Genomic DNA, 60948 nt, shown 5'->3' on the forward strand with positions numbered 1-60948 from the left:
TAAGGTAGATACAATTGCTTTAGTCACCTGGTGGACTATGACACAGCAGGTGGAGATTGCAACACCGAACAAGCATGAGACTGAGCGGTACTCTCCTGGGGTAGCATACCACCACAATGCAATAGCTAATCTCCTGCGTGCCTCGATGGGTCTCCTAAGCCTGGTGGTCTGCATGTCAAGTGCTGGGGTAAGTAATTCCAGGATGTAGTTAAAGGTTGCACGAGACACACGGAAGTTAGCCATCCACTCCTCATCCTGGTAAGCTTCCACGGTCCTCATAAAGGCTTCTCCGTGCCGGCGATCTCTGGACCAAAATGAGCGGTTAGGGCCCATACTCACGCTCAGTATGATACTCATCCTGGATGATATGAAGGCTCTCCTCCTGCGCAAATATTGGCGGCGACTAGCAGCCCTATCCAGCATAAATTGCGCCCTCCTCCTCCTCATAAAATATATGTGCAGTATACTGCACAGTGTGATAAGCTGCATCATGCTGTCAGTGGCTGTATGAAACATCTGCAAAGCAGAAAGAATCATGAGCTCAGGCATACACACTGGTACTCCGTCGGCCATGACTGCAGCAATGGTGTGAGCAGGCACCACCCCTCCCTTTGTTGACTAGTGTGACCTCATCAATGTGAGCCAGAAAAGGCCATTTCTAATGACACACATGTGCATTTGCAGGGATATCCCGGGATCAGTGTAAATGGGGCTGTCCCGGGTCGATCCCAGGTCTTAGTGCAGTGTGAAAGGGGTCAGTCCCGGGAAGGCATCCCGGGACGCATCCCGGGAAGCATCCCGGGAGTGCGAGTGTAAAAGTGGTATAACTCACAGCTGATCTGAACACCTAATCCAGCGGGGTGTGCTCTCACAGAGTTGCAACATCCAATCATCACAGACCAAGGGGTGTAAACTCCAGTTCCTGGCTCAGTCTCATTGCCTTGGACAACATGTCACATTCTGTGAACAGGTGTCTCCTGTTTGCAGTCCTCTGTCTGCAGAGATACCCCTGTGTATTGGACCTGTGGAACTACAGGTCCCAGCTGTTCCAGTTCCGTTCCAGCCTTGGACAACACGTCACATTCTGTGAACAGGCGTCTCCTGTTTGCAGTCCTCTGTCTGCAGATATACCCCTGTGTATTGGACCTGTGGAACTACAGGTCCCAGCAGTTCCAGTTCCATTCCAGTTTCCAGTTCCAGCCTTGGACAACACGTCATATTCTGTGAACAGGCGTCTCCTGTTTGCAGTCCTCCGTCTGCAGAGATACCCCTGTGTATTGGACCTGTGGAACTACAGGTCCCAGCAGTTCCAGTTCCGTTCCAGTTTCCAGTTCCAGGTTCCAGTCTTCAATTCTTTGTTTCCAGCAATCTCCTATTTCTGGCATCTCCAAGTTGTTTCCCTGTTCCTGTGTTCCAGTTTGCTACAAACTCCAGCCACAGTCTGCTACACCAATCTGCAGTAGAGACTTTCCTCAGGTGTGTTCTCAGCCTCTTCACCTAATTACCAGCATTCCACACTGTGCATTGCCTTTAGCACTTAACATCTTGCTGTGTTAGGACTGTCTCCTGCTAGGGCCTTGCTTGGCTTAAAGACGTGTGCTTCTACAGAGACTGTGTGCTTTGATGGCTAATCGTTATATACCAGAGTTTTGTTTGCTGCATCTGATTTCATTATTGCCTTATCATTTATATCAAGTTTCAAGTTCATCTTCATTGCTTATTTGTTACCAGTGACTTTTGAAATATTCATTTATCGGATTAAGTTATTATTCATTGTTCCTGTCATCGGTTATCCCTGTGTGATAATAAATATCAAGCGCACATGCGCTGAACTTTTTGTCCGTTTCCCAGTTTCCTCTATCACTCCTACACTGACCCACTAGTGCCCCCTCCGGGGACATACTAAATCAGAATCCTGACAACAACTCACTTGCTTAGTTCGTCTTTCTGTTGAGCTTATTTTGTAATTTGTACTGTAAATGCAAATGTAAACCACTTTGGTTGGGAGAAAAGTGCTATGTAAATAACATTATGATGATGATTTTTACTATATTTTTGAATTATCTGTATTATATTTTTATACAAAATGTTATACTTGATAAATATTAGCAAAATTATATTTATCATGTGTACTGAGACTTATACCACCATCTAGAGAGCAATTAATTAAACTACAGTTTAAGAAAATATATGTGACGGCCACAGGTGCTGTAAACCTGTTACTGTCACAGACATACTGGTTAAAATTGTAACAAAACAATAACTTTTAGAAATTTGGTTTTGACAACAACCAAAGTTTTAGTCCTATATAGAGATACAGTTTAACAGTGAATACAGATTAATAATATCAGACAATGTTACAAGTTTGGAAGATTATAGAGCGCTCACTTATTCCTTATAATTAGCATTGCTGGAAACGGTGGATTATTCAGGTCCGGTTGTTCATCCTACTCCTGTTGCAATGATTTGCCGTATGTAATTGCCATTATATGCTAATATGGGCAGAAGCTAACCCGTGCAAAAGGACACCCACTGCGATTGCACCTTTTGCATATGGTGCCGCATGATTGCAGAAACATCTCTAACATCGTCGCACATCGGGTCACCACGCAGAGCCTGAGTGCCTCTGAAGATGTGCAGGCCGAGCTGCTCTCCTGGAACACAAAGGCCTCTCCAGTAGCAAGTGTGATAGCAGCTGCTGATGTATGCATGACCAGAAAATGCTGTTCAAACGGCCATGACACGCCTGCGTACACATCACCACCCCCAAAAATGCTGACTTCCTGTCACTCACTTTGTGACTAAAATCTTGTTGCGACCGTTCTCACGAATCACTTGCTGCACATGCGCACTGCTGTTCATATGCATGCGCAGTGCAAAAACATTGATCGATACGTGTACAATCGCTGCTTTGCTTTCACACCTGAATGGCCCCCACTGTGGCAATTTTTGCCATTTAAGATACTGTAGGCTCTGTCCTGGAACCAGGGCCAGATTAAGGCTCCATGGTGCCCGGGGTACTTAAGACAAGGGGGGCCCCTCGAGGGCTAAATATAGTGTATATATGAAGGGAGGGGGGCTTTTCCAGCCCTACTTGAAGAAAACTGTTACTACACACACAGCATACCTACAAACATACACATAGCATACATACACACAACATACACACCATACTTAGTGTACATACACAGAATACACACAGCATGCCTACAAACACACACATAGTATACATACAACACACACACAAGCACTGCCACTAACCAGAAAGAGCACACACACACATCCGAGGTCCATGTGAGCGGAGCTGCTGCTGCACATGCTCAGTAGCTCCCTCTGCTGTCTACAATGTATCCATTGCTGCAGAGAGCACTGCTGATCAGAGCTCTCTGTGAAGAGCAGCCGTGACTACAGGTGTGCCTGGCCAGTGCAGAGATGGAGACGGCTGTCTCCATCTCTGGAAAACAAATTTGGTCCGTGCAGGAGAGTGGTGGGGAGGAGATCTGCTCCACTGCCACCAATGGCAGAACTTTCTGAAAAAATAAAATCATGTAAACGTCCAGTGCTTGATATAGACAAAGAATATTTTGTACACAAGTGAGAGCGCTCTCCAAGTACCACGTGATTGCATATAACACCCAAGTGTAATAAAAAAGAGGCTGATTCACCAAAAACAGTCCTCCTTTATGGGGAAGGTACAGCCAAAGGATTGTATGAATACCTTCTGTGCAGGGTAATTCTCAGCAACAATACTTCAGGTGACTTTTGAAAAACCTGAAAAATATGTTTCCTTCCCCTCATGTGATTGAGGATAACTGGAGACACTTAATAAAAACTAAACATAGTGTAGCAATCCTTTAAAATGAAGACATTTAATACTACAGATTGCATTTACAAAACACATAGATTAAAACAGCATATCACAGTAAGTTCCATAGGACATAGCAGCATCAATATATCTCCCTGGGAGATTCCTGAGGCCACAGATGGTCTGTCAGTGGGTCAGCCCCAAGCTCCGGATGCTCGGTTCCACACAGAAAAAAGCTCCTCACAGCGATAAACAAGTCCCGGAGTCCACACAAGGAAACACGTGAGCCACGCTTAACGTGTTTCAGACTGGTTAGTCCTTCATCAGAAGCGTGGTTAGAAAGGCTCAAAGTGTCCATATTTAAACCCTCTCCAATGCGGTACAACAGGTGAACACCATCACTGCTAACCAGTGTTTCTCTGGCATTGCGCATGCGCACTCGGCCCGAAAAGGAAGTATGTCATGCGGTCCACGTGCGTTCCAATAAACCGGAAATACCGATGTTTGCGTTCCACTGCAAACTCCATTGTTTCCCTTATAGTAAAACACGATGGTTTGCTTTCAAACAACACTGGATAGTTCAACATGAAATGTCCAATAATATACAGCCTCACAAAAACAAAAATAAAAGAACAAATTACAATGACAAAAAAGCTGGATCATAAAATTCATATAAATAGAAGGACAGGCAGAATAGAAAAAAAGAGGAGTCAGGGTAATTTGAGTTCAAATTCACCGTTTAGTCCCTTGGGACCAAGGGATCCGAAACGGTAAATCCACCTCATTTCAGCTTGTGACTGCCTTTTATCAATATCCCTCGTTCTCCATTTCGGAAGTATCACCTGGATACCACAAACGGTGTTCAAAAAACACTCCTTTGAACTGTGAAGCTTTTTAAAGTGAGCAGAGACAGTATGCGTATCTAACCCTTTTCGGATATTGTAAATGTGTTCTGCCCACCTCACTTTAACACATCTGCCCATCTTCCCGATATAAAATAACCCACATGCACACTCTAGCAAATAGATCACATTTTTCGAGTGGCATGTTATGAATTCCTTTATCTGGTAAGTATGGCCATTAACTGTAAATTCAGTTATTTTACGTAATGGTGACTTCAGGCAGTCACCGCAACGGTGAAAGCCCTTAGTTCTAACACTTTGCCTAGGGTCATTTTCCACACTACTTCTAACAAGCTGGTTTTTTAAGGAGGGGGCCCTTCTATAAATAAAAATGGGCTTTCGGGTAACAAACATCAGCGATGGTTGATTATCATTTACAACCCTTAGAAATTTGAAAATAACCGAATTTACAGTTAATGGCCATACTTACCATATAAAGGAATTCATAACATGCCACTCGAAAAATGTCATCTATTGCCTAGAGTGTGCATGTAGGTTATTTTATATCGGGAAGATGGGCAGATGTGTTAAAGTGAGGTGGGCAGAACACATTTACAATATCCGAAAACGGTTAGATACGCATACTGTCTCTGCTCACTTTAAAAAGCTTCACAGTTCAAAGGAGTGGATTTTGAAAACTGTTTGTGGTATCCAGGTGATACTTCCGAAATGGAGAACGAGGGATATTGATAAAAGGCTATCACAAGCTGAAATGAGGTGGATTCACCGTTTGGGAACCCTTGGTCCCAAGGGACTAAATGGTGAATTTGAACTCAAATGCTTCTTACCCTGACTTTTTTTCTATTCTGTCTGTCCTTCTATTTATATGAATTTTATGATCAGGTTTTTTGTCATTTTAATTTGTTCTTTTATTTTTGTTTTTTTGAGGATGTATATTATTGGACGTTTCATGTTGAACTCTCCACTGTTGTTTGAAATCAAACCATCGTGTTTTACTATTGGGAAACAACAGAGTTTGCAGCGGAACGCAAACATCGGTACTTCCAGTTTATTGGAATGCACGTGGACCGCATGACATACTTCCGTTTCTGCCTTTTGGGCCCAGTGCGCATGCACAATGCCAGAGAAACGCCGATTAGCTGCGATGGTGTTCACCTGTTGTACCACATTGGAGAGGGTTTAAATATGGACACTTTGAGCCTTTCTAACCACGCTTCTGATGAAGGACTAACCAGTCTGAAACGCGTTAAGCATGGCTCACGTGTTTCCTTTTGTGGACTCCAGTACTTGTTTATCGCTGTGAGGAGCTTTTTCCTGTGTGGAACCGAGCATCCGGAGCTTGGGACTGAGCCACTGACAGACCATCTGTGGCCTCAGGAATCTCCTAGGGTGATATATATCGGTGCTGCTATGTCCTATGGAGCTTACTGTGATATGCTGTTTTAATCTATGTGTTTTGTGAGAGCAATCTGTAGTATTAAATGTCTTCATTTTAAAATTTGGCTACACTATGTTTTTTTTTAAATGTCTCCAGTTATCCTCAATCACATGAGGGGAAGGAGACACGATATCTTTCAGGTTTATCAAAAGTCACTTGAAGTATTGTTGCTGAGAATTACCCTGCAAAGAAGGAATTCTTACAATCCTTTGGCTGTACCTTCCCCATAAAGGAATCAGAGAGGACATTTTTTGGGGTGAATCAACCTCTTTTTTATTACACTTGGGTGTTATATGCAATCACGTGGTATTTGGAGAACGCTCTCACTTGTGTACAAAATATTCTTTGCCTATATTTTGTTTTAAGTGTTTTTGGGATGTACACTTATTTGTACATGTTGTAGCTGCACCCCAAGTTTTATTGCGCGTCTTCCTAACGTCTCCTATATCTATTTGTCCAGTGCTTGATAGCAGGCAGGGTGGCCCCAATATAAGGGCGGCCTGGGGAAATGTGTCCCCTGTGCACCCCCCTTAATCCGGCTCTGCCTGAGACATAGGAGTAGAACTTATAAAAATGGGTCTAATACTACACAGATACACAGGAACCCAGGCAGAGAAGGGCCTATTTAAGTTATAATATTCTTCATGACTATATTGACAATCTGCAATCTTTCTCTGTACTCTCTGTCTGATCTCGGACTTTAATTGAATAGCCTTGGGGATCAATTATCCCACGGGAATTAACTGCGGCTAATTAAATCCGGCCCATTCTGAAGTTTTACACTGCTGCATTAAATGTATACATAATATTCAACATGTTGAATATGTAATACTAATATGCAATATTAAGGTGATTAAGGAACACAATTGTCTGGAGAACTGTTTCTCAAACCCTAACAGTGCATGTTTTCCATATCATCTAGCTGGTGTGTTAATTGCCTAATAGATCTAGTGGTACTAGTTTTTCCTGAGGATACCTAGAAAACAAGCACTGTTAGGGTTCCATGAAGACCAAGGGGTTAATTCACTTGCCGGCACAGCAACTCACGCCTTGTGACCTGCACTTGCGCTGGACTGGCACAAAAATCCTCAAGTCCAGAGGTACCTTAAGTGCAGAATATAGTTACTCACAGCCTTAAGTACATGTATTTGTAAGGCCCTAGGGCTTTTGACTTTAGCACTAATCATGAATCCTTTGAAAACATCTTTACTCGCATGCTGCTCACTTAATTTCTTCTTTGAAATAAACATATGTGATATTCCAGCATGCATTGCGTCCAGACAGCATCTTCTGATCCAAGCTGCGCCCTAAGACACAGCAATGGATCAACTGCGACACCATTGGCTGGCTGCATGATTCATGGGGTCATGCAAGCCATCTGCCTGTCAGAGCAAGAGTTCAGACCTCTGACAGAGATCCTGGCCTCGTCCCTCCCCCGTAACTGCAGTGACACACCTCCATTTTGAGAAATGGAGGCCATTGTCACCCCTCCCCGCCCCCAAATGGCATCAGACTGACAATCTGAAACCATCCTGTGCCCGCCGTTGCAGACCCATACTGCACATGCACATCCATATATCGATATAGCTACTGTAGCTGTAGTGATACATCACATTTAAAATATGCCCTCCTCACTGATCAGTACCCTGCACCTAGAAAGAACACTATCACAACATTGCTCAGCTCAATCTCAGAATGCTTTTCTGAAGACAAGGAGAGGCATGGGTGACGCCAGGGAATGGGTGACAGGGGTGGCAGTGTATTACACCAGGGGAAGGCAGTGGGTGACATAGAGGATGATGGGGAGAGGCAGTGGGTGTCAGGAAAGGTGATGTGGAGAGGCAGTGGGTGACAGGATAGGTGGTGTGGAGAGGCAGTGGGTGACAGGAAAGGTGATAGGAGAGGCAGTGGGTGACAGGACAGGTGATGTGGAGAGGCAGTGGGTGACAGGAAAGGTGATGTGGAGAGGCACTGAGTGACAGAAAAGGTGATGGGAGAGGCAGTGACAGGGTGAACACGGTAAACAGCAGACTACTCCTTTATGCCAAAAAAGCAAAGGTCAAAATAGAATCCTGTTAAAGATTAGAGTAATTATCTTAAAATTAGTTATGTCATTCAAGGATAGGGATCCACAATAAGGATGCAGTGTGTCGGGACACAGAGCTTAGCTCCGCCACTGACACCTGTGAAGCCCCATTCCCGGGCTGTGATTGGTCCTCGGGCCATTCACTGAAAGAACAGGGATGGCAATCTATGGGAGAAACCATTGATGGTCTCCCATAGCATAGTTGGTGACCATCGATGGCCACTCGCAGTTTTACCATCAACTATGGCAACCATCGATGGTAATCACACCAATGGCCATCCCTAGCCTATAGTATCAATAAACATTAGTTGAACAAATATAATTTTATCAACTTTAAATCAGCAGACACTACCCCATGGAGACTGGGAGGTGAAACATTACTGCACAGTGCAGCATCTGCAGCGGCCACACTGTCTGTGTCTCCCACAATATAATACACAAAATGGAAAGCTGCTCAATCAGATTGTAATGTCACTCAGGTGCTAAAAGGGAGGGGTAATTCTGTGTAGGAAAAAAACTGTGTTCCCTAATGCACACCGAGTGAAAAATATTACTACATAATAGTCAGATAATACGGAGATCTTAGTTGCGTATATCTGCAGATATAGGGTTAAGCCCCCAGGCCGATCGACAAGGCTTCTCCGTCACTGGGGGTCCCTAATACTAGGTATGGGTCCGGGGTGCAGGACCCCACGATGTCGGCACAGGTCGGCCACCCAGGTCAGCACACAGGTGAGAATTAATAGGGGTTAATAAGAAGCACAGAAGCCTGGGGGCTTAACCCTATATCTGCAGATATACGCAACGAAGATCTCCGTATTATCTATTATGTAGTAATATTTTTCACTCGGTGTGCATTAGGGAACACAGTTTTTGTCTCCCACAATATCACAGGCAATAAACAGACAGGGGCTTCTTGAATGAAAGTGATACTGCCTTTGTGGGGTCAATGGTGATCCTGCTGTCCAGTGCCCATCTGTGTTTGTGTCCCCCGCAGTCTCAGTAGCACATAAGAACAGACCGTGCCTGCACTAGGGATGGACATCAACCATCGATGATGGATGAGGGCAGATATCAAATAGTTTTGCCACTGATGGCAGATAGCCTGCGAATGGTTTTATACGATTGAGGTTAACCACTGATGGTACCGGGTGTGGTATGTTAGGTAGATTAGACTTAGGTCGACAGTAAGTAGGTCGACGTGGTTTCTAGGTTGGAAGGGACTCTAGGTCGACATGTACTAGGTCGACATGAGAAAAGGTCGACATGAGTTTTTATTTTTTTGGTGTTGTTTTCTCCGTGCAGTGACCAGGAACCCCAATTGGTGCACCATGTCCCCTCGCATGGCTTGCTTCGCTCGCCATGCTTCGGGCAAGGTGCCTCGCTCCGCTACCGCTGCGCTCGGCACAGGTTACCGTTCCTAATTGTAGTCCACGTGGATTTTAAAGTATGAAAAAGTTAAAAAAAATTGAAAAAAAAAAGCGAAAAACTCATGTCGTCCTTTTGTCACGTCAACCTAGAACATGTCTACCTAGAGTCCCTGTCGACCTAGAAACCATGTCGACCAATAGTGGTCGACCTACTTACTGTCGACCTAACAACCGGATCCCGATGGTACCACTACCATGGATGTCTACTATCGATGATTAGCCCACTGATGGCCGATCGGTGGGCCTCTATAAGAGCAATGCCAAAATGTGTGGCGTCAGTGGTTATCTCGCTGTCGGCTCCACCTCCTGTCAGGACTCTGAGCGCTGCAGACAGCCAGTAGTTGCAAGATGACAGGTACTACTTCCCCAGCGCAAGCTGCACCTGCTGCATGAATAAAATTAATAAAACATTTACCAAACGACAGGGGGGCACGTGCCTGGTGAAACCACCCTGAAATCTGCCAGCGCTGCTACAGAATGGTAACATGCAAATAATAAATATACAAACATGCTAAGCAACATGCTAAGCAACATGACTCGCGGCTGACATGGAACATAGGGGCTATGTATGGGCATCGCTAGGAACATGCTGCTATGCGACTGTACAATCATAGTTTTTACAAACTATTGTACAATGAAATTTAATTTTTACTAAAACTAGATTATATACTGTATGCTGCCCGCTAGTGGTAAATCATAACACTACATTTAACCTTACGGAAAAATGAAAAAACGCAAGCTCCCAAAACGCTCCCAGCTCGGCTAGGTTTAATCTCCTTAGAACATGATACCAACAGTATAACATATGTATTCCCTTTTAGTCTAATATAAACAGTGCCTTCCTAATAGGCAATAAGCAGCCACGCACTGTCCCTACTACGCTGTCATCTTGCAACGTAGGATAACCACCATCACCATGCATGCACCGGCAGTAAGTACCCTCGCAGGCTCGCTACGCTTCGGGCTCGATGGCTCGCTTCGCTCGCCACCTGATTACTAAAGGTAATAGTTGGTGGCGTGGATAGTAGAGGAACTATCCCGCTGGCCTAGCTCCTCCCCCTAGTGTCGTGGCTCCTCCCCCTTACGGAAAAGGTCCCTTAGCCCACTTGATTCTAGCATCTACCGTAAGAGCAGGGCACAATAGGGTCGAATCACGTGACATGCGTTCCCCTTGGCCGCTCACGCAGCAGCCTGCTACCTATAGCTCCGCCCAGCGCTTGACGTCACGCTGCGCTTCCGGCGCTTGTAGGGGATGTAAAAAAAGTAGAGTAGAGTCTAGTTTACCTTCGTGGACACGACCTTTCCCCATAACCCCCAGGGTCCATGTCACAATCTATTTGGAATAGTAAAGTGTGGCAAGCGGAGCGAGACACCGAGCCCGAAGCGTGGCGAGCGTCCAGTGCTGCACAGCAAAAAAAATATTCCCCCAAACGAACGGAGAACGAAGAAGACATTTAGGTGCTGTAAGGGCGGAAGTTCCCTCCTGCCCTCTCGTTTTGTCTCGTCCGGGTCCGTAGCACGAAGATAACGCGATATGGTAGTGTAAGCAGTGTACACAGCTGGTGATAGCCAGGTATGGCGCCGGTACACAGATCCCGGAGCCACAGCCCGGTCTCCCCCCGGAAGAGGCGCCGTGACAGTAGTGACAGGTCTCCGGACAGGAAAACGAGACGATCCCGGGAACGGAGCATCAGTAATGGCCGCAGCCGCTCCAGAGACCGAGCCCCCTCCAGCAGCAGCAGCCGGTCGCATCACAGCAAGCCGTGGGGGAGCTACTACGAGAAGGGGAAGGAGGAGATGCTGCGGCAGAGGCAGGAGGCCTTCATAGCCAGGTGCGCAGGCTGGGGGTGATAACGTGCAGTGTCTGCCAGTGACTGCAGCTACTCTCTGCCGCACTCCGTGCTGGGGATAGTACCCATAACCACATATATGGGCAGATGTACTAAATCTTGGAGAGAGAAAGTAGCAACCAACCAGCTCCTGTCAGTTTTCCAACACCACATGGCAGTTAGGAGCTGATTGTCACTTTATCTCTCTCCAAGGTACATCTGCCCCATAGGAGGTAAGGGATCCAGTTGGGATGCCGGCCTTTGGAATATTGAAACTGGTCAGAAGACCGACGCCGAGATCACGACACGGATGACAATGCTGGCGCCAGCATACCAAATATAGTACCCCTTTTCCACCTACTGAGTACGGGTCGCAGCCGGGAGCCTGACATGGGTGCTACCTGGCTGCGGCCCGTGCTCAGCCCCCTTTCCCACAGCGCTCACCAACCTGGCATATTGCCGGGTTGGTGACGCTGCTAGTGACGTGGCAGGGGCGGCGCTGGGAGATCACAGTGTAAACGGGAGCGGCTTCCGTTTACACTACAACCCTACCCGGATCATTCCAGTGTTCTACCCAGGTAGTTACCCGGGTAGGATTCACGGGTCACTTGATCTGGGTTTTTGCAGGGGGACCCTTTTCCACTAGCAAAAAACACGGGTAAATGCGTGCCCCCGTGCTCTTTACCCGTGTTCTTTGAGCTAGTGGAAAAGGGGTATGAGTATGCTGCTGCAGGTTAGGTTTAGGCTGTGGGGGTGTGATGGGGTTAGACTGCGGGGAGGGAGTGTTAGGCTTAGGCTACGGTGGGAGGGGGGCGTGGGAGTGAGTGGGGGGGTTTAGAGATGCTGTGGGAAGGGAGGGTTAGGGTTATAACACTTACCTAACAGGTGTGTCATGATGCCAGTGTCGGTATTCAGACCACCAGCATCCCAAGCGTTGGGATTCCGGTACCATCTTGGGGGTAATACATATTCACACTAACGTGCTTGAGTCGTTACGAACTTGTGCATCATAACCACACACAGGTCATCATGAAGCCGGTGGTAGTACATTGTGCAGCAGGCTGTTATAGTAAGCCCCCTCGCCTGAGAGAGACACACCTCTTCATTCCTTGTATTTGCCCCATTTCCTGGAGTTGTAGGAGTGCTTTTGCTGTCCCCTATTCTGCACACTTGTGTGTTGACACGCTCCTTTCCAGTGCTTCTGAAATCTCTAATGGCACCAGGGGTGTCTGCTGTCCCCTTTATTAGCATTGGCCATAGAACCATTAGCTGAGGAAATGAGGTACAGGCTTCTATATTTTCGTGGCTCTCGATTGGGACCTCTCATCACAAATTTTGCTAGTTTACTGATAATAATGTTCTCTTTGGCTCTAGACCCGAGATTTCTTTACCTGTCCTCCATAATATATTGAAGAGTTTTCCCACGTCTAAATCGTAAGCTTCAGAATAAAATCTGGAATAATCACTTCAACTACGTTACCCATATTGTTGGCAATCCTCTTGTATTAAATATCTTAAAATCCAAATCCCAGTCCTCCAATAGGATACACTGTCCTGCAATTGCCAAGCCCTACTTTCTCAGTTCACTGCTCTCACTAAAAACGTGGATGAAATCTCATGGTCGGACGCTTGGCCTCAGTTAAGATGAGGTTACTTTTTAAATTGTTGTACATTTTTGAGCAATTCCTTGCTCAGTGGTTCCCAAACTTTTATTAAATCCCGGCGCCCTGGAGTATCAGAATGTTTTTCACGGCACCCCTAGGTCATTTGTTTCTTATGAAGAAATTCATTAAAAAAGTAATTTGTGACCATCCTTAGGTTCAGTTATGTAATAAGGGACAGGATTCTCTTCAGTTTGCCTGCATATTTTATGATTGGAAGCCACAAGCACATGGGTTCCACGGTCCCTATTTTGGGAACCACTGCCCTAGTTGTTTTCTTGCTAAATTTTACTCTGTCTGCATTTGTATGGAAGGGTAAACCTCCTAAATGATCAAAGGACAGAATGTCGCACTCTAAATTCCGAGCTTGTCTCGCCACCCCCAACCTAGAACTGTATTAACAAGCCTGTCTGTTGGTCCAACTGAAGGACTGGTTTTCCTCCTCTCTTCTTAAACATTGGGTATATGATGAAAGGGGTTGGGTACGGAATTCTGACAGTGAGGATGCCGACGGTCAGAATGCAGACAGCGGCATTCCGACTGTCGGAATCCTGATAATTTTTAGTAAGTATGCTAACCGTACCCCTACCCCCTACCCACAGCCTTATACTACCCTCTCCTTCTGCAGCCTAACCCTTGCTCTCTCCGACATACGTTCGGGATGCTGACTGCCTGGATTCTCAGTGATGTCTGGATTCTGGCTCCGGTATTCTGGCCCCTGTACACACACCCGCCCACTTCAGCTTTCAATCACCGCCGGCCTCCGCAGCATGGGTACGGGCGGTCGGCTGGTCGCCCGTACACACACAGTGATGCGCCAATATATTGGTAGATATATTGGCCGTCGGCTGTGCTGCGGGCCCGACGCGATATGTCTGTGAACGACGGAGTTTATAGACATATCGCCCGTACACACTGGCCGACGGACCCGAAATCAATAGAACGGACAATATATCGGCCAGTGTGCCCACCTTTAGAGAACAGTACTCTATCCCGGTTACTGAGTTGTACAAATATTTACATATCTGACACTTTTTAATAAAAAAATGTATTGAGTACAAATAAAGGCATGGTATTGTGCAAGGAGTGCATTCATGAGTAGATTGAAATAAATAAATATATATATATATATATATATATATTATATATATATAATATATATATATATATAGAAACAAAATATATATATAGCCTATGGGCTAATAAACCTCAAAAAGCATAGATTATGTTTAAAATCTGTGATATCTAATGTGGTAGGAAGTAGTCTTGTAGTATACGGTGTAGGACTGGCCGGAAGTAAAGACTTTGGCGGAGTTGGCCACCCTAAACATATGTAGAACTAACATTCTCTGATTTTAAATGGAATACAGTTTATAGTGTAATAGGTGAGTGTAGAGCATGTATGATTTTCTGTTTAAATGTCACATCTCCCTGGCAACACGCAAAGATGATGAGTGCTATGGGTTATGTATTTATATAGTGATCAAAATAGCAGTATGGAAAATGTAAGTAAATTAGTTTTCATAGTATTACAATTGAAACAGTAGGACAAGTGGCATATCATCATTTACAGGTTCAGTTTGAACACTTCATGCATCATATCTATATAGAAATATTTGGAATATCCCATCACTAGTCATATGAGGGTAAATGTAAGATGAGATGTATCGCTGAAGCCGTTGGAAAGGTAGAAGTTGCCTAGATATACTGTTCTGAGGTTTTTTTTACATTTAACTATATTTAAACTATTGGAAAAATATGACTAAGGAACTTTTTGCACGTTGTACAGTGGTGCTTGAAAGTTTGTGAACCCTTCAGAATTTTCGATATTTCTGCGGAAATTTGCTTAAAACTACATAAGATTTTCACACAAGTCCTAAAAGTAGATAGAGAACCAAATCAAACTAATGAGACAAAAAAAAAAAATCTTATTTTTTTTTATTGATGAAGATGATTCAATATCACATCTGTGAGTGGCAAAAGTATGGGAACCTTTAGGCTTACATTTAAACAAGCAAGTGAAATTTGGATTCTCTTTATCTAATTTTAGAACTTGTGTGAAAATCTGAGGTAGTTTTAGGCCAGATTTCAGCTGAAATACAGAAAATTCTGAAGGGTTCACAAACTTTCCATCACCACTGTAAGAAGAAAAAAAGCCAGTTAATTAGAAGAGAACATTTTTCTTAAACAATGCTTTTTCCCTTCCAGATTCCTGTTTTGTTAATGATTACTGACTTATTTAATGTAATAGAATTTAGATTTGTAGTGATAATGATTACATTTAAGGATTGCTTTGTTTTTGTTTTTTTTACCCCAAACATCCTTGCAGGGCAACAGATAACTTTATGGAAGCTTACAACTAATTGTAACCCCAGCCCAACACGCCCAGTCATATGCCATAAACCTTACACACGATAACAAAGCAGATACTTCTTTAAAAATAGTGTCTCATAATTAGCAGAATGGAGATCAGAAATCCATACACTGAGGTCATTTTGTATTCCAATGTTTTATGCCACTGTTTTTTTTTTTTTTTTCCAGACGACTAAATGAAAGGGAGAGGATTGGTGAATTGGGAGCACCAGAAGTTTGGGGTGTTTCACCAAAAGTACCTGAACCCGAGTAAGACCTTGTACTCCTCTTTTTGTGTAGTTCTAAATATTTATTAGAAAACCATCTTGTTTTATACTCACCCATATGTTTCTTCAGCTCTGATGAGCACACACCTGTAGAAGAAGAGGAGAAATCTAAAAAGTCCAGCAGTTCTGACTCCTCTTCAGAAGGTAGGTACATACAGTTGTCCTCGTTCCTATAATTTGTCGTCTTCTGGATTAGTTTAGACATCTTTATTTTCCACAAATATTTTTATATTTTTTCTGACTATGACTGCGCAGAAGAAAAGAAGAGGAGGAAGAAAAAAAAGAAAAAGTCCGCGAAAAAAAAGCGTAAAAGGCACTCAGAAGACAGTGAGAGCAGCTCGGAGTCTGATAGTGGTAAATGTTACTTTTCTTTTAGAGCCATCTTTGCTTCAGTTACTACACTGCTTCCTAGAGAGTTGATGTCTGCGTCCTGTGCACAGTCGTTCAGCTCAGACAATGGGGCAAATGTAATGAATTCAGATTTGGCCGGAGGTGCAGCTCCCAGCCGAACTCAGACGTTTTTCTAAAGCGGCAATCATGTACAAGGCAAAAGCATGCATTTTACACAATTGCTGCTGTAAAAAAGAAAATCAAGAGTTGGGCTGGGAACCCGCACCTCTGGCCAACTCAGGCTTCATTACAGCTGGCCCAGTGTCTCATTCCAGTTTGTACAAATGACATTTTCTCTAGCATCCATAAGGGATATTGGGTGAAACCAGTACGATGGGTATAGTCGGGGTCCAAAGGAGCCAGTGCACTTTAAATTTCTTCAACTGGGTGTGTTGGTTCCTCCCCCCTCTGCCCCCTCTCACAGGCAGTTTAGAGAAAAGTGCCCTCAGGAGAGGATGCACAGCTCTGCAGCTCCAGAGAGTTTTCTTCATTTTCTTTTAAATCTTTTAGTATTTTCGGTATGCTGTCTGGGCAACAGCATACTTGCACCGTGGGAGTTGGGGGGGGATAGTCATCGGCCTTACGAAGTGCAGAGCCGCTTCCCCACTGCAGGACCACCGTCCTGAGGGGTTGTTGTTCAGTGGGGCACTGCACCTTGCAGCCGCACACCCCTAACGCTGCCTGAAGGTGACATCGGTGGTGAGTACAAATCAGGGGCCCAGCTAGGAGGGTCAACCGGTCCGAACTGTGGCTGACCACGGGCGCGGCGTACAGGACTCTCCCCGGGGGGTCCCGCTAAGATCCCCCGTGTAGAACTGTCACAAAAGGGCTTGACTAGCACTTGTGTGATGTGTTAAGCTAAAAAGGAGTCTTTTGCCAGTATAATCTATGTATGTAACTCCGGCGCCATAGGAGGGGGCGGAGCTACCTCAGAGCGGGACCTGAGGCCTTTTGGTGCCTTCCTCTGCTTACTGCAGCACAGACAGCACACACAGCACTTCCTGATCCTCAGACATGCTGGAAATGTGGTACAGGGTGTTGCAAAGGGGGAAAGCCACTTGTGTACACTATCCTGATCCTATCTAGGACAATAATTGTTAGTGTTTACTGTATAATAGGGAGCTTACAGTTTCACTGAGGCTGTGCAGCTCAGGGTGTGCTGGTGTTCTCTATCTCTCCTCTCACATACAGTAGGGCAGGCTTGCATTATAACTGTGTGTATGGTATTGTGCTTACTGTGAATATGGGTAAAAACAAGCTGTGCGGTGTATGTCACACTAGATTCTCTCCCTTATCTAATGACTTGTTTCCTGTGAGCAATGCAGTCAATCTTCACAAATCAGTGAAGGGTCTGGGGGAGAGGGTCCAGAGCCCCACTGGTTAGGGTCTCTTAAGACTATGATGTCTGATATGTCATCTCAGCTCAATGCTAATGTGCAGATAACTCAGCTACTATAACAAGCCGTTTCTGATTTAGCTGCTAGGGCAGATGCACAACCCCTCCCCTCTCATGCAGGTCCACAGAAGCGTGGTTTACCTGCTATATTATCTGATACAGATGATGATATACAGGATGATGGGGATGACCTGGTTCCCGTTAGTGGTGATCCCGATGCTGCTCAGGGTATTGATCCCCTCATTCATGCTATAAGGGATGTGTTACAGCTCCCTCTAGTGGACGCTGCGTCACAGCACTGTTTTTCTTTGTACAAAACAAGCCTCATGTCACTCCCTGGTTCTACAGAGTTAGATGACTTATTCAAACAGGCCTGGAAAAATGTGCGAACATCCTAGCTCATAAGGGCTTTTCCATAAAGGTTGTTGTTACCATGGTTCAGGACAGAAAACCTGTGACGTCAAAACACTATCATCATATCTGAAGGAGATATGTCTCTTGGTGCGAGGAACGCACATATCCGCCTGCAGTATTTCATTTGGGACGTTTCCTAAGTTTCCTGCAGGCTGGTGTGGATAAGGGCTTAGGTCTGGGTTCCATTAACGTCCAGATTTCAGCCCTCTCCATTTTCTTCCAGAAGAAATTGGAAGTGTTGCCAGAAGTTCAGACCTTCTTGCAAGGGGTACTTCACATACAACCTCCTTTTGTGCCGCCTACAGCACCCTGAGCTTTGGATGTAGTGTTGGCATTTCTTCAGTCCTCCTGGTTTGAACCTCTGATGACGGTAGAAGACAAGTACCTCCAGTGGAAGACTGTGATGTTACTGGCCCTGGCTTCTGTTCGACGTGTTTCAGAATTAGGGTCCTTATCGCGTAAAAAAACAATACTTGGTCTTTTACGAGGACAGAGCGGAGCTCAGGACTAGACAGCAGTTCCTGCCGAAGGTTGTCTCTGCGTTTCATCTGAATCAGCCTATTGTGGTTCCGTCCAGTTCTGGCACCTCTGCTCCTCCAGAGGCATTGGATGCTGTGCGTGCCTTGATTTATGTCAAGCGCACAGCTCGCGTCAGAAAAACTGATTCTTTGTTCATGCTCTATGATGCGCAAAAAAAGGGTTGCCCTATTTCAAAGCAGTCCATTACCCGTTGGATTCGGCTTACTATCCAACAGGCCTATGTGTCGGCAGCCTTACCTGTTCCTAAGTCTCTAAAGGCCCACTCTATTCCTGGGCTGCTGTCCGTGGAGTCTCGGCCTTGCAACTATGCCGAGCTGCTACCTGGTTGGGGAGAACACGTTTGTGAAGTTCTACAAATTTGATTCCCTGGCCAAAGAGGATGCCCAGCTTGGGCTGGCGGTGCTACAACAGTCTCCGCGCGTTCCCGTCCGTTCTGGAAGCTTTGGGACGTCCCCATCGTACTAGTTTCTCCTAATATCCCTTATGGATGCTAGAGAAAATAGGATTTTAATACCCACCGGTAAAGCCTTTTCTCGTAGTCCATAAGGGATATTGGGTGCCCGCCTCAGTGCGTGAACCTTTCTGCAGGTTCTTGTTCTATAATTACCTGTTCAGCTGTTGCTGTTACCAGCCAATTGCTGGTTGTTGTATGTTTGTGTTGTGCTGGTGTGTAAATCTCACCACCTTTTTCTGTTACGTTCCTTCTCTGATATGTCCTTTCTCCTTCGGGCACGTTTTTTACCTATAACTGCTTGTGGGAGGGGGCATAGAGGGGAGGAGCCAGCACACCCAGTTGAAGTAATTTAAAGTGCACTGGCTCCTTGTGGACCTTGACTATACCCATCATACTAGTTTCCCCCAATATCCCTTATGGACTACGAGAAAAGGATTTACCGGTAGGTATTAAAATCCTATTTTTGTAACACTGATAGACCAGTAAACATGTTTGTTTAACTCCAGTGTTATGAAACAGAAGACTGAAATACCCCATAGATTGTAAGCTTGCGAGCATGGCCCTCCTACCTCTATGACTGTTTGTTATTACCCAGTTTTGTCTGATCATTGTGTCCAGTTGTAAAGCGCAATGGAATTTGCGGCACTATATAAGAAACTGTTAATTAATAAATACTAAGGGGGAGATGTTCTAAGCAGTGATTAAAAGTGGAGAAGGGAGCCAGTGGAGAAGTTACCCATGGCAACAAATCACCTGCTCTGTATACTTTTATAGTATGCAAATTATAGTTATGTCAAAGCTGATTAGTTGCCATGAGCAACTTCTCCACTGGCTCAATTCTACACTTTTATTACTGCTTAGTACATCTCCCCCTTAATTTCTAATCTTGAGTTTTTCCATTTTGCTCACGTGACAAGCTGGAAACCTGTGCTGTGTTAGGGCTCATTGCGTGTAGGAGTACTTGATATGTGAATCTAAAGCATAATTTCAAACACTATGCTTACATATACCTCTGGTATTTCATTACCTTTCTCTGCCTTCCTAATCTGTTGCTCTGTTTTTTTTAATTTGTTTATAGACAAAGATACAAAAAAGAAATCAAAGAAAAAGAGAAAACACAGAAAGAAGTAAGTTATGGATACTGTAGGACCAAGTATCTTAGGTTTTATTCTCACACTTTTGTTTTTAATGTATTGTAAATACCAATACATTTACTAGACTGTATGTAACTTGAGTTTGGAATACAGTAAACTACAAAACAAATCTAGTTTCAAGAGTAAATGCTACCAGGACTAATTTATATATAAAATGTAAAAAAAAACATTTAATTAGGATGAATATTCAGAATGTAAGAAGTCCGGTTACGAGCAATCCTCATTGCAATGACCTCTCATTAGGGGCTATGAAAAAGTCATAAAACGTATAGTTGAGCAGGCTGCAATCATAGCTAAGGAAGTAAGAGAACACTCATCACACAGTATTGTTTTAATGACTCCATCCATTATGATACTGCTAGAGAAGATGAAATTCTCAAAAGTGCAAATATAATTAGTGATGTGCTAACATTCAAGATCACGGTCACAGCCAGCTGGCAGAGAATTGTAAATTGTCTTAGAGCTGAATAATATATGCTATGTGCAGTAATTGGCAGAATCTCTGCAAATTTCAATCAATTATCCCTGCCCAGTCAGAGCAAACAGTCAAGTTGGAGTATCTATGGCAGTGTAACAACAGATGTGGTATTTCAAAAGACTTGCATAGAGGCTGCTAAGGTCTGTTTCATATCCACGATAAGTATATCGCTAATATGGCTTAATTCAGATGTGGTTGTTCGTGCGATTGTTGTTGCTGTATTTTGCCGTTAACAATCGGGACTTTATGCTAAAATGGGCAGATGTTAACCTGAGCATAGCGACTCCCACTGCTGTCTCCAATTCCGTTCACTGGCGTACAACTGCAGAAACATCTGTAACATCGACGCTTATCGGGTCATGTCGCAGAGTGCCTCTAAAGATGCTCAGGCTGAGCTGCTCTCATGGGACACAGAGGGCTCTCCAGTAGTAAGATTGCAACTGAGATATATTTATGCAAACCCAGAAAACGCAGTCTGAACGGCCATGACACGCCTGTGTCTGGCCAACTACTCCCTGTTACCACCCCAAATGCTGTCTACCTGTCACTTACATTGTAACTAATCCCTTGTTGCGACCGCCCAAGCAATTCAGTCGCTGCAGTAAGAAAACATTGACCGATTTGCGTACAAGGGCCGCTTTGCTATCACACCTGAATTAGGTCATCAGTCATTTAGCAGACAGCCACTACTCCCAGCAAGGCTATGTAGAGGCATGGCAGTGTGCTGCTGATTAGATCAGGGAACGCTATGGAGTTGTAGTCCTGTCAGTAATTAAAGCTGGAAATGAATCCTGTAGTGATCACTATGTAAACCTAAGTAGCCTTAACAAGTAAACTTCAGTAACTAAATAAAGATGTACATAAATTCTCACAAGTCACATTTTCTTGCCATGTTTGCCTACCTAAGCAGTTTCATTAGAAGCATTAAAGACATTCTGTCATCGCCTACTACATACATAACAAGAAAATGCTCAATAACCACAATACCCCAAGAATGCGTTAAACATCAACACTAAGGGGTCTATTCATGAAGCAGTGAAAACTGTGGAGAAGTGAGGCAGTGGAGAAGAACCAATCATCATTGAAGTAACATCTATAATTTTGCATACTATAAAATCATACAGAGCAGCTGATTGGTTGCCATGGACAACTTCTCCAATGGCTCACTTCTTCACTGCTTCATGAATAGACCCCCAAGAGTTTTAATTGTACTTCAAACTAAAAGTTCCTAAAACTATATTAAATACACATACAACCAATTCAATAATAAAAAATTATATGTAGAACAACACTTGGTCCACATTCACGTTATTGTGGATCACGTGCTGGCGTGCCCTCCAATGAAGGAATCCCTGTGGTCACCGTTCCAATCCAATAGCAATAAAGTGGGAGCACTCGCAAGTCTTCTTTATGCAGGTATTTAATTAGACCATCATATCATAGAAATACACATCAACGTTTCGGTCCTGATATGGACCTTTGTCATGATCAACATGTAATGGATAGAAACAACATATATAATTAATTAACCAATTAACAATAATCCACCCCCAAATACAAAAATCATCACATGCACCAATATAAAAAGTGTATATATAGGGAAGCTTCACACTGTCTCTAGAAGATATAAAGTGTGGAGCGCTGTCTACGCCAGAATGAAGAGACCCTGACATGTTAGTTTATTTGCTCTGACATGTTTATTTACAGGAAGAAGTCAAAGAAAAAGAAGGGGAAGAAAGTCAGGAAGGAATCCACCGACTCGAGCAGCGAAGAGTCCGATGATGAACAAACAAAGGATGAAGATAACTGGGTAGAAAGAACAAGTATGTATTTGATTCAGTATATTGCTGCCTTCTATCGTACCATGTAGGTCTTGGGAGGAAACAAAAACCTTGCCAGGTGTTTATCTTTTACACAGCTGTTAAATAACCACATTGGTGTCTTTAAAACATAAATTGTGTGTTTTTGCTATATGCAAATAACTTTTTTTTTGTTTGTTTGTTTTTCATATTTCTGCTACAATAAATGGGCATGCAAAATAAAGCCAAAACGATGTTTAACAAGAAAGTAAGCATTTGCTCCATATTGGTTTCCTGCAATATAGAAGCCATATTTCTTTTTCATCCACTAGGGGTCACTGGAGTACTCTTGGGATATGGACGGTTTCCGTAGGAACAAGGCACTGAATATTAAAATTTAGAACTCTCCTCCCCTCCATATCCCAGAGTACCTCAGTGTTTTTTCTGTGCTTCTCGTAGCAACAGGGCTTGTGTGGAGCTTAACCACACTACTTTGAGTATTTTTATTTTTAATTTTTTTTTTCTACTTTTAAATTTTTTGCTCACAGCACATCCCTTCCCAGTTTCTGTAAAAACTTGGGTCCGGGATAGTGCCGCTGCACGGAGCAGCGCATGGCGTGTCGGTCCTCACAAAGAGCACCCTCACAGCCACACGCAGCTCATTCCCTGACTGCTGCTACAGCTGGACGGAGCTTACAGATAGAAGCCCCGTCACAGCCTTCGCCTCTGGAGTCAGGTATGCTTGGGGTACGGGGCGGTCAGCGCACGCTGCTGCCCCGCTGTGGGGGGACACTGGTCACTGACGCCGCTCTCACTGCGCCCGCACCCGCCTCTCCTGACAGGCCGCCCCGGCAACCGCTCCGAGCAGCGCCGCCTCCACCGCTGAGACCCGCCGGCCACCGCTCGCACCCGCCGGCCGCCGCTCGCACCCGCCGGCCGCCGCTCACACCCGCCGGCCGCCGCTGTAGGACCGCGCTCCATTACAGCGCTCCCCGGCTCCCTGCACCCTGATTGCGCTGGGAGTGAGATACCCGCTCCCCGGTAATTCCCGCTCAGACAGCGGTACACGGGCCACAGGGAAGGGAGCAGAAGGGGGGGGGGGAGATGACATTAGCGGAGGGCTGCATAAGGGGGGTGACATTGATGAAATAGGCTGTTAAGCCTATATTACAGGGTTGGCTGCACTTGTTACATATACCCTGCACTGTGAGGCATGGTGGCCATTTTAATCTTGCTTCCTGTCTTCCAGTTTGTGATTCCAGAACGTTCCTGTACTACATCTCTACTCCACCGGAGGTGTAGGTGGGAATTTGGGATCAGTTTCATCTAGTACTGGCCACGTGCACTACACTTTGCCAGATATATATATATATATATATATATATATATATATATATATATATATATATATATATATATATATATATATATATATATATATATATATATATATATATATAGAGAGAGAGAGAGAGAGAGACACCTTAGTACTATTTACTGAGTCGTGCAGGTTGTCTGTCTTTGTATGTTGTATTGTCTGTCTGCATAATGAGTAAGGCACCGGCAAAACCAAAAAAGCACTGCCATGTCTGTGACAGTGTGTTACCGGATGGTTCTACCACATGCGCAGTATGTTTTGTGGATTCAGCTACGAATACAATCTCTGCTCCGCTGTCTAAGCCGGTTTCATCCCCGGACCCTCCATGGGCTATGCTAGCAGATGTCATGGCTGGATTGCAATCAGAATTGGCCGCCGCTCGACAGGAGCGGGAAGCGGCAAGATCTGAGTCTAGGGTGAGACCGATAGGACTACCTGAGGGGTCTCAGCCTTGCCAACAGTCTAAGTCCATTTTGGGTAGTAGGGATAAATTTACTTTGTCTTATGATTTACCAGTTTCTGCTATGTTACAGTCTGATGATTCTATGCCAGACCTCACTGCGCAAGATGACGGTGAGGAGGGCGAAGTAGACCAGCAGTCCGATAGTGAAGATTTTGACAGCCCAGGCATTGATAATCTCATCAGAGCGGTGCGTCAGTCTCTGAGGTTTACAGAATCTGAGGAGCCTCTGACAAATGATGAAGTCGTCTTTGCTAAACGACAGAGGACTCCGATGTGTTTTCCGGTTTCGGAATCTCTTAATAAGATGTTACTGGAAACACGAAAGAATCCGGATAAACGGTTTTCTATACCTCGCAGATTTAAGTTAGTTACCCGTTTCCGGAGTCTGTGACAGCTACATGGGAGAATCCGCCATTGGTGGATTCGTCTGTGTCTAAACTTACAAAGAAATTAACCATACCAGTACCAACGGCTACTACGCTTAAAGACCCTTCAGACCGTAAAATTGAAGCTATGCTAAAATCCATGTATATAGCAGCAGGAGTGTTGCTTAGACCTGGGTTGGTTGCCATTTGGGTAACTAAGGCGCTCATGGTATGGATAACAGAACTCAAGTCTGCCCTACATGACGATCACCTTATACTTCTCGCTGATCAAATCTGCGAAGCTGCTGATTATCTATGTACAGCTTCTACTGACGTCTGTCAGCTCACTTCTCGCCTTTCATCGTCGCTAGTTGCAGCACGACGAGCACTCTGGCTGCGCTCTTGGCAAGCGGAGGCGGAGGTCAAAAGAGGTATAGAGGCGTTACCTTACGGTGGCGAGAAGTTGTTTGGTCCTGAATTGGACAAATGGATTGCTGAGGCCACGGGTGGTAAGTCTGTTTTCTTACCATTGCCTCCAACGGCGCCTAGGCGGAAATACTCAGGCCCGGCGTTCAAATCCTTTCGGCCTCAGCCCTTTCGAGGCCGTGGTAGGGGACCAGCCATGGCCGGTAGACGAGGTCGAGGGCGTGGTTTCAAACAAACCAACGCCAGTCGTCAAGACGCTAAGGTCACCGACAAGCCAGTGGCATGACGGACTCCCAGCCCATCTTGGATCTCCAGTTGTGGGAGCACGCCTTCAGACGTTCCATTTAGCGAGGTTCCAGACGTCCACAGATGGGTGGATCCGCAATTTAGTGCTGAAAGGTTACAAAATAGAGTTCGACTGTCTCCCGCCACTGTGGTTTTTCAAGACAGGACTGCCTGTGTCGGACGACAAACGGGCGGTTCTGCAACTTGCCATTCAGTCTCTGCTGGAGTCAGCAGTTTTGATTCCGGTCCCTGTACACCAACAGGGGCAGGGTTATTATTCCAGTCTGTTTGTGGTACCAAAGCCGGATGGCTCGGTCAGGCCAATATTGAACTTAAAGGGCCTCAATCAGTACGTCTCTTACTACAGATTCAAGATGGAATCTCTGCGGTCGGTAATTGCAGGTTTAGAGCCACAGGAATTCATGATTGCGCTGGATCTCAAAGATGCGTATTTACACATTCCGATTTGGCCACCTCATCAGAGGTTCTTGCGGTTTGCAATCCGCCAGAACCATTACCAGTTTCAGGCTCTACCGTTTGGCCTTTCGTCAGCGCCTCGGGTATTCACCAAAGTGATGTCTGTGATGATAGCTCATCTCAGATCCCTGGGAGTGATAATAGTTCCGTACTTAGACGATCTGCTCATCAAAGCTCCGTCTCAACAGATGCTCCTCCAACATGCGTTGCTAACGTACGATGTCCTAGTTCAGCACGGTTGGATTGTCAACTTCAAGAAATCACATCTGATTCCGTCTCAACGACTGCAATTCCTAGGTATGATTCTCGATACGGTAAATCAAAGAATTTACCTACCAGAACAGAAAGTACAGATCATTCGTCATCTGGTTCGATTGGTGCTCAAGCCACGCACAGTCTCGGTACATTTGTGCATTCGCCTCTTAGGCACAATGGTGGCGGCTTTCGAATCGCTTCAGTTCGGGAGACTTCACTCACGTCCTTTTCAACTGGATGTGCTCGCACAGTGGTCGGGCTCGCATCTGCAGATTCACCACAGAGTGAGGTTGTCGCCACGGGCCAGGGTATCTCTACTCTGGTGGCTCAATGTACACAATCTGACCGCAGGGAAACGGTTTGGCGCCTGGAATTGGATAATTCTAAAGACGGACGCGAGTCTCAGAAGTTGGGAGCTGTAGTTCAAAATTGTCAGCTCCAGGGTCTCTGGGCGGCTCACGAAAGATTGCTGTCTATAAATGTCCTGGAACTCCGGGCAATTTACAATGCGCTACGACAAGCAGTGCACATTCTTCGGTCTCAGCCTGTCCAGGTGCAGTCAGACAATGCGACGGCGGTCGCATACATCAACAAACAAGGAGGAACGAGAAGCCGCATGGCAATGCGAGAAGTAGCTCGAATCCTCAATTGGGCCGAGCGTCACCAAGTGATGTTGTCGGCAGTGTTCATTCCGGGAGTGGACAACTGGGAGGCGGATTATCTCAGCCGTCGGGATTTTCATCCAGGAGAATGGGCATTACATCCAGAAGTGTTTCACATGTTGGCCCAGAGGTGGGGTTACCCTCAAGTGGACCTGATGGCATCTCGCCACAATCACCAAACGCCCCAGTATGTGACCAGAACGCGAGATCCAAAGGCAGTGGCGGTGGATGCTCTCACCGTCGCGTGGCCGTACAGCCTCGTGTACCTGTTTCCGCTGCTCCCTCTGTTGCTAAAACGGATCAAAAGAGTCCGTCACAGTCATACTAGTGGCGCCTCATTGGCCTCGGAGATCTTGGTTCTCGGATCTCCGAGGACTACTCGCAGACGAGCCTTGGCCGCTCCCACTTCGTCCGGACCTGTTACAACAGGGTCCGTTCCTTTACCCCGATTTAGCGCGGCTGCGTTTGACGGGGTGGCTGTTGAGACCGCCCTCTTAAGGAGAGAGGGCATTCCAGAATCGGTTATACCAACCATGTTACGTGCTAGGAAGCTATATACGGCAGCTCATTATTACAGAATTTGGCGTGCCTATATAGGTTGGTGTGAGGATCGGAAGTTTCCGACATCATCTTTCAAGTTATCCCGTCTTTTGTTATTTCTACAGACGGGGTTAGATGGAGGACTGCGTTTATCTACACTAAAGGTGCAGGTATCTGCTTTGTCAATTTACTTTCAAAGACGATTGGCTCTATTGCCGTCTGTACACACTTTTCTGCAAGGTGTCCTCAGAGTACAGCCTCCATTCATTCCACCTACAGCGCCATGGGACTTGAATCTGGTTTTAGATTTCTTAGTCTTCATATTTTGAACCCTTACACCAAGTGGATATTAAGTTTCTCACTTGGAAAACAATTTTCCTACTAGTCTTGGCTTCGGCAAGGCGTGTTTCCGATTTGGGTGCCTTGTCATGCAAGCCACCGTATTTGGTGTTTCATGATGACAGAGCAGAACTTCGGACGAATCCCGCTTTCCTACCAAAGGTAGTGTCATCCTTTCACATCAATCAACCAATAGTAGTTCCTGTGTTGACAGGAAATTCTGGAACCTTGGATGTGGTACGCGCATTACGCGTTTATGTGTCCCGAACGTCTACAGTTCGTAAGACGGATACGTTGTTTGTTCTGTATGATGCTGCCAAGATGGGTTGGCCAGCTTCTAAGCAGTCCTTATCCAGATGGATTAAACTGACCATACGTCAGGCTTACCTTCATGCTAGGTTACAGCCGCCTACATCAGTAACAGCTCATTCCACACGTTCTGTGGGAACTTCATGGGCAGCTGGTCGTGGGGCTTCTACGACGCAGCTTTGCCGTGCGGATAACTGGTCATCAGTGCACACGTTTGTGCGCTTTTACAAGTTTGATACGTTTGCGGCATCAGCATCTAGCTTTGGCCGTCTAGTGTTACAGGTGCCAAACTGCTCTCCCGCCCACGGGGGAAGCTTTGGTACGTCCCAAGAGTACTCCAGTGACTCCTAGTGGATGAAAAAGAAAATAGGATTTCGGTACTTACCAGGTAAATCCTTTTCTTTAAATCCATAGGGGGCACTGGACGCCCACCCAGAGCAGTTTTACCTAGTTTGCGGTAAGTTCAGGGAATCGTATGGTAACACATTCTCACCGACTGGTTCACGTTTCAAGTTCTATCGGTTATTGTGCCAACTGTTTAGTTGTCAGTCACGTTATGTGTCAACTTTATTGTTGTCCGTTCTGTTATATGTAATTCTCCATTGTCAACCTCTCTATCGCTCCTGTTCGGCTCAGTAAAAAACACTGAGGTACTCTTGGATATGGAGGGGAGGAGAGTTCTAAATTTTAATATTCAGTGCCTTGTTCCTACGGAAACCGTCCATATCCCAAGAGTACTCCAGTGCCCCCTATGGATTCAAAGAAAAGGATTTACCTGGTAAGTACCAAAATCCTATTTTTCATATCTTGCATATATATCACCTCGAGGGTGAATTGAGGCGCTCCTGGTAGTTCTGTTTTGTCAGAGGGAGGGATAGATAGTGTTCTACTACAGCTAACTCCAATACTCTGGCTTCTCTCCCTGTGGGCTGACTTGGGAACAGGGATAATATCGGGGGTTATAGGTGGTAGGATCAGCTCCTGGGCACCATACAGTTAAGCCTTTCAGATATCCCAGGATGCTCCGGTCCCTCTCACTATAACCACGCCCCCATGCTCAGGCATGTCCGTTTGTTTTTTTTTGTATGGTGCAGCACCTTTTTACAGGGGGCTGCTCTTGCAGCTCCAAAGCTTTTTCTCTAACGTCCTAAGTGGATGCTGGGGACTCCGTAAGGACCATGGGGATTAGCGGCTCCGCAGGAGACTGGGCACAACTATAAAGAAAGCTTTTAGACTACTGGTGTGCACTGGCTCCTCCCACTTTGACCCTCCTCCAGACTTCAGCTAGATTCTTGTGCCCGGCTGAGCTGGATGCACACTAGGGGCTCTCCTGAGCACCTAGAAAGAAAGTATATTTAGGTTTTTTATTTTCAGTGAGATCTGCTGACAACAGACTCACTGCAGCGAGGGACTAAGGGGAGAAGAAGCGAACCTACCTAACAGGTAGTAGTTTGGGCTTCTTAGGCTACTGGACACCATTAGCTCCAGAGGGATCGACCGCAGGACCCGACCTTGGTGTTCGTTCCCGGAGCCGCGCCGCCGTCCCCCTTACAGAGCCAGAAGCACGAAGAAGGTCTGGAAAATCGGCGGCAGAAGACTTCGGTCTTCACCTAGGTAGCGCACAGCACTGCAGCTGTGCGCCATTGCTCCTCATGTACACCTCACACTTCGGTCACTGATGGGTGCAGGGCGCTGGGGGGGGGCGCCCTGAGGGCAATAAATAACACCTTGGCTGGCAAAATATACATCATATATAGTCCTAGAGGCTATATAGATGTAAACTTACCCCTGCCAGTATTACAGAAAAAGCGGGAGAAAGTCAGCCGAAAAGGGGGCGGGGCTTCTCCCTCAGCACACTGGCGCCCTTTTTCCCTCACAGTTCAGCTGGAAGGAAGCTCCCTGGCTCTCCCCTGCAGTCTGAATACTACAGAAGGGTAAAAAAGAGAGGGGGGGCACTAAATTTAGGCGCAGTATAGATAATAAATAAATATAAATATATATATATATATATATATATATATATATATATATATATATATATATATATATATATATATAAAATATATATAACAAAGCAGCTATAGGGAAAACACTCATTGATAGTGGGATCCCAGTGTTATATAGCGCTCTGGTGTGTGCTGGCATACTCTCTCTCTGTCTCCCCAAAGGGCTTTGTGGGGTCCTGTCCTCTGTCAGAGCATTCCCTGTGTTTTTGCGGTGTGTCGGTACGGCTGTGTCGACATGTTTGATGAGGAGGCTTATGTGGAGGCGGAGCAGATGCCTGTAAATGTGATGTCACCCCCTGCGGGGTCGACACCTGAGTGGATGGTGCTGTGGAAGGTATTACGTGATAGTGTCGACTCCTTACATAAAAGGTTTGACGACATACCAAATGTGGGACAGCCGGCTTCTCAGCCTGTGCCTGCCCAGGCGTCTCAAAAACCATCAGGGGCTCTAAAACGCCCGCTACCTCAGATGTCAGACACAGATGTCGACACGGAAACGGACTCCAGTGTCGACGACGATGAGACTAATGTAACTTCCAGTAGGGCCACACGTTACATGATTGAGGCAATGAAAAATGTGTTGCACATTTCTGATGTTACCCCCGGTACCACAAAAAAGGGTATTATGTTTGGAGAGAAAAAACTACCAGTAGCTTTTCCTCCATCTGAAGAGTTAAATGAAGTGTGTGAAGAAGCGTGGGCTTCCCCTGATAAAAAGATGGTAATTTCTAGGAGGTTACTAATGGCGTACCCTTTCCCACCAGAGGATAGGTCACGCTGGGAAACATCCCCTAGGGTGTATAAAGCGCTCACACGCTTGTCAAAGAAGGTGGCACTACCGTCTCCGGATACGGCCGCCCTGAAGGAATCTGCTGATAGAAAGCAGGAGGCTATCCTGAAATCTATATATACACACACAGGTGTTGTACTGAGACCGGCTATAGCTTCAGCCTGGATGTGCAGTGCTGCTGCTGCGTGGTCAGATTCCCTGTCAGAAAATATAGATACCCTAGACAGGGACACTATTTTGCTAAACGTAGAGCATATAAAAGACGCACTTTTATACATGAGGGATGCACAGAGGGACATTTGCCGGCTGGCATCCAAAATTAGTGCAATGTCCATTTCTGCCAGGAGAGGGTTATGGACTCGGCAGTGGACAGGTGATGCAGATTCCAAACGACACATGGAAGTTCTGCCTTATAAGGGTGAGGAATTGTTCGGGGATGGTCTCTCTGACCTCGTTTCCACAGCAACAGCTGGGAAGTCTACATTTTTACCCCATGTTCCCTCACAACCAAAGAAAGCACCGTATTATCAGGTACAGTCCTTTCGGCCCAATAGGGGCAAGCGGGTTAAAGGCGCGTCCTTTCTGCCCAGAGGCAGAGGGAGAGGGAAAAAGCTGCAGCATACAGCCAGTTCCCAGGAGCAAAAGTCCTCCCCCGCTTCCTCTAAGTCCACAGCATGACGCTGGGGCTCCACAGGCGGAGCCAGGTACGGTGGGGGCCCGTCTCAAAAATTTCAGCAATCAGTGGGCTCGCTCACGGGTGGATCCCTGGATCCTCCAAGTAGTATCTCAGGGGTACAAACTGGAATTCGAGACGTCTCCCTCCCGCCGTTTCCTCAAATCTGCCTTGCCAACCACTCCCTCAGGCAGGGAGGCAGTGTTACAGGCAATTCAAAAGCTGTATTCACAACAAGTGATCGTAAAGGTGCCCCTACTTCAGCAAGGAAGGGGTTACTATTCCACAATGTTTGTGGTACCGAAACCGGACGGTTCGGTGAGACCTATTTTAAATTTGAAATCCTTGAACACATATATAAAAAAATTCAAGTTCAAGATGGAATCGCTCAGGGCGGTTATTGCAAGCCTGGACGAGGGAGACTACATGGTATCGCTGGACATCAAGGATGCTTACCTACATGTCCCCATTTACCATCCTCACCAGGAGTACCTCAGGTTTGTGGTACAAGATTGTCATTACCAATTCCAGACGTTGCCGTTCGGTCTCTCCACGGCTCCGAGGGTCTTTACCAAGGTAATGGCGGAAATGATGATACTCCTTCGCAGGAAGGGAGTTTTAATTATCCCGTACTTGGACGATCTCCTGATAAAGGCGAGGTCCAGAGAGCAGTTGTTGGTAGGGGTAGTACTATCTCGGGAAGTGCTACAACAGCACGGCTGGATTCTAAATATTCCAAAGTCTCAGCTGGTCCCTACGACACGCCTGCTGTTCCTAGGGATGGTTCTGGACACAGAACAGAGAAAAGTGTTTCTCCCGGAGGAGAAGGCCAAGGAGCTGTCATCTCTAGTCAGAGGCCTCCTAAAACCAAAACAGGTGTCGGTGCATCATTGCACGCGGATCCTGGGAAAAATGGTAGCTTCCTACGAAGCGATTTCATTCGGCAGGTTTCATGCAAGAACCTTTCAGTGGGACCTGTTGGACAAGTGGTCCGGATCGCATCTTCAGATGCATCGTCTGATAACCCTGTCTCCGAGGACAAGGGTGTCTCTGCTGTGGTGGCTGCAGAGTGCTCATCTTCAAGAGGGATGCAGATTCGGCATACAGGACTGGGTCCTGGTGACCACGGATGCCAGCCTTCGAGGCTGGGGAGCAGTCACACAGGGAAGAAACTTCCAAGGACTATGGTCAAGTCAGGAGACTTCTCTGCACATAAATATTCTGGAACTAAGGGCCATTTACAATGCCCTAAGTCAGGCAAAACCCCTGCTTCAAAACCAGCCGGTACTGATCCAGTCAGACAACATCACGGCGGTCGCCCATGTAAATCGATAGGGCGGCACGAGAAGCAGGACGGCGATGGCAGAAGCCACAAGGATTCTCCGATGGGCGGAAAATCACGTGTTGGCACTGTCAGCAGTGTTCATTCCGGGAGTGGACAACTGGGAAGCAGACTTCCTCAGCAGGCACGACCTCCACCCGGGAGAGTGGGAACTTCATCCAGAAGTCTTCCAGCTGATTGTAAACCGTTGTGAACGGCCACAGGTGATGGCGTCCCGCCTAAACAAAAAGCTAGAAAGATATTGCGCCAGGTCGAGAGACCCTCAGGCAATAGCTGTGGACGCTCTAGTGACACCGTGGGTGTACCAGTCGGTTTATGTGTTCCCTCCTCTTCCTCTCATACCCAAGGTACTGAGGATAATAAGGAAAAGAGGAGTAAGAACTATACTCATTGTTCCGGATTGGCCAAGAAGAGCTTGGTACCCGGAACTTCAAGAAATGATCTCAGAGGACCCATGGCCTCTGCCGCCCAGACAAGACCTGCTGCAGCAGGGGCCCTGTCTGTTCCAAGACTTACCGCGGCTGCGTTTGACGGCATGGCGGTTGAACACCGGATCCTGAAGGAAAAGGGCATTCCGGAGGAAGTCATTCCTACGCTGATAAAAGCTAGGAAAGAAGTAACCGCAAACCATTATCACCGCATATGGCGAAAATATGTTGCGTGGTGTGAGGCCAGGAAAGCTCCAACGGAAAAGTTTCAGCTGGGCCGGTTCCTGCACTTCCTACAGTCAGGGGTGACTATGGGCCTTAAATTGGGTTCCATTAAGGTCCAGATTTCGGCTCTATCGATTTTCTTCCAGAGAGAATTGGCTTCACTACCTGAAGTTCAGACTTTTGTAAAGGGAGTGCTGCATATTCAGCCCCCTTTTTGTGCCTCCAGTGGCACCTTGGGATCTCAACGTGGTGTTGGATTTCCTAAAGTCACATTGGTTTGAGCCACTGAAAACCGTGGATTTGAAATATCTCACGTGGAAAGTGGTCATGTTGTTGGCCTTGGCTTCAGCCAGGCGTGTTTCAGAATTGGCGGCTTTGTCATGTAAAAGCCCTTATCTGATTTTCCATATGGATAGGGCAGACTTGAGGACTCGTCCCCAGTTTCTCCCCAAAGTGGTATAAGCTTTTCATCTGAACCAACCTATCGTGGTGCCTGCGGCTACAAATGACTTGGAGGCTTCCAAGTTGTTGGATGTAGTCAGGGCCCTAAAAATTTATGTTTCCAGGACAGCTGGAGTCAGGAAGACTGACTCGCTCTTTATCCTGTATGCGCCCAACAAGTTGGGTACACCTGCTTCTAAGCAGACTATTGCTCGCTGGATCTGTAGTACGATTCAGCTTGCACACTCTGCGGCTGGACTGCCGCATCCTAAATCAGTGAAAGCCCATTCCACAAGGAAGGTGGGCTCTTCTTGGGCGGCTGCCCGAGGGGTCTCGGCTCTTCAACTTTGCCGAGCTGCGACTTGGTCAGGGGCAAACACGTTTGCAAAATTCTACAAATTTGATACCCTGGCTGAGGAGGACCTTGAGTTCTCTCATTCGGTGCTGCAGAGTCATCCGCACTCTCCCGCCCGTTTGGGAGCTTTGGTATAATCCCCATGGTCCTTACGGAGTCCCCAGCATCCACTTAGGACGTTATAGAAAATAAGAATTTACTCACCGGTAATTCTATTTCTCATAGTTCGTAGTGGATGCTGGGCGCCCATCCCAAGTGCGGATTGTCTGCAATACTTGTATATAGTTATTGCTTAACTAAAGGGTTATTGTTGAGCTATCTGTTGAGAGGCTCAGTGGTTATCATACTGTTAACTGGGTATTGTATCACGAGTTATACGGTGTGATTGGTGTGGCTGGTATGAGTCTTACCCGGGATTCAAAATCCTTCCTAATTGTGTCCGCTCTTCCGGGCACAGTATCCTAACTGAAGTCTGGAGGAGGGTCTTAGTGGGAGGAGCCAGTGCACACCAGTAGTCTAAAAGCTTTCTTTATAGTTGTGCCCAGTCTCCTGCGGAGCCGCTAATCCCCATGGTCCTTACGGAGTCCCCAGCATCCACTACGGACTATGAGAAATAGAATTACCGGTGAGTAAATTCTTATTTTTTCCTTTTTGTTTTTCTCTTTTTTTTTTTTTTTTTTTTTTTTTTTTTTTTTTTTGGGTACTGAGCCGTCAGCGCTGGAAGTCTGTTAGACTCCAGCACACAGGCTCCAACACTCCCCACCGGCGCCTAAACTCACCCTTGGTCACTGCCTCAGACGGGTACTTGCGGTGGGGCCTACACACAGGTAACTAGCACCGCTGCTGCTGGCGACCCCTGGACTGCATGGCCGGTCATCAGGGAGCAGGTAAGAGGGTCCTTGTCCACCGCACTACCGGGAGGCTGGCGCTGGCTGTGGATACAGGCGCCGACCAGGTACTCCACTACACCAAGGCATATGGGGGCACAGAAATTATTTATTATGGGCACCCCAGTACCGAGGATTGAAATATAAGCATATTGGTGCAAGTCCATCGCGGACTTCCGCCGTTAAGCTGCAGCACCATACCCTCCTACCCTCAGAGACGCCGGCAAGCCAGGTCCCGGGAACGCTGGGTCCAGTCACGCTGTAAAACAGTCTCCATGTAGCCAGGATTTTACACACTTGTATCCTACCTGCTGACAAACAAAGCCGAGTAGTTGATAAAGTGCTCATTGCAGTTATACATTGTATTTCTCTGCATTGTATGGGACTTGTGCTAGTTTCTGCTTTCTGACATTTCTCTCTTTAGCTCTCCGTATATCTTATATCTATCCCTAGCTTTTTCCTCTGCCGTGTAAAGGACCAGTTGTTGTCAGGGATACTGTTTATACAGTTTGAGCGTTACTGCTGAACATTGTCACGTACTGTATAAGGCTACCATTCCCTTGTGTACTATTGTGTGTTACTGCAGCTATATCTACCAAAGGTAAAAGTCACAAACAGCCTGACAGCCCTGTATTGCTGTCATGTAGATTGTGCTCTGCAAGATGTGATGCAGGATTGTGCTCTGTGTAAACTGCTATGCACCACCTGCCCAGTCCACATCCCCAGGAATACTCAAGAACCCCCATGGGGTTATTTAACTCAGTTACTGGGTACCTTAGTGGATGAGTTAACTCCAGCTATGGGACCACCTAGGTTAGCACCGCCTAATTCAGATCTGATCGCAGCAGCAAATTTGTTAGCACATAGGCAAAACCATGTGCACTGCTGGGGGGGGGGGGGGGGGGGGGGGCAGAGATAGTTAGATGTGGGTGGGGTGTGTCCAAACTGAAATCTTAATTGCAGTGTAAAAATAAAGCAGCCAGTATTTACCCTGCACAGAAACAAAATAACCCACCCAAATTTAACTCTCTCTGCATGTTATATCTGCCCCCCCCTGCAGTGCACATGGTTTTGCCCATTTGCTAACAAATTTGCTACTGCAATCAGATCTGAATTAGGCCCACACAGTCTATCACTGGGTATGCGGTTAGCATACCGATCGTCGGGATCCCGACAGGGGCACCATACCGCCGCTGGTATACCGGCGAGGTAGGTAATTCCTCCTCTATGGGTGTCCACGACACCCATAGAGGGAGTATAGAACCTGTTTCGAGCTAAGCTTGGTTAAGCTGGGCCCCCCTGCCAGCATTCCACCGCTCGGGATGCAGATGTCTGTATTCTGACATTCTGCATCCCGTGTGCCGGCAAATCATACCAAACACTGTCACTGAGTCCTGCATTCTTGCAGAGGATTCTCCCAACTTAGTGGAGGTGGCTCTTTTAATAGAGGATATTCAACTCACTGCGGATTAACCTGAGCCAGTTGCTAAGAAAAACTGATGTTTTTAAGCAACAAAATATAATTAAGTCTGAATTCACTCATTCTGATCATCTTATGGACATTAGACTAGAACACTGAAAAATTCCAGGTAAAAAGTTCCCTATGTTTAAACGTTTGGCTTCCTCATTTCCCCATTCCGGCGGAGGATTGTACTAAGTGGGAGGCTCCCACTTCGGTAGATTCTCATATTGCACGTCTGGTTAAAATGTCCGTTCTACCGGTCACTACGCTTGCCTCACTGAAGGAAACCACTGATAGACGGATTGAAAACTGCTTTAAGTCTATTTTCTCTCTCACCGGTGCTGGTACCAGACCAACTGTGGCTGCCTCCTGGGCTGCAAAAGCCTTTGAATCATGGTTGCAGGCCCAAGAGGAGAGGAATTACTCAAGTATCTGAGTATTGCTTGTCATACTTTAATCTTATCCATCAAGCAGCTGCCTACATCCGTGAGGCCTCATTTGATGCCGGAATATTCTCGGCCAAGGGGTCTACCAGTTTGATACAAGCATGGCGCATTTTCTGGCTCAGTTTCAGGAAGGCTGACCTTCATGCCAAGAAAACTTTGGAATTTCTACCCTTCTTTCAGAAAGAGAAAATCCCGCACCAGAACTAATAATCAATAAATGTTAGTATAAGGGGTTAAGCGTTAGATTTCCATTTAATATCCAAATCATTTTAATGCTGGTGCTATCCACTGATCTAACAGATGTATACTAAGAAGAAAAATTGTGGCAGAGATCAGTTTGTCTGGGTGCACTCCACCCCCTTAAAAATCTATTCTATGGTGTTTTTCACTTTAATAATTAATAATTTTTACAAACATAAGGTACCAATACCCACATGGAATTTTTATCCTTTATTCATGATCTCCCATACGGTATTATAATGGCCTGATTATTAGGCCACACAAAGCGAAATATAAAAAAAAAAGAAATTATATAGGTAGAAAAACGTGAAAAGAAGAAATATTTATTAGACAGATTTCTGTCTTGTGTGAAAGTAAGAATAAAATAAATTCTAAAACCAAATCGTGTGCCGCCTATTATATCTTATATGCTTTATATAACTCTTTTGATGAGTATGAGTATTCTAAGCTCCAATTCGTACATATACTCCTGGTAAATGTCCTCTTACCCAAATATTTCTACTGTACTAATCCTAATATTCGTTCTGAATGTACCGCACTTAAACTACATTTGGCAGTGTAAAAAGAAACCACATTTTTTCAGTTTCTGTCCAGGTTTCAGTGTTGACACTGTATCCACTTATATTTATTTATTTATGTTCTGTTTCAATTTCTCATCCCTCTATGTACAATATTGACACTGTATCCACTTGTTCATCTGACAATAGTGTGTTTCAATTACACCTAGCTTTATGTGCAGAGACTGGCAACAAATGTTGCTAATATATATCAGTATGAGTTCTTGGCAGTCTGCCAGTCTTCCTGTGCTGCACAGTTTAAATGTGTGATTGCTTCTTATTTTATAGCTATGAATGATACTTAAGTGTTCACCCTTAGTGACGTAATATTACTCCTTCTTATCATTAAGATGAATACTGGGGAATTGAATTCACCAATCCCCTCATCTCACACTGTTTGCCTCAATTCCATAAGTTGTATTTCGCAGTTGTAATACAATGCATGCATATGTGGGAATAAGGGCTGCAATAGGCTATCAGTCCCCACTATACCAGACCAGCACTCCTGGGTTATTACAAAACGGGCTATGTCAAGAAGGTATAACAGTGTTATACCTTCTTGACATAGCCCGTTTTGTAATAACCCAGGAGTGCTGGTCTGGTGTTATACCGTCTTGACATACATCTGTTAGATCTGTTAGATCAGTGGATAGCACCAGCGTTAAAATTATTTCTACCCTTCACCGGGGAAGTGTTTGGGGGAAGAATTGAATCCCAGTGTGTGAGGCCGTCTTCTTCACTTAACACATGTTTGGAGTCTGACCACTTCAGATGCCTGGGTGCAAAAAGTGGTCTCTTGCGGAGACGCCCACCCCCACAGTTCTTTTGCACAGGCCTTCCCTCAGAACCACAAAAAGCCCAAATTCTGCAACAGGTTGTGCAATCATTCCTGCACTCAGAAGTGATCATACCGGTTCCTCCATCTCAGCGTGAACTGGGCTATTATTCCTCCCTGTTTCTAGTGCCGAAGCCAAACTGGTCACACAGACCCATACTCAACCTCAAATCTCTAAACCGATATGTCAAGGTTCCCAAATTCCACATGGAGGCTCTTCAATCCATATTCCTGGCTATGGAACCGGGGGAATTTATGGTATCCCTGGATATACAGGATGCCTATCTGCATATCCCTATTGCTCTTTGCTATTGGCAATCAACATTCTCAATTCCGGGCACTGCCGTTTGGTGATTAATCTGGGCGCTGTAGACAGTGTAAAAGTCATGGCAGCACGGCTGCGTTGTCAGGGAGTTGGGACTACTTCCCTATCTGGACGACCTACTACTGCTGACTACTTCACAAGAAGTATTGCTCAACCACCTTCAACTCACAGTGACCTTCCTTCAGACACACACTGTTTTCTCATCAATTGGAAAAAGTCCTCCCTCATACCATCCCAGCGGATGTTGCATTTGGGAGCCCTCTTACACTCAGCAAGCCAGCATCTTTTTCTGCCAGCAGACAAAATATCCAAGCTGCAGGACAGGATTTGCCAGCTACTCCAGCCACGTGGAGTGTCCATTCACCCTCCCATGCGGGTCCTAGGACTAATGGTCTCAACCTTCGACGGTATCCGTTCAGATGGTCGACCATGTTATGGTCGACAGTCATTAGGTCGACCACTATTGGTTGACATTGACATGGTCGACGCATGAATATGGTCGACACATTAAAAGGTCGACATGAGTTTTTCACATTTTTTTTTCTTTTGTGGAACATTTCCATACTTTACGATCCACGTGGACTACGATTGGGAACGGTAATCTGTGCAGAGCGCAGCGGTAGCTGTGCGAGGCACCTTGCCCGAAGCATGACGAGCGAAGCGGTGCACAAATTGGGGTTCCCCGTCACTTTACGCAAAAAACGACACAAAAAAAAGTAAAAAAAAAAGCATGTCAACCTTTACATGTGTCGACCATTTTCATGTATCGTCCATGTCGACCAATAGTGGTCGACCTAATGACTGTCGACCATAACATGGTCGACCATTCATACCGGAACCACCTTCGACATGGTGGAGTACACTCAGTTCCATTCTTGTCTTCTATAACCTCTGATCCTGGTCAAATGGGACGGCCAACCTCATCTGATCAAATCTTAACTGATGATTCTCACTCTGGAGCTCCACTTGTCACTCACTTTGTGGCTCAACATGGTCTACTTGGAAAAAGGAAGGCCCCTTTGGATTCCGGACTGGCTTCATAGTTGCGGAGCAGTACCGGAAAACAGCACTTGTTTCAGGGAAGTTGGACGCTATGCGTACCGTCTCCTGATAAATGTCTTGAACTGCAAGCTGTCTACAAAGCCTTAACTCTGGCACAAACTGTTCTTTAAGGCAGACCTGTTCAGGTTCAGTCCGACAATGCCACCGCAGTGGTTTATTTCAATCACCCGGGCGGCACTCACAGCCAGATGGCGATGCAGGAAGTGGCTAGCATTCTCAGGTGGGCAGAACATCATCTTGGGCGCTCTCTCCTGTTGCCCTCCTATCCTGTTTTTTCATCCGAACAGAGCTATACTTTGTACCAGACCGGGGTTACCTACCTAAGGTGGTGTCCCATTTCCATTTATATGAGGATATTGTGGTTCGGCCTTCCTCTCCTCGGATCTCTCACCTGCTGAGTGTTCTTTGGACGTGGTTCTGGCTCTCCATATCTATGTTGACCGAACCAGTTCCCTAAGGTGATCAGATTCCCTCTTCATCCTTTATGGTTTTCACAAACGTGGCTGGCCAGCTAACAAACATACTCTGGCCAGATGCGTTAGTATGGCAATAGAACAAGCGTACTCTCAAGCTGGTCTTTCAGTCCCAACTTCTATCTCTGCTCATTCTACGCGGTGTGCCGCCGAACAATTGTGTACAGTGGCGATGTGGTCTTCAATTCACACCTTTCTTAGGTTCTATGCCTTTGGTATATTCGCCCCCCAGGATGCCTCATTTGAATGCCGGATACTCTTACCCATTCGGGAGCATCCCCACCCTTGAAGTACTGCTTTAGGACATCCCCGATGTTATCCCTGTGGAGCCCCATGGAACCCGAAGAAGAAAAGGAGAGTTATGGTAGTCTTAGCTTTTGTTAACTCTTTCTTTGAGGTCCATAGGGTCCACAGGGTGCCCATCTGGTACATCTGGTCTATATGGGTTTGCGGCCCTGGTGACTGGTTCACTTCTCCTGTCTGTGACAGTGTGTTCTTGTGTGTACCATTTCTTCCTTCTCTCTGCCTTCGCTTCCTGCTTTGCGCTTGTTAACAAAACTGACCTGCCTGAGTACGGGGGTTACAGTGAGAGGGACCGGAGTATCCTGGGATATCTGAAAGGCTTAATTGTATGGTGCCCAGGAGCTGATCCTACCACCTATAATCCCTGATGTTATCCCTGTGGACCCTATGGACCTCGAAGAAAGTTATCAAAGGTTAGTCTACTATAACTCTCCTTATTGACCTGTTGGATGATGTCACGACTTCCTCTGCCTCCAGATCATGTGAGATTTTTTCTCCCACATGTACACCTACAGTTTGGGCTCCTGAGGGGCAATTTGCAGTTACTTACGTTATTATGCTTTTCTTGTTTGTTTGTCCCCCCCTCCCCCTCCTCTCTTCTACTATTGTTGTCTGCACTTTGGCCAGTGGACACCCTTGTGGCCGAAGCTTAAAATTCTGGATTCAAACTGCAGCATTTTGCACACCACCGAGCCACCCACACTCATTTTCTCCTTCCGTTTTGGAGCACACCGACTGACATTGAGGATTTACTAAAGGAATTATGGGTTGATGGGAGTGATAGTTAATCTGCAACCACCACATGCAATACCTTTCTAATGAAGTTCATTTTGGCTGAGGACACAATGGAACTGTGCATATGACCACTTGCAGAGCATATTTGTGTATCTTTGCAATGTGCATACTTGGGAACGGAGCATACAGAAGTACCAGCAATGCATTTCAGACCCATTTCTATTTAAGAATGAATAGGATTAACTGGGCTATGCAGTGACAAATGCAGGATTTTGAAAGGGGGGTTTCCAAACAGATGGTTACAGAACAATGAAAAAATGGTCTGTAACCAATTAAAGGGGAATTCCTATATTATCGTTTAACTTGTATACTGTAGAACCATGTAGTAATTAAAATGAATTATCTAGCTGCTAGTGCCTAACTCTAATTTCCCCCTTAGTGCCAACCTAACCCCCTCTCCCTGGTGGTGCCTAAACCTACCCCTCCCCCCCTCTCTCCACTGCAGACTAACCCTATCCTCCTCCCCCCCCCCCCCCCCCCCCCCCCCCCGGCCCCGCAGGCTAACACGGACCTCCCCATGGTGTCTAAACCTAACACACTCCACCGCAGCTATATCCTAACCCTCCCGGCTATACTTACCTTTTGGGATCCTGGCGTCGGGATATTCTGGCATCGGGATGCTGACCTGTTTGGGATTCCAGCCTCGGTATTTCGACTGCAAGGATCCCGACAGCCGGGATCTTGAACGTATACCACAACTGAATAGTAGGCGCAACTCATTGCAGGAATAATCAGACAAAGAGTTCCCCAACATTTCATTGTTATTCAATTCAACATTAGGTGATTCTGGCATCCCCATGTGATATCATTCTTCTGCGCTGGGAACCTGCGAGCAGATGGTGCAATGGATGGTCCAGAAAAGAGTTATAGGTAAATCCTTTTTCACTTTGATGAAAATGTTGAACTGAATAACACCGAAATGTTGGTGAACCCATCGTCTGTTGCCTGATTATTCCTGCAATGAGTGCAGTCTGCTATTCAATAGTATTGTAAATATATATACGAGAACAGCCACCATCATTACCCCCCCCCCCCATAAACAAACAGCATAGCCACCCTCAACACCCCCCTTCATGAAGAGACAGCATGGGCACATCATCAGTCTCCCCATCAACCCGCTCCCCCTTTCCAGACTTCCAGACAGAGACAACACCCTTCCCCATAGACGGCACCATCACCCGCCCCCATAGACTGACCATATAGCACCATCATTCCCCCCCCCCCCCCCCCTCATAGCCAGGACAGCGTCATAACCCCTCCCACATGGACATAAGAGTACAAGCATTGCTCCTGCCATATGACTCGCCTGGCTTTGCTCCACGAAGTTACAGAGAAACAGCAGACAGTGAAGCAGCTGCAGGCGCTACAGCTACAGTGCTGCACTGCCGGCATCAGCGCCTCTATCCTCTCACAGCACGTGAGAGGAGCTGCAGTGCTCCTCCTACGTGGCGGCCAGTGACAGTCTCGCGAAGCGTGCACACTGCGAGGCTGAGCTGTTACATAAAAAAAAAAAAATTCAGCGCCTCCTCCGCGATAGATCGGCGACCAGGGAGGGTTTCTAGGTACTCTGAAACCCCCCCTGCGTGCGCATATGCTATGATATGGGAGAATACAGTATATGCATTTACTTCCATGCAATTATTACTGACTTGTGTTCAACACATCAGGCCATAGCTCTAGGTGATGACTAGCAAATATTTATGTATTGAAAAGCTGGGTAAACCTCAGATGAACCCTTAATTGGATTACTGTGTCCAGCATCTGAGGTTATAGTTTGTATGTTTTCTGGCTATTTTTGTTTGCTTTGTATGATGATGTGTATTATATTCCATGCTCAGATTTACAGAACAAGCAATAGAAAAAAGTTTGTTTATTTCCTCACAGAAGCTAACATAGATGATGTGGATTTTGTTGGACCGGAAGCACCAATAACGCATCTATCCCAGGATGATAAACCCTTAAAGTAAGTCTAATTTCTCTGTTTTACTGAGCTATTGCTTTGGAAGAAAGTTTGGCAGACCTTTTCTTTTTATTTTGTGAAATTTTCGGTATGTTGGTAGCATTTTTGGATGTAGATTGGGGGGAGGGGCACTCAATTGGACACATGGTTTTCACTGCAAAAAAAACTCATGGACAGTATACATTAAAAAAAAAAAACAGTGTGAGGGAAAGAATAATTATACTTACCTTTCTTCGCACTGGCAGAGGGCAGCTGGGAGTTGTCGTACTCCCAGCTGCTACCTTTGGAGGGGGGGGGGGGTCACACACACCCTGCTGCTGCAGGATTCTGGATCCAGGCGCTGGATGACGAAGATACTGCTTTCAGATCTCCCATTGCCTTAGCTTAGTACAGTAACTATACTGTGACTGCAGCTAGGCAGCTTGAAATTAAAATAAAGCTTTCGGTTTTCTGATTCTTGTAATCATACAGTGTATATTTTCTCCATCCATGGGGGATACTGGAATACCGGGTGTTCAAAACATTACTCAACCATATGGGGAATCTCACAGAGAGCTGGTGTCTGGTGTGCCATGTCACGTAGTCACTTATTCCTAACATTCTTCCAAGACGCATTGAACAGTGACCGGTACAGAACGATGGTGCAAGGATTTGTCAACATGTTGCCGACAGAGAGATTGCAGAACACGTGGTTTCAACAGGACAATACCACATGCCATACAGCCAGAAACACTATGGCTTCCTGTTTTCCAGGACAACTGATATCACGGGGGTTGTGGCCAGCGCGATCTCTGTCTTTAACACCCCTCAACTTTTTCTTTTCGGGATACCTGAAGGATGCTGCCTACGCTACTTACCCGCGCAGTATTCCAGAATTGCAAGCAAACATTCAGAATTGTGTTGATGCAATTTCACGGTAATTCATTGCAAAGGGTGATTAGTAGTGTCCATTTGTGTGAAGCACAAAACAATGTCCACTTCAAGCACTTACTATGAAGTAGTTTTCCCATACGGTTGCTTGACTTTTTGAACACACTGTATTGTTGGTGGTGCTGGAGGAGTCTAAGCTTTGCACAGCCCCAGCTCCTCCTCTGCCATACCCACCTTCTGCCTGCAGCTTCCAGTTTTATTTTGGTGCCCAACAGAATGTTCTGAACCCTTACATCGCTGTCATGCTGATTATGGAGATTAGACTCTTCTTGCTAAGATGCTGTGATATGTCCACATCTTCTCACAGCACTGGCAGTGGTGCCCATATAATTACCTAGTGCCTAGTAGGCTTCCAATAGGCTGCAAGTGACACCAGATGTTTATTAAAATAAGAATTTACTTACCGATAATTCTATTTCTCATAGTCCGTAGTGGATGCTGGGGACTCCGTAAGGACCATGGGGAATAGCGGCTCCGCAGGAGACTGGGCACATCTAAAGAAAGCTTTAGGACTATCTGGTGTGCACTGGCTCCTCCCCCCATGACCCTCCTCCAAGCCTCAGTTAGGATACTGTGCCCGGACGAGCGTACACAATAAGGAAGGATTTTGAATCCCGGGTAAGACTCATACCAGCCACACCAATCACACCGTATAACCTGTGATCTGAACCCAGTTAACAGCATGATAACAGAGGAGCCTCTGAAAGATGGCTCACAACAATAATAACCCGATTTTTGTAACAATAACTATGTACAAGTATTGCAGACAATCCGCACTTGGGATGGGCGCCCAGCATCCACTACGGACTATGAGAAATAGAATTATCGGTAAGTAAATTCTTATTTTCTCTAACGTCCTAAGTGGATGCTGGGGACTCCGTAAGGACCATGGGGATTATACCAAAGCTCCCAAACGGGCGGGAGAGTGCGGATGACTCTGCAGCACCAAATGAGAGAACTCCAGGTCCTCCTCAGCCAGGATATCAATTTTGTAGAATTTTACAAACGTATTTGCTCCTGACCAAGTAGCTGCTCGGCAAAGTTGTAAAGCCGAGACCCCTCGGGCAGCTGCCCAAGATGAGCCCACCTTCCTTGTGGAGTGGGCATTTACAGATTTTTGGCTGTGGCAGGCCTGCCACAGAATGTGCAAGCTGAATTGTACTACAAATCCAACGAGCAATAGTCTGCTTAGAAGCAGGAGCACCCAGCTTGTTGGGTGCATACAGGATAAACAGCGAGTCAGATTTCCTGACTCCAGCCGTCCTGGAAACATATATTTTCAGGGCACTGACAACGTCTAGCAACTTGGAGGCCTCCAAGTCCCTAGTAGCCGCAGGCACCACCAATAGGTTGGTTCAGGTGAAACGCTGAAACCACCTTGGGGAGAAACTGAGGACGAGTACTCAATTCTGCCCTGTCCGAATGGAAAATCAGATAAGGGCTTTTTCAGGATAAAGCCGCCAATTCTGACACGCGCCTGGCCCAGGCCAGGGCCAACAGCATGACCACTTTCCATGTGAGATATTTTAACTCCACAGATTTAAGTGGTTCAAACCAATGTGACTTTTGGAACCCAAAACTACATTGAGATCCCAAAGTGCCACTGGAGGCACAAAAGGAGGCTGTATATGCAGTACCCCTTATACAAAAGTCTGAACTTCAGGGACTGAAGCTAGTTCTTTTTGGAAGAAAATTGACAGGGCTGAAATTTGAACCTTAATGGACCCCAATTTCAGGCCCATAGACACTCCTGTTTGCAGGAAATGTAGGAATCGACCCAGTTGAATTTCCTCCGTCGGGCCTTATTGGCCTCGCACCACGCAACATATTTTCGCCAATTGCGGTGATAATGTTTTTGCGGTTACATCCTTCCTGGCTTTGATCAGGATAGGGATGACTTCATCCGGAATGCCTTTTTTCCTTCAGGATCCGGCGTTCAACCGCCATGCCGTCAAATGCAGCCGCGGTAAGTCTTGGAACAGACAGGGTCCTTGCTGGAGCAGGTAGAGGTAGAGGCCACGGATCCTCCGTGAGCATCTCTTGAAGTTCCGGTTACCAAGTCCTTCTTGGCCAATCCGGAACCACGAATATAGTGCTTACTCCTCTCCATCTTATCAATCTCAGTACCTTGGGTATGAGAGGCAGAGGAGGGAACACATACCCTGACTGGTACACCCACGGTGTTACCAGAGCGTCTACAGCTTATTGCCTGAGGGTCCCTGGACCTGGCGCAATACCTGTCGAGTTTTTAATCATGTGGAAGACTTCTGGGTGAAGTCCCCACTCTCCCGGGTGGAGGTCGTGCTGAGGAAGTCTGCTTCCCAGTTGTCCACTCCCGGAATGAATACTGCTGACAGTGCTATCACATGATTTTCCGCCCAGCGAAGAATCCTTGCAGCTTCTGCCATTGCCCTCCTGCTTCTTGTGCCACCCTGTCTGTTTACGTGGGTGACTGCCGTGATGTTGTCCGACTGGATCAACACCGGCTGACCTTGAAGCAGAGGTCTTGCTAAGCTTAGAGCATTGTAAATGTCCCTTAGCTTCAGGATATTTATGTGAAGTGATGTCTCCAGGCTTGACCATAAGCCCTGGATATTCCTTCCCTGTGTGACTGCTCCCCAGCCTCGCAGGCTGGCATCCGTGGTCACCCGGACCCAGTCCTGAATGCCTAATCTGCGGCCCTCTAGAAGATGAGCACTCTGCAACCACCACAGGAGGGACACCCTTGTCCTTGGTGACAGGGTTATCCGCTGATGCATCTGAAGATGCGACCCGGACCATTTGTCCAGCAGGTCCCACTGGAAAGTTCTTGCGTGGAATCTGCCGAATGGGATTGCTTCGTAGGAAGCCACCATTTTACCCAGAACCCTTGTGCATTGATGCACTGAGACTTGGCTCGGTTTTAGGAGGTTCCTGACTAGCTCGGATAACTCCCTGGCTTTCTCCTCCGGGAGAAACACCTTTTTCTGGACTGTGTCCAGGATCATCCCTAGGAACAGAAGACACGTCGTCGGAACCAGGTGCGATTTTGGAATATTGAGAATCCAATCGTGCTGCCGCCACACTACCTGAGATAGTGCTACACCGACCTCCAACTGTTCCCTGGATCTTACCCTTATCAGGGAATTGTCCAAGTAAGGGATAACTAAAATTCACTTCCTTCGAAGGAATATCATCATTTCGGCCATTACCTTGGTAAAGACCCGGGGTGCCGTGTACCATTCATACGGCAGCGTCTGAACTGATAGTGACAGTTCTGTACCATAAACCTGAGGTACCCTTGGTGAGAAGGGTAAATTTTGACATGAAGGTAAGCATCCTTGATGTCCCGAGACGACATGTAGTCCCCTTCTTCCAGGTTCGCAATCACTGCTCTGAGTGACTCAATCTTGAATTTGAACCTCTGTACGTAAGTGTTCAAAGATTTTAGATTTAGAATCGGTCTCACCAAGCCGTCCGGCTTCGGTACCACAACAGTGTGGAATAATACCCCGTTCCCTGTTGCAGGAGGGGTACCCTGATTATCACCTGCTGGGAATACAGCTTGTGAATGGCTTCCAAAACTGTCTCCCTGTCAGAAGGAGACATCGGTAAAGCCGACTTTAGGAAACGGCGAGGGGGAGACGTCTCGAATTCTAATTTGTACCCCTGAGATATCACGTGAAGGATCCAGGGGTCTACTTGCGAGTGAGCCCACTGCGCGCTGAAATTCATTGAGACGGGCCCCCCACCGTGCCTGATTCTGCTTGTAAAGCCCCAGCGTATACTGAGGGCTTGGCAGAGGCGGGAGAGGGTTTCTGTTCCTGGGAACTGGCTGATTTCTGCAGCCTTTTTCCTCTCCCTCTGTCACGGGGCAGAAATAAGGAACCTGTGCCCGCTTGTCCACGAAAAGACTGCGCCTGATAATACGGCGTCTTCTCATGTTGAGAGGCGACCTGGGGTACAAACGTGGAATTCCCAGCTGTTGCCGTGGCCACCAGGTCTGAAAGACCGACCCCAAATAACTCCTCCCTTAATAAAGCAATACTTCCAAATGCCGTTTGGAATACGCATCACCTGACCACTGACGTGTCCATAACCCTCTACTGGTAGAAATGGACAACGCGCTTAGACTTGATGCCAGTCGGCAAATATTCCGCTGTGCATCACGCATATATAGAAATGCATCTTTTAAATGCTCTATAGGCAAAAATATACTGTCCCTATCTAGGGTATCAATATTTTCAGTCAGGGAATCCGACCACGCCAACCCAGCACTGCACATCCAGGCTGAGGCGATTGCTGGTCGCAGTATAACACCAGTATGTGTGTAAATACCTTTTAGGATACCCTCCTGCTTTCTATCGGCAGGATCCTTAAGGGCGGCCATCTCAGGCGAAGGTAGAGCCCTTACAAGCGTGTGAGCGCTTTATCCACCCTAGGGGTTGTTTCCCAACGCACCCTAACCTCTGGCGGGAAAGGATATAATGCCAATAACATTTTAGAAATTATCAGTTGTTATCGGGGGAAACCCACGCATCATCACACACCTTATTTAATTTCTCAGATTCAGGAAAACTACAGGTAGTTTTTCCTCACCGAACATAATACCCCTTTTTTGGTGGTACTCGTATTATCAGAAATGTGTAAAACATTTTTCATTGCCTCAATCATGTAACGTGTGGCCCTACTGGAAGTCACATTAGTCTCTTCACCGTCGACACTGGAGTCAGTATCCGTGTCGGCGTCTATATCTGCCATCTGAGGTAACGGGCGCTTTAGAGCCCCTGACGGCCTATGAGACGTCTGGACAGGCACAAGCTGAGTAGCCGGCTGTCTCATGTCAACCACTGTCTTTTATACAGAGCTGACACTGTCACGTAATTCCTTCCAACAGTTCATCCACTCAGGTGTCGACCCCCTAGGGGGTGACATCACTATTACAGGCAATCTGCTCCGTCTCCACATCATTTTTCTCCTCATACATGTCGACACCAAAGTACCGACATACAGCACACACACAGGGAATGCTCTGATAGAGGACAGGACCCCACTAGCCCTTTGGGGAGACAGAGGGAGAGTTTGCCAGCACACACCAGAGCGCTATATAAATACAGGGAAAACCTTATATAAGTGTTTTTCCCCTTATAGCTGCTGTATAGTTAATACTGCGCCTAATTAGTGCCCCCCTCTCTTTTTTAACCCTTTCTGTAGTGTAGTGACTGCAGGGGAGAGACAGGGAGCTTCCCTCCAACGGAGCTGTGAGGGAAAATGGCGCCAGTGTGCTGAGGAGATAGGCTCCGCCCCTTTTTTCGCGGACTTTTCTCCTGCTTTTTTATGGATTCTGGCAGGGGTTAAATGCATCCATATAGCCCAGGAGCTATATGTGATGCATTTTTTGCCATCCAAGGTGTTTTTATTGCGTCTCAGGGCGCCCCCCCCCAGCGCCCTGCACCCTCAGTGACCGAAGTGTAAAGTGTGCTGAGAGCAATGGCGCACAGCTGCAGTGCTGTGCGCTACCTTGTTGAAGACAGGACGTCTTCTGCCGCCGATTTTCCGGACCTCTTCTGCCTTCTGGCTCTGTAAGGGGGCCGGCGGCGCGGCTCTGGGACCCATCCAAGCTGGGCCTGTGATCGTCCCTCTGGAGCTAATGTCCAGTAGCCTAAGAAGCCCAATCCACTCTGCACGCAGGTGAGTTCGCTTCTTCTCCCCTTAGTCCCTCGATGCAGTGAGCCTGTTGCCAGCAGGTCTCACTGAAAATAAAAAACCTAAACTAAAACTTTCACTAAGAAGCTCAGGAGAGCCCCTAGTGTGCACCCTACTCGTTCGGGCACAGAGATCTAACTGAGGCTTGGAGGAGGGTCATGGGGGGAGGAGCCAGTGCACACCAGATAGTCCTAAAGCTTTCTATAGATGTGCCCAGTCTCCTGCGGAGCCGCTATTCCCCATGGTCCTTACGGAGTCCCCAGCATCCACTTAGGACGTTAGAGAAATGATTATTACAGATTTGTGTAGTACAAATACCTGCATCAACAATACAAAAATACCTTGTTTCAAACAAGAGATTTATAATATAGATCAGGTACACCCAATAGGTAATGTTTTGATTTCTTTAGTCATGCATGTGAGCTTATCTATATTCCTGGGTATTTATCTCGCGTGTATTTATCCCACATGTTTCCACACAGAATCTGTAAGTGTTCTGCTCTTTAGTGGACAAAAGGCACTTCTAAGATGGATTCTTGTAGCAGACACACTGTGTGTGGTCTATAGTACTTGTTAGGCCTCATTTACTTGATTTGATCCAATAATACATTTGTTTCAACAGCTATGGACATGCTCTGCTACCTGGTGAAGGTGCTGCAATGGCAGAATATGTGAAGGCTGGCAAGCGTATACCAAGGAGAGGTGAAATCGGCTTGACAAGTGATGAAATTGCCTCTTTTGAGAAGTCAGGCTATGTAATGAGTGGTAGCAGGTGTGTATATTGCTTTTGCACTCCACAAGGCTGAATGTAGGTGGTGTCTGTTTCAGCCAAGTTCAAAATATTGTAAAATGTACTGTTGAAGCTTTTCTTTCTTTCTTATAAGACCTCTTTTAACGTCTAACTCAAATATTGAGTTGCTAAATTAACCGCATCAGTTAGAATTAAAACCAACTGGGCCAAAAAATTACATTGCTGTGATCACATGACAATTTCTGCTCAATTTACTGCTACTTATACTTTATAAAGTGACAACATCTTACACAGTGCTTTACAATGAAATGATAATTTTCTAATAATATGGAGAGCCATTGATACATAAGGTAGTGAAATACAGGTTGAGTCTCCCTTATCCAAAATGCTTGGGACCAGAGGTATTTTGGATATGGGATTTTTCCGTATTTTGGAATAATTGCATACCATAATGAGATATCATGGCGAAGGGACCTTAATCTAAGCACAGAATGCATTTATGTTACATATACACCTTATACACACAGCCTGAAGGTCATTTTAGACAATATTTTTTGTAACTTTGTGCATTAAACAAAGTGTGTCTACATTTACACAATTCAGTTATGTTTCATATACACCTTATACACACAGCCTGAAGGTCATTTAATACAATATTATGAATAACTTTGTGTAATAAAGAAAGTTTGTGTACATTGAGCCATCAAAAAACAAAGGTTTCACTATCTCACTCTCACTCAAAAAAGTCAATATTTCGGAATATTCCGTATTTCGGAATATTTGGATATGGGATACTCAACCTGTAATAAATGTTGTTGTTGGTGGGAAATGCGCATGTTCCTACAGTGATGTATTAGCAGTCACCAATATTAAAGGCACCACCAGTGTCTGGTATTTATTTGCAGCTGCTGGTGGTGCAGTACTGTCAGAATAACAAGAAGCTCTCTGGCATTCCAGGCTGTCATTGATGAATGTCAGGTGACCCTTGAGCAGAGTTTCCACATCTTAATTAATGGCTGTTTTTCTATATTCTCTCCAGGGTGCAGGGGAGCAGGAAACATGGATTTGTCTTTTAGCTTTGATAGTTTGTTCTTAGAGAATGTATCTTTTGCAGAGGCCACATAAGGTTTCTCCCAAGCATAATCCTAACTTAGGTGTCCTTCTAAAACAGTGATGGGGAACCTTTGGCACTCCAACTGTTGTTGAACTATACATCCCAGCATGCCCTGCTACAGTTTAAGCATGGCCAAATAGCAAAACTGTAGCAGGGTATGCTGGGATGTGTAGTTCAACAACAGCTAGAGTGCCAAAGGTTCCCCATCACTGTTCTAGAACATAAGTTTACGCCTGTTGGAGCTCTGACAGCCGTTATACACTTTTATGGTCTGTTAGTTACAAGACACGCACAAGATTTTTACAAATTGGAAACATTTTATGTCTTCCACCAATTTTCTTCTATACTGTACATGAATATTCTTAAAAAATGTAATTCATGTGTATTTCTAACATGTAAAAATGCCCATGAATTGTGCTGCCCACGTAGATGATCTATCTACGCTCTACATCTGCCACTGCCCTTCGACAAACCCTGCACCACTGGCTCCCATTACCCTATAGAATTCTCTTCAAACTCCTCACCCTCACATACAAGGCCATCTCTTACTCCACTTCTTCCTGCAAAGCTTCAAACCAGGCACTGAAAGCCCACCTGTTCATCAAAGCGTACCCTTCCACATAACCTAGTCTCGAGGCCGTTCTCCCATCTCCCTGCCTGATGCCTTGGCCATCTCTGCCTCACTTACTTCCTACCATCAGGTCACCTGTCTGTCTCCCCCCTAGATTGTAAGCTTATTCCCTCCTGTTCTCACAGCCCACTTCAATTACAGCTCTTTTCTACTCTGCGAACGTTTGTACCCGCATCTTCTCTCACTCGTAACCGTTCATCTCTTCCAACGGCTGCCCACCCCCAGTAGTACGCCGATTACTACTTTGCCTACCTTACATCTCAGCTGTATTGTGTACTGAGAATTATGGTGCTAATTGTTACCTGTGCTCTGTTTTAGTTTTTCAGTTACTGTATTAAATTCTGTGTACCCTGTGTTGTCCTAATGTGTACCGTATGTACGCAGTGCACTACTTGTGGCGCCTTTTTAATAAAATGTAATAATAGTACAGGTTGAATATCCCTTATCCAAAATGCTTGGGACCAGAGGTATTTTGGATATGGGATTTTTCCGTATTTTGGAATAATTGCATACCATAATGAGATATCATAGCGATGGGACCCAAGTCTAAGCACAGAATGCATTTATGTTACATATACACCTTATACACACAACTTGAAGGTAATTTTAGCCAATATTTTTTATAAATTTGTGCGTTAAACAAAGTGTATCTATATTCACACAATTTATTTGTTTCATATACACCTTATACACACAGCCTGAAGGTCATTTAATACAATATTTTTAATAACTTTGTGTGTTAAACAAAGTTTCTCTATCGTCCTAAGTGGATGCTGGGGTTCCTGAAAGGACCATGGGGAATAGCGGCTCCGCAGGAGACAGGGCACAAAAAAGTAAAGCTTTACTAGGTCAGGTGGTGTGCACTGGCTCCTCCCCCTATGACCCTCCTCCAGACTCCAGTTAGATTTTGTGCCCGAACGAGAAGGGTGCAATCTAGGTGGCTCTCCTAAAGAGCTGCTTAGAGAAAGTTTAGTTTAGGTTTTTTTCTTTACAGTGAGTCCTGCTGGCAACAGGATCACTGCAACGTGGGACTTAGGGGGAAAGTAGTAAACTCACCTGCATGCAGAGTGGATTTGCTGCTTGGCTACTGGACACCATTAGCTCCAGAGGGATCGAACACAGGCCCAGCCGTGGAGTCCGGTCCCGGAGCCGCGCCGCCGACCCCCTTGCAGATGCTGAAGCGTGAAGAGGTCCGGAAACCGGCGGCTGAAGACTCCTCAGTCTTCATAAGGTAGCGCACAGCACTGCAGCTGTGCGCCATTTTCCTCTCAGCACACTTCACTGGGCAGTCACTGAGGGTGCAGAGCGCTGGGGGGGGGCGCTCTGAGAGGCAAATATAAACCTTATACAAGGCTAAAAATACCTCACATATAGCCCATAGGGGCTATATGGAGATATTTAACCCCTGCCTGACTGGAAAAATAGCGGGAGAAGAACCCGCCGAAAAAGGGGCGGGGCCTATCTCCTCAGCACACGGCGCCATTTTCTGTCACAGCTCCGCTGGTCAGAACGGCTCCCAGGTCTCTCCCCTGCACTGCACTACAGAAACAGGGTAAAACAGAGAGGGGGGGCACATTAATGGCTATATATATATATATTAAAGCAGCTATAAGGGAGCACTTAATATAAGGATATCCCTTGTATATATAGCGCTTTGTGGTGTGTGCTGGCAGACTCTCCCTCTGTCTCCCCAAAAGGGCTAGTGGGTCCTGTCTTCATTAGAGCATTCCCTGTGAGTTTGCGGTGTGTGTCGGTACGTGGTGTCGACATGTATGAGGACGATATTGGTGTGGAGGCGGAGCAATTGCCAAATATGCAGATGTCACCCCCCAGGGGGTCGACACCAGAATGGATGCCTTTATTTGTGGAATTACGTGATGGTTTATCTTCCCTTAAACAGTCAGTTGAGGACATGAGGCGGCCGGACAATCAATTAATGCCTGTCCAGGCGCCTCAAACACCGTCAGGGGCTGTAAAACGCCCTTTGCCTCAGTCGGTCGACACAGACCCAGACACGGGCACTGATTCCAGTGACGACGGTAGAAATTCAAACGTATTTTCCAGTAGGGCCACACGTTATATGATTTTGGCAATGAAGGAGACGTTACATTTAGCTGATACTACAGATACCGTAAAACAGGGTATTATGTATGGTGTGAAAAAACTACAAACAGTTTTTCCTGAATCAGAAGAATTAAATGACGTGTGTGATGAAGCGTGGGTTGCTCCTGATAAAAAGTTGATAATTTCAAAAAAGTTATTGGCATTATACCCTTTCCCGCCAGAGGTTAGGGCGCGCTGGGAAACACCCCCTAAGGTGGACAAGGCGCTCACACGCTTATCCAAACAAGTGGCGTTACCCTCTCCTGAGACGGCCGCACTTAAGGATCCATCAGATAGAAAGATGGAAGTTATTCAAAAGAATATATACACACATGCAGGTGTTATACTACGACCAGCTATAGCAACTGCCTGGATGTGCAGTGCTGGAGTAGTTTGGTCAGAATCCCTGATTGAAAATATTGATACCCTAGATAGGGACAATGTTTTACTGTCGTTAGAACAAATAAAGGATGCATTTATCTATATGCGTGATGCACAGAGGGATATTTGCACACTGGCATCTCGGGTGAGTGCTATGTCCATTTCAGCCAGAAGAGCCTTATGGACACGACAGTGGACAGGCGATGCGGATTCAAAACGTCACATGGAGGTTTTGCCGTATAAAGGGGAGGAGTTATTTGGAGTTGGTCTATCAGACTTGGTGGCCACGGCTACTGCCGGGAAATCCACTTTTTTACCTCAAGTCACTCCCCAACAGAGAAAGGCACCGACCTTTCAACCGCAGCCTTTTCGCTCCTACAAAAATAAGAGAGCAAAGGGCTTGTCGTACCTGCCACGAGGCAGAGGAAGAGGGAAGAGACACCAACAGGCAGCTCCTTCCCAGGAACAGAAGCCCTCCCCGGCTCCTGCAAAAACCTCAGCATGACGCTGGGGCCTCTCAAGCGGACTCGGGGACAGTGGGGGGCCGTCTCAAAAATTACAGCGCGCAGTGGGCTCACTCGCAGGTAGACCCCTGGATCCTGCAGATAATATCTCAGGGGTACAGGTTGGAATTAGAGACGGATCCTCCTCATCGTTTCCTGAAGTCTGCCTTACCAACCGTCTCTTCCGAAAGGGAGAGGGTGTTGGAAGCCATTCACAAGCTGTACGCTCAGCAGGTGATAGTCAAAGTACCCCTATTACAACAAGGAAAGGGGTATTATTCCACTCTATTTGTGGTACCGAAGCCGGATGGCTCGGTAAGGCCTATTCTAAATCTGAAGTCCTTGAACCTCTACATAAAAAAGTTCAAGTTCAAGATGGAGTCACTCAGAGCAGTGATAGCGAACCTGGAAGAAGGGGACTTTATGGTATCCTTGGACATCAAGGATGCGTATCTACACGTTCCGATTTACCCCGCACACCAGGGGTACCTCAGGTTCATTGTTCAAAACTGTCACTATCAGTTTCAGACGCTGCCGTTCGGATTGTCCACGGCGCCTCGGGTCTTTACCAAGGTAATGGCCGAGATGATGATTCTTCTTCGAAGAAAAGGCGTATTAGTTATCCCATACTTGGACGATCTCCTAATAAGGGCAAGGTCCAGAGAACAGCTGGAGACAGCTTTAGCACTATCTCAAGAGGTGCTAAGACAACACGGGTGGATTCTGAATATTCCAAAATCCCATTTAATCCCGACAACTCGTCTGCTGTTCCTAGGAATGATTCTGGACACGGTTCAGAAAAAGGTTTTCCTTCCAGAGGAAAAAGCCAAGGAGTTATCCGATCTGGTCAGGAACCTCCTAAAACCAGGAAAAGTGTCAGTACATCAATGCACAAGAGTCCTGGGAAAAATGGTGGCTTCTTACGAAGCAATTCCATTCGGCAGATTCCATGCAAGAATATTCCAAAGGGATCTGTTGGACAAATGGTCAGGGTCGCATCTGCAGATGCACCTGCGAATAACCCTGTCACCAAAGACAAGGGTGTCACTTCTGTGGTGGTTGCAGAAGGCTCACCTATTAGAAGGCCGCAGATTCGGCATTCAGGATTGGATCCTGGTGACCACGGACGCCAGCCTGAGAGGCTGGGGAGCAGTCACACAAGGAAGAAACTTCCAGGGAGTATGGACGAGTCTGGAAAAGTCTCTTCACATAAACATTCTGGAACTAAGAGCAATCTACAATGCTCTAAGCCAGGCGGAACTTCTCCTGCAAGGAAAGCCGGTGTTGATTCAGTCGGACAACATCACGGCGGTCGCCCATGTAAACAGGCAGGGCGGCACAAGAAGCAGGAGTGCAATGGCAGAAGCTGCCAAGATTCTTCGCTGGGCGGAGAATCACGTGATAGCACTGTCAGCAGTGTTCATCCCGGGCGTGGACAACTGGGAAGCAGACTTCCTCAGCAGACACGATCTTCATCCGGGAGAGTGGGGTCTACATCCAGAAGTCTTCAACATGTTAATAGACCGTTGGGAAAGACCAATTGTAGACATGATGGCGTCTCGCCTCAACAAGAAACTGGACAAATATTGCGCCAGGTCAAGAGATCCACAGGCAATAGCTGTGGACGCACTGGTAACTCCTTGGGTGTACCAGTCAGTGTATGTGTTTCCTCCTCTGCCGCTCATACCAAAGGTATTGAAGATCATACGGCAAAGAAGAGTAAGAACAATACTAGTGGTTCCGGATTGGCCGAGAAGGACTTGGTATCCGGAACTTCAAGAGATGCTCACGGACGAACCGTGGCCTCTACCTCTGAGAAGGGACCTGCTACAGCAGGGTCCCTGTCTTTTTCAAGACTTACCGCGGCTGCGTTTGACGGCATGGCGGTTGAACGCCAGATCCTAAAAGGGAAAGGCATTCCAGAAGAAGTCATTCCTACCTTGATTAAGGCACGGAAGGAAGTCACCGTGAAACATTATCACCGCATTTGGCGAAAATATGTAGCGTGGTGCGAGGATCGGAGGGTTCCGACGGAGGAATTCCAACTGGGTCGTTTCCTACATTTCCTGCAATCAGGATTATCTATGGGTCTCAAATTGGGATCCATTAAGGTTCAAATTTCGGCCCTGTCAATATTCTTCCAAAAAGAATTGGCCTCTGTCCCTGAGGTCCAGACTTTTGTCAAGGGAGTACTGCATATACAGCCTCCTGTGGTGCCTCCGGTGGCACCGTGGGATCTAAATGTAGTTTTAGATTTCCTCAAATCCCATTGGTTTGAACCATTGAAAAAGGTGGATTTGAAATATCTCACATTGAAAGTGACTATGTTACTAGCCCTGGCCTCTGCCAGGAGAGTATCTGAATTGGCGGCTTTATCTTATAAAAGTCCTTATCTAATCTTCCATTCGGATAGGGCAGAACTGCGGACTCGTCCGCATTTTCTCCCTAAAGTGGTATCAGCATTTCATCTGAACCAACCTATTGTGGTGCCTGCGGCCACTAGCGACTTGGAGGACTCCAAGTTGTTGGACGTTGTCAGAGCCTTAAAAATATACATTGCAAGGACGGCTGGAGTCAGAAAATCTGACTCGCTGTTTATATTGTATGCACCCAACAAGTTGGGCGCACCTGCTTCTAAGCAGTCGATTGCTCGTTGGATTTGTAACACAATTCAACTTGCACATTCTGTGGCAGGCCTGCCACAGCCTAAAACTGTAAAAGCCCACTCCACAAGGAAGGTGGGCTCATCTTGGGCGGCTGCCCGAGGGGTCTCGGCATTACAACTCTGCCGAGCAGCTACGTGGTCGGGGGAGAACACGTTTGTAAAATTTTACAAATTTGATACCCTGGCAAAGGAGGACCTGGAGTTCTCTCATTTGGTGCTGCAGAGTCATCCGCACTCTCCCGCCCGTTTGGGAGCTTTGGTATAATCCCCATGGTCCTTTCAGGAACCCCAGCATCCACTTAGGACGATAGAGAAAATAAGAATTTACTTACCGATAATTCTATTTCTCGGAGTCCGTAGTGGATGCTGGGCGCCCATCCCAAGTGCGGATTATCTGCAATACTTGTACATAGTTATTGTTAACTAATTCGGGTTATTGTTAAGGAGCCATCTTTAAGAGGCCCTTTCTGTTGTCATACTGTTAACTGGGTTTAGATCACAAGTTGTACGGTGTGATTGGTGTGGCTGGTATGAGTCTTACCCGGGATTCAAAATGCCTCCCTTATTGTGTATGCTCGTCCGGGCACAGTACCTAACTGGAGTCTGGAGGAGGGTCATAGGGGGAGGAGCCAGTGCACACCACCTGACCTAGTAAAGCTTTACTTTTTTGTGCCCTGTCTCCTGCGGAGCCGCTATTCCCCATGGTCCTTTCAGGAACCCCAGCATCCACTACGGACTCCGAGAAATAGAATTATCGGTAAGTAAATTCTTATTTTTGTGTACATTGAGCCATCAAAAAACAAAGGTTTCACTATCTCACTCTCACTCAAAAAAGTCCGTATTTCGGAATATTCCGTATTTCAGAATATTTGGATATGGGATACTCAACCTGTATAAGGATACTGCTGAGGTGCTTTTAGCCAATGAATTATTAATGCTTGTAGCTAGAATTTATTTTTCCTTATGATATTTGAGATTGGTTAAAACGTTAATGAATTTGTTTTCTCTTCAGGCATCGGCGTATGGAGGCTGTTCGTCTGCGTAAGGAGAACCAGATTTACAGTGCAGATGAGAAGAGGGCGCTGGCTTCCTTCAACCAGGAGGAGAGGCACAAGAGGGAAAACAAGATCCTGTCCAGCTTTAGAGAGATGGTTTACAGGAAAACCAAAGGAAAGGAGGACAAATAACTTCTCACACTACACAACTTTTATACAGCCCTGTCTGGCATCTTTATTTTCATGTTGTCTAAGGAAGCACGGTGTAGACATACGTCTTCTCTTCTGTTGGGACCTTCATCAGTCGCTTATTTTATTATATGTTCATACTTTCATTGAACTTTTTATTTTTCCATTTTTTTTTTATTTTTTAAAATAACTTATTTGCTAAAAAAAAACCTCAGGAAGCATTGTGAAAAATGTTCAATTGAGTATAATCAACAATCAATTAAAGTGAACAGTTGCCTCCAAATCCAGGCTCTGCTTTATTTACAAAACCATCTGCAAAAATAATACAGATTGGGGCTTTCGGTTTATATAGAGTGCAGGAAATTTTACATGTAGGGGTACAGAGGCGAAATATCTATGTTTAGACCAAGAAAGTTGTGGATATGAAGGAGAAATACATCCTGAATCCAAGAGGTTTCTGTGACCAGATCCATTGTTACACAATTTATTATTATTTTTTAAACCTACAAAACTGGATGTGTTCAGCCGGAAAGAGGTGTTGGGACATTAAATGTGTCATCTGTATTGTATTTTATAAGAAATGGACTGTGAAGAATTTCTTTGATCCGTTAATGAGGTGATTTCTTTTATGAATAAAATACTATTCTATGTAGACCAAGTTGTATTTTAATCTTCAGTCCTACAAATGCTAGACCAGGGGTGGGCAAAGTGCGGCCCGCGGGCCGCATACTGAACTTGCCCGGCCCGCTACCTCCCATCGATGTGCAGGCTGGTAACTTTGTCTGGGGAGGGGGGAAGCTGATTATTTGGTCCAGGGAGTGGGAGAAGGGGGGCTGATTATTTTGTCCAGAGATGGGGGGAGCTGATTATTTTGTCCAGGGAGGGGATAGACTGGAGGGAAGATGATAACTGTTATCTAGCTCATACACTTGTGAGTTATCAGGTACAATCCTTCGATTTCCACCGCATTTGTGAGATAAATCGAAGGATTGTATGCACGTTTTAGGTACCATGCGACGCGATGCGTGGTCACGATATTTTCTGTGCGGCCCTCGAGTATTCGCTGGAGTGTCAAGTGGCACCCCAGCTGAAATAATTGCCCACCCCTGTGCTAGACCAATAGCCTTCATTTGCCAGTATGAGGAACCCATCAAAGAATGGTGACATACTGGACTGTCCCTTTATGTAACTTCACAGGCCATCATGTTGGGTTCTGCAATCTTCTCCAGTTTCAAAATAACATTTAACTTTTTCTCTCAGTCATTGATACATAATTTTTAACTTTTCATTTTCTGAAATGCAATTTATACTTATTCACTCAATGTTATACCTAAGCCAGGCTTGGACAAATGAATCCAAGGTTTTGTAACCAGGGCTAGACCCAGAGCTACCATCCTTGTGTCCTCATTCTATGCTGGCAGCATTGTATGCTTCCCTTATAGGCCCCCATTTGCTGGTAACCAGTTCTACTAGGGGACGTGATTCAGGTCGGGACAATGCTGCTGTACATGTTGTCTGACC

General features: G+C 46.1%; 1 protein-coding gene across 1 annotated transcript; it reads left to right on the plus strand.

Moving 5' to 3' along the window:
* The first annotated feature begins 10875 nt into the window (after nucleotides 1–10875).
* Nucleotides 10876–60079, plus strand: NKAP (NFKB activating protein). Its single transcript, XM_063937331.1, has 9 exons — nucleotides 10876–11454; nucleotides 15654–15734; nucleotides 15822–15895; nucleotides 16007–16105; nucleotides 20024–20072; nucleotides 22285–22400; nucleotides 43405–43483; nucleotides 50718–50867; nucleotides 59256–60079. Exons 1-9 carry the CDS (start codon nucleotides 11198–11200, stop codon nucleotides 59428–59430), a joined length of 1080 nt encoding a protein of 359 aa, XP_063793401.1. The 5' UTR covers nucleotides 10876–11197; the 3' UTR covers nucleotides 59431–60079.
* Nucleotides 60080–60948: the final 869 nt, after the last annotated feature.

This window comes from Pseudophryne corroboree, chromosome 8 (assembly GCF_028390025.1).
Source record: "Pseudophryne corroboree isolate aPseCor3 chromosome 8, aPseCor3.hap2, whole genome shotgun sequence".
Taxonomy (NCBI): Eukaryota; Metazoa; Chordata; class Amphibia; order Anura; family Myobatrachidae; genus Pseudophryne; species Pseudophryne corroboree.

Excerpts from the sequence above, each read along its gene's own strand:
- NKAP (XM_063937331.1), top strand. The coding sequence starts at position 11,198 with ATGGCGCCGGTACACAGATCCCGGAGCCACAGCCCGGTCTCCCCCCGG. Across the intron at positions 15,735-15,821 it reads CCAAAAGTACCTGAACCCGA|CTCTGATGAGCACACACCTG; the intron begins GTAAGACCTTGT and ends ATGTTTCTTCAG. Across the intron at positions 22,401-43,404 it reads TAACTGGGTAGAAAGAACAA|AAGCTAACATAGATGATGTG; the intron begins GTATGTATTTGA and ends ATTTCCTCACAG.